Raw genomic sequence first — 72,089 nt, 5'->3', positions numbered from 1 at the left:
AATGTTTTGATAGTGTGATCAAAGCATATGGTTTTATACAGACTTTTGGAGAAGCATGTATTTACAAGAAAGTGAGTAGGAGCTCTGTAGCATTTCTGATATTATATGTGGATGACATATTGTTGATTGGAAATGATATAGAATTTCTGGATAGCATAAAGGATATTTAAATAAGAGTTTTTCAATGAAAGACCTCAGTGAAGCTGCTTATATATTGGGCATCAAGATCTATAGAGGTAGATCAAGACGCTTAATTGGACTTTCACAAAGCACATACCTTGACAAAGTTTTGAAGAAGTTCAAAATGGATCAAGCGAAGAAAGGGTCTTGCCTATGTTAGAAGGTGTGAAGTTGAGTAAGACTCAATGCCCGACCACTGCAGAAGATAGAGAGAAAATGAAAGATGTTCCCTATGCTTCAGCCATAGGCTCTATCGTGTATGCAATGTTGTGTACCAGACCTGATGTGTGCCTTGCTATTAGTTTAGCAGGGAGGTACCAAAGTAATCCAGGAGTGGATCACTGGATAGCGGTCAAGAACATCCCGAAATACCTGAAAAGGACGAAGGATATGTTTCTCGTTTATGGAGGTGACAAAGAGCTCGTTGTAAATGGTTACGTCGATGCAAGCTTTGACACTCATCCAGACGATTCTCAATCGCAAACCGGATACGTGTTTTTATTAAACGATGGAGCTGTCAGTTGGTGCAGTTCTAAACAAAGCGTCGTAGCGGGATCTACATGTGAAGTGGAGTACATAGCTGCTTCGGAAGCAGCAAATGAAGGAGTCTAGATGAAGGAGTTCATATCCGATCTAGGTGTCATACCTAGTGCATTGGGTCCAATGAAAATATTTTGTGACAATACTGGTGCAATTGCTTTAGCAAAGGAATCCAGATTTCACAAAAGAACCAAGCACATCAAGAGACGCTTCAACTCCATCCAGGATCAAGTCCAGGTGGGAGACATAGAGATTTGCAAGATACATACGGATCTGAATGTTGTAGACCCGTTGACTAAGCCTCTTCCACGAGCAAAACATGATCAGCGCCAAGGCTCCATGGGTGTTAGAATCATTACTATGTAATCTAGATTATTGACTCTAGTGCAAGTGGGAGACTGAAGGAAATATGCCCTAGAGGCAATAATAAAGTTATTATTTATTTCCTTATATCATGATAAATGTTTATTATTCATGCTAGAATTGTATTAACCAGAAACATGATACATGTGTGAATACATAGACAACCAAAGTGTCACTAGTATGCCTCTACTAGACTAGCTCGTTAATCAAAGATGGTTATGTTTCCTAGCCATAGACATGAGTTGTCATTTGATTAACGGGATCACATCATTAGGAGAATGATGTGATTGACTTGACCCATTCCGTTAGCTTAGCACTTGATCGTTTAGTTTGTTGCTATTGCTTTCTTCATGACTTATACATGTTCGCGTGACTATGAGATTATGCAACTCCCATTTACCGGAGGAACACTTTGTGTGCTACCAAACGTCACAACGTAACTGGGTGATTATAAAGGTGCTCTACAGGTGTCTCCAAAGGTACTTGTTGGGTTGGCGTATTTCGAGATTAGGATTTGTCACTCCGATTGTCGGAGAGGTATCTCTGGGCCCACTCGATAATACACGTCATTTAAGCCTTGCAAGCATTGCAACTAATGAGTTAGTTGCGGGATGATGTATTACGGAACAAGTAAAGAGACTTCCCGGTAACGTGATTGTACTAGGTATTGAGATACCGACGATCGAACCTCGGGCAAGTAACATACCAATGACAAAAGGAACAACGTATGTTGTTATGTGGTTTGACCGATAAAGATCTTCGTAGAATATGTAGGAGCCAATATGAGCATCCAGGTTCCGCTATTGGTTATTGACCGGAGACGTGTCTCGGTCATGTCTACATAGTTCTCGAACCCGTAGGGTCCGCATGCTTAAAGTTCGATGATGGTTATATTATGAGTTTATGTGTTTTGATGTACCGAAGGTAGTTCAGAGTCCTGGATGTGATAACGGACATGACGAGGAGTCTCGAAATGGTCGAGACATGAAGATTGATATATTGGACGACTATATTCGGACACCGGAATGGTTCCGGGGGTTATCGGATATATACCGGAGTACCGGGGGGTTACTGGAACCCCCCGGGGGTTATTGGGCCTCATGGGCCCAAAAGTAGTGGAAGAGGAGAGGCGACAGGAGGTGGCGCGCGGCCCCCCTTGCCCCAATCCGAATTGGGAAAGGGAAGGGGACGGCGGCCCCCCTTCTCCTTCCTTCTCTCCACCTCCTCCTTCCCCCTTCTCCTAGTTGGAATAGGAAAGGGGGGCAAAACCTACTTGGAGTAGGATTGCCCCCCCCCCCTTGGGCGCGCCTCCTCCCCTTGGTCGGCCCCCTCCTCCCCCCTTTATATACGGAGGAGGGGGGCACCCCATAGACAACAATTGATCTCTTGGATCGTTTAGCCGTGTGCGGTGTCCCCCTCCACCATAATCCACCTCGGTCATATCGTAGCAGTGCTTAGGTGAAGCCCTGCGTCGGTGGAACATCATCATTGTCACCACGCCGTCATGCTGACAGAACTCTCCCTCAAAGCTCGGCTGGATCGGAGTTCGAGGGACGTCATCGAGTTGAACGTGTGCAGAACTCGAAGGTGTCGTGCGTTCGGTGCTTGATCGGTCGGATCGTGAAGACGTATGACTACATCAACCGCGTTGTGCTAACGCTTCCGCTTTCGGTCTATGAGTGTACGTAGACACACGCTCCCCTCTCGTTGCTATGCATCACCATGATCTTGCGTGTGCGTAGGAATTTTTTTGAAATTACTACGTTCCCCAACACCCACCAGGTGGGCACAACCCACCTGGGCGCGCTAGGGAGCCCAGGCGCACCCTGGTGGGTTGTGCCCTCTTCGGCCCGCTTTCGGTGCCCCTTTTTGGTATATAAGTCATTTTCACCTAGAAAAAAATAAGGAGAGGACTTTCGGGACGAAGCGCCGCCGTCTTGAGGCGGAACTTGGGCAGGAGCACTTTTGCCCTCCGGCTGACCGATTCCGCCGGGGGAACTTCCCTCCCGAATCATCGTCATCATCATCACCAACAACTCTCCCATCTTGGGGAGGGCAATCTCCATCAACATCTTCAACAACACCATCTCCTCTCAAACCCTAGTTCATCTCTTGTGTTCAATCTTTGTACCGGAACCTTATATTGGTGCTTGTGGGTGACTAGTAGTGTTAATTACATCTTGTAGTTGATTACTATATGGTTTATTTGGTGGAAGATTATATGTCCAGATCCATTATGCTATTTAATACCCCTCTGATCTCGAGCATGATTATCATTTGTGAGTAGTTACTTTTGTTCTTGAGGACACGGGAGAATTCTTGTTGCAAGTAATCATGTGAATTTGATATGTGTTCGATATTTTGATGGTATGTATGTTGTGATTCCCTTGGTGGTGTCATGTGAACATTGACTACATGACACTTCACCATATTTGGGCCTAAGGGAATGCATTGTGGAGTAGTTATTAGATGATGGGTTGCGAGAGTGACAGAAGGTTAAACCCTAGTTTACATGCTACTTCGTAAGGGACTGATTTGGATCCAACAGTTTAATGCTATGGTTAGATTTTATCTTAATACTTTTCTCATAGTTGCGGATGCTTGCAAGGGGGTTAATCATAAGTAGGAGGTTTGTTCAAGTAAGAACAACACCTAAGCACCGGTCCACCCACATATCAAATTATCAAAGTAGCAAACACAAATCAAACAAGCGTGATGAAAGTGACTAGATGAAATCCCCGTGTACCCTCAAGAATGCTTTGCATATCATAAGAGACCGTTTTGGCATGTACTTTGCCTCAAAAGGATTGGGCTACCTTACTGCACTTTTGTTACTGTTACAAATTATCTTTCTATCAAACTACTCGTTACTTATAATTTCAGTGCTTGCAAAGAATACCTTGCTGAAAACCGCTTGTCATTTCCTTCTGCTCATCATTGCGTTTGACACTCTTACTTATCGAAAGGACTACGATTGATCCCCTATACTTGTGGGTCATCAAGGCTCTTTTCTGGTGCCGTTTCCGGGGAGTGAAGCGCTCTTGGTAAGTGGAAATCGGTAAGGAAAAATTATTACTACGTGCTGAAATTTATTGTCATTTGTTACTATGGAGAACAATCCTTTAAGGGTTTTGTTCGGGGTATCTTCACCTTGACCAGAACCACAATTAGTTTCCCCTCAACCTAATGCAGCTACTGAAAATATTGGTTAGGAAATTCCTTCGGGTATGGTAGAACAACTGCTAGTTAATCCTTATGCGGGAGATGGAACCGAACACCCTGAAATGCACTTGATATATGTGGATGAAATTTGTGGATTATTTAAGCTTGCAGGTTTACCCGAAGATGAAGCTAATAAGAAGGTTTTCCCTTTATCTTTTAAGGGAAAAACATTAGCATGGTATAGTCTATGCGATGATATGGGATCTTGGAATTGGAATCAATTGAAATTGGAATTTCACCAAAAAAATTATCCTATGCATCTAGTTCATCGTGATCGGAATTACATATATAATTTCTGGCCTTGTGAAGGAGAAAGTATCGCTCTATCTTGGGGGAGGCTTAAGTCAATGTTATATTCATGCCCCAATCATGAGCTTTCATGAGAAATTGTCATTCAGAATTTTTATGCTTGGCTTTCTCGTGATGATCAATCCATGCTTAATACTTCTTGTACTGGTTCCTTTATGGAGAAGACTATTGAGTTCAGGTGGGATCTTTTAGAAAGTATTAAACGAAACTCTGAAAATTGGGAACTCGGCGAAGTTAAAGAGTTAGGTATTAAGATTAAGTATAATTGTGTTAAATCTTTTAAGAATACCGATGCTTTTCAAAAGTTTAGCAGTAAATATGGACTTGAGTCTGAGATAGTAGCCTCCTTTTGTGAATCATTTACTACTCATGTTGATCTCCCTAAGGATAAGTGGTTTAAATATCACCCACCTATTAAATAAAAAACCAAAGAACCAGTAATAGCTAAAGATGAAGCTATTATTTATAATGTTGATCCAGTTGTGCCTACTGCTTACATTGAAAACCCACCTTTCCCTTTTACGATAAAGGAACATGCTAAGGTTTCAATTGTGGTCAATAAGAGTAATAGTAGAGCACCTAAACCTGCTGAACAAACCAAAGTAGAACCTAGTGTTGCTATGGTTAAAGATCTCCTGGTTGAAAATATAGATGGGCATGTTATTTACTTCTGTGATGAAGCTGCTAGAATTGCTAAACCCGATGAAAAAGATAAACATAGACCTGTTGTTGGCATGCATATTGTCTCAGTTAAAATAGGAGATCACTGTTATCATGGTTTATGTGATATAGGTGCTAGCGTGAGTGCTATTCCTTTTACCTTATATCAAGAAATTATGAAAGACATAGCACCCGCTGAAATAGAAGACATAGATGTTACTATTAAGCTTGCTAATAGAGACACCATCACACCACTTGGGATTGTAAGAGATGTTGAAGCCTTGTGTGGGAAAATAAAATACCCTACTGATTTTCTAGTTATTGGCTCCCCACAAGATGAATTTTGTCCCATTATCTTTGGTAGACCTTTCTTGAACACCGTTAATGCTAAAATAGATTGTGAGAAACAAATCGTTAGTGTTATTCTTGGTGATGAGTCTCACGAGTTTAATTTTTCTAAGTTTAGTAGAAAGCATCATAAGAAAGAATTGCCTAGTAAGGGTGAAATAATTGGTCTTGCTTCTATTGCCATGCCTCCTACTGATCCACTCGAATAATATTTGCTAGACCATGAAAATAATATGCATATGCATGAAAGAAATGAGATAGATAAAATTTTCTTTGAACAATGACCTCTGCTTAAACACAATTTGCTTATTGAAACTCGAGGAGGTCATCCTCCACCTAAGGGTGATCCTGTGTTTGAATTAAAACAATTTCCAGACACTTTGAAATATGCTTATCTTGATGAGAAAAAGATATATCATGTTATTATTAGTGCTAACCTTCCAAAACATGAAGAAGAAAGATTATTGAAGGTTCTGAAGAAGCACCGAGCTGCTATTGGATATACTCTTGATGATTTAAAGGGTATTAGTCCCACTCTCTGTCAGCAGAAGATTAATATGGAACCTGATGCTAAACCCGTTGTTGATCACCAACGACGTTTGAATCCTAAAATGAAGGAAGTGGTAAGAACTGAAATATTGAAACTTCTGAAAGTAGGTATAATATATCCTATAGCTGATAGTAGATAGATAAGTCCTGTTCATTGTGTCCCTGAGAAAGGAGGTATTACTGTTGTTCCTAATGATAAGAATGAACTTATTCCACAAAGAATTGTTAGAATGGTAATTGATTTTAGAAATTAAATAGAACTACTATAAAAGGTCATTACCCACTACCTTTTATTGATAAAATGCTAGAAAGATTATCTACAGACACACACTTTTGTTTCCTTGATGGGTATTCTGGTTTTTCTCAAATACCTGTTTCACAACCTGATCAAGAGAAAACCACCTTTACTTGTCCCTTTGGAACTTATGCTTATAGACGTATGCCTTTTGGTTTATGTAATGCACATGCTACCTTTCAAAGATGTATGACTGCTATATTCTCTGATTTTTGTGAAAAGATTGTTGCAGTTTTCATGTATGATTTTTCTGTTTACAAAACTTCTTTTGATGATTGCTTAAGAAACCTTGATCGAGTTTTGCGAGGATGCGAGCAAACTAATCTTGTCGTGAATTGGGAGAAGTGCCACTTTATGGTTAATGAAAGGTATTGTTTTGGGGCATAAAATTTTTGACCAAGGTATTGAGGTGGATAAAGCTAAAGTTGATGCAATTGAGAAAATGCCATGTCCTAAAGATATCAAAGGTATTCATAGTTTCCTCGTTCATGCTAGTTTCTAAATGAGATTTATTAAAGACTTCTCTAAAATTTCTAGGCCTCTTACAAATCCTTTACAAAAGGATGTTCCATTTTGTTTTTGATGACGACTGTGTAGAAGCCTTTGAAACACTTAAGAAAGCCTTAATTTCTGCACCTATTGTTCAACCACCTGATTTGAACTTGCCTTTTGAAATTATGTGTGATGCCAGTGATTATGATATTGGTTCTGTTCTAGGACAAATAGTTGATAAGAAATTAAATGTTATTCATTATGCTAGTAAAACTCTAGACAGTGCCCAACACAATTATGCTACTACTGAGAAAGAATTTTTAGCAGTGGTGTTTGCCTGTGATAAATTTAGATCTTACATTGTTGATTCTAATGTAATTGTTCACACCGATCATGCTGCTATAAAATATCTTATGGAAAATAAAGATGCTAAACCTAGACTCATTAGGGGGGTTCTTTTGCTACAAGAATTTGACTTACATATCACTGATAGAAAAGGAGCCGAGAACCTCGTTGCCGATAACCTGTCTAGGCTAGAAAATATTCTTGATGACCCACAACCTATTAATGATAGTTTTCCAGATGAACAATTAGCTGCAATAAATGTTTCTCAAAACACTCCTTGGTATGCTGACTATGCTAATTACATTGTTGCTAAATACATACAACCTAGTTTCACATACCAACAAAAGAAAAAAAACTCTTCTATGATTTAAGACGTTACTTTTGGGATGACCCACATCTTTATAAAGAAGGAGTAGATGGTATTATTAGACATTGTGTACCCGAGTATGAACATGGACAAATCCTACAGAAATGTCACTCTGAAGCTTATGGAGGGCATCATGCGGGAGATAGAATTGCTCACAAGGTATTGCAGTCTGGTTTTTATTGGCCTACTCTCTTCAAGGATGCTCGTAAGTTTGTTTTATCTTGTGATGAATGTCAGAGAATTGGAAATATAGGTAAGCGTCAAGAAATGCCTATGAATTATTCACTTGTTGTTGAACCATTTGATGTTTGGGGATTTGATTATATGGGACCGCGTCCTTCCTCTAGTGGGTATACACATATTTTGGTTGTTGTTGATTATGTTACTAAGTGGTAGAAGCTATTCCAACTAGTAGTGCTGATCACAACACCTCTATTAAAATGCTTAAGAAAGTTATTTTCCCAAGGTTTGGAGTCCCTAGATATTTAATGACTGATGGTGGTTCACACTTTATTCATGGTGCTTTTCGTAAAATGCTTGCTAAGTATGATGTTAACCATAGAACTGCATCACCTTATCATCCTCAGTCTAGTGGTCAAGTTGAACTTAGCAATAAAGAAATAAAATTAATTTTACAAAAAGTTGTCAATAGGTCCTGAAAGAATTGGTCTCGGAAATTAGATGATGCACTTTAGGCTTATAGAACAACATATAAAAATCCTATGGGTATGTCTTCTTATAAAATCATTTGAAAAAGCTTATCATTTGCCTCTTGAGTTAGAACATAAAGCATATTGGGCAATTAAAGAACTCAACTATGATTTCAAACTTGCCGGTGAAAAGAGGTTATTTGATATTAGCTCACTAGATGAATGGTGAACCCAAGCTTATGGAAATGCAAGTTATTTAAAGAAAAAGGTAAAAGATGGCATGCTAAAAGAATCCAAAAGCGTGAGTTCGAGGTTGGAGAATATGTTCTTTTGTACAACTCTCGTTTCAGATTCTTTGCAGGAAAACTCCTCTCAAAATGGGAAGGACCCTATGTTATCGAGGAGGTTTATCGATCTGGAGCCATAAAAATAAATAATGCCGAAGGTACTAACCTGAAGGTTGTCAATGGGCAAAGAGTAAAACATTATATCTCAGGTACGCCCATTAATGTTGAAAGCAATATTATCCAAACTATGACACCGGAAGAACACATAAAACAAACCTTCCCGAACACTCTAGAATCATGAAAACAGAGGAGGTGCGTGATACAATAAGTAAACGAACTCCGGAAAATATGCAAACATATTTTTTGTCAGTTTTGGAATATGTTAAAAATTAGGAAAATAAAAAACAACCAGGAAGGCAACCCTGGTGGGCACAAGACACCAGCCTGGTGGGTTGTGCCCCCCTCGGGTACCTTCCGGACTCCATTTTTCTTCTGTTTTCTTGTTTCCCAAGATAAAAAATCTTTATATACCCCCCGAACCTATTGGCCACCGTATCACGGAGAAATCTTATGTTTTCTTTTCTTGCTGTTTTTCAGTAAGATCTGTTAAGCCAGGCATCAAGTCTTCTCCCTCCTCCAACAACGTAGAAGAGGATGCTTGGCTGATGAAGATCGAGTTGAAGAGAGAAGAGCCCAAAGAAGCCTTCAAAGGGGACAAGAGCATGGAAACTACTAGAGATCAAGTGCCGGTGGTCGAGCAAGCCTTTGCCTGTTGAGGAGAAAGAAGAAGATATCCTTAAACCTTACTATGATTATCTTACTCCCACTGAGATTGAAGCTTTTCGGATCATCAAAATGGTTCGTGTGCAAAATAAATATCTTACTCATGAAAATATTTTATTATAAGAGCACATCACTTTCCTCCGGAGCGTCATCCGTAGATTGGAGTATCTTTTGAGCCTGAAGGATAAGATTACTACTACTTCATCACCACCACCTCCTTCTTCATCACCAAAGGAAAATTGAGTATCGGGTATGGGCACTCCCCTTGGCTTGTGCCAAGCTTGGGGGAGGTGCCCCGGTATCGTATCACCTCCACTATTTTTTGCCTTTACTTATCTTAGTTCGATCCATAGTTATCTTTTGCTTAGATTAATAAAAGTTTAGTTCGACCCTTTCTTTTTGAGTGTTTGGTTAGTGATCTATCCTTGTAATCGTGTGCGGGATATATAATAAAGTTTAGTTTGAAGTTTTGTTCTCTTTACTTTCATGTTCAATAAAAAGAAAGGAAATAAATGAAAAAGATCATATGCTAATCTTATGGTAAGTAGTGACATCACATAAGGAAGAGTATAAGTAGAAAATTTTATTGGAGATTTACACACATAGCATTGGTCAATGATGCAATTCATGAAAGATTTAATAAGGGAAGAGAATATTCACATGCAAATACACTATCTTGGACATCTTTTGTGATTGTGAGCCCCCATCAAAATATTATATGCCAAAATTGTTGACGTCGGACAAGGAAGACAACATAATGATTTATGTTTGTTCATATTCACATAGAAGTTATATTTTCATAGATCCTTTAACATGTGGTGCTTGCCCCCATATTTGCTAGCCAAAAATTCCGCACTAAGTAGAGATACTACTTGTGCATCCAAAAACCCTTAAACCCAAATCTTGTTTTGAGAGTCCACCATACCTACCTATGGATTGAGTAAGATCCTTCAAGTAGGTTGTCACCGGTGCAATAAGGTAATAAAAATTGCTTCTAAAAGTGTTGGATCATTTAGTGTAAGAGAAAATTGAGCGCTGTACGAACTTGTGATGGCAAAGAATAAAAGCGACAGACTGCATAATAAAGGTTGCTATCACAAGGGGCAATATAACATGACGTTCTTTTGCACTAACGGATTGAGCATACAAACAAAAAGCGCATGGCAACCTCTGCTTCCCTCTGCGAAGGGCCTGTCTTTTACTTTTATGTAATTACTTTTATGCAAGAGTCAAAGTTTTTCTCACTATTCCTTTTTATTTTCTCTTTTGGCAAGCATCATGTGGTGAGGAAAGATCTAGGCACATATATCCAGTTGGATATGGGTAGCATGAGTTATTATTGTTGACACCACCCTTGAGGTGAGTATGTTGGGTGGCGAAATTTATAAGCCCATATCTTTCTATGTGTCCGGTTGAAACTTTTGCTCATGTGTATGCGGCGAGTGTTAGCAATCATATAAGACTATATGATGGTTGAGTATGTGGACTTGCCAAAAGGCTCCGTGTAACGCCCTCGATGCGGCTATAGCTCCCACGTGTCGAGGCACGACTTAGAGGCATAACCGCATTGAAAGCAATGTCGCAAGTTAGGCAATCTTCACAACATCCCATGTAATATAGATAATAAAAGGGGAGATGCATAGTTGGCTTACACTCGCCACGTCACACAAAGTACATAAATAGCATTACAACATTCAAACACTCATGGCCCAACTACGGCGCCAAAATAAAAGATAACCCAACATGCGACACGGTCCCGATCACCCCAACTGGGCACCACTACTGATCATGAGGGAAAGACACGTAGTAACAGCGCGTCATATGGAGCGGAATCATCAGACCCTGCATCTGGTTTGGAAGTAATCTGTGAGCCACAGGGACTCAGCAATCTCGCACCCTCGCGATCAAGACTATTTAAGCTTAATAGGTAAGGCAAGGATAATATGTGGAGCTGCAGCAAGCGACTAGCATATATGGTGGCTATCCTATTTGCAAAAGAGAGCGAGAAGAGGTGGCAAAACGCGAGCGAGTAACTAGAGGACAACCTGCGCAAGCATTACTCCAACACCGTGTTCACTTCCCGGACTCCGCCGAGAAGAGACCATCACGATAACTCACACAGTTGATTCATTTTAATTAAGTTAAGGTTCAAGTTATATACAACCGGACATTAACAAATTCACATCTGCCCATAACCGCGGGCATGACTTTCGAAAGTTCAAATCCCTGCAGGGGAGTCCCAACTTAGCCCATGACAAGCTCTCACGGTCAACGAAGGAATAGACCTTCTCCCGAGACATTCCGATCAGACTCGGTATCCCGGTTCTACAAGACACTTCAACAAGTTAAAACAAATCCAGCAACACCGCCCGAATGTGCCGACAAATCCCGATAGGAGCTGCACATATCTCTTTCTCAGGGCACACTCAGATGAGCCAGACGTCGGGTAGGCCAGCCCAGAGTTACCCCTGGTAGCCCCGGACATCGCTCGGTTGGACCAACACTCAGAGGAGCACTGGCCCGGGGGGGTTTAAAATAAGATGACCCTCGGGCTCCGAAAACCCAAGGGAAAAAGAGGCTAGGTGGCAAATGGTAAAACCAAGGCTGGGCATCGCTGGAAAAGCTTTAATCAAGGCGAACTATCAAGGGGTTCCCATTATCACCCAACCGCATAAGGAACGCAAAATCCGGGAACATAACACCGATATGATGGAAACTAGGGCGACAAGAGTGGAACAAAACACTAGGTGAGAGGCCGAGCCTTCCACCCTTTACCAAGTATATAGATGCATTAAGATAACAAGGCAATATAATGATATCCCAACAAGTAAATAATGTTCCAACAAGGAACGGTCTCCAATCTTCACCTACAACTAGCAACGCTATAAGAGGGGCTGAGCAAAGCGGTAACATAGCCAATCAATGGTTTGCTAGGACATGGTGGGTTAGAGGTTTGACATGGCAATTTGGGAGGCATGATAAGCAAGTGGTAGGCATCATAGCATAGGCATAGCAAAAGAGCAAGCATCTAGCAAAGCAAAGATAGTAGTGATTTCGAGGGTATGATCATCTTGCCTGCAAAGTTGTCAGAGTTGACTGGATCCTCGAAAGCAAACTCAACGGGCTCCTCGTTAGCGAACTCGTCTCCCGGCTCTACCCAAACAAGACAAACAAGCAACAAGGACACAATCAACCACGTGCAAGCTCAAACAACATGATGCAAACATGGTATGCTATGCGGGATGCAATATGCGATGCGTATGCAAGACTTGACAAGGAATGCATGAACCTGGCCTCAACTTGGAAATCCAAGTGTGCCACTGGAAAGATGAGATGAAATCGCTTGAAAATGATATAAAGAACGCCGGAATCGGAGTTACGGTTTGGAAATGGCAAGCAATTCAAATATGACCATGTTCTGCGATTTACAACAAGTAGCCAACTAGATGCAACAAGATGACCATGCTAAAGCACCCTAACATGGCATCAAAATACATGGCAGGGATCCATTCATGATGCTTAACAAAAGACTAGCACTGAGCTACGGCCAATTCATCCATTAACAGGTTCAAACAAGCATGGCAAAAATGCATTTGGTAAACAGATCTCAGACTTAGTGAAATTAACACTTGTCTGGAATTTCAGATCAGATAGCACACTTTGGAGCATCAAAACAATATGCTACAGGACCTGAACATGACAAAGTAAAGCATGGCATGGAGCTACTCAAAGAGCTTAACAAAAGTCCCTTAGTGACCTTGAGCCAAAAGGGATCAGAAAATACATTTGCAAGCATGTGAACATGGCAAAAACATAATCAGTTCTCAAACTTCGTGAAAAACTGGAGCATGCTGAAACAGATATCAAGTAGGCATGTTTACGAGCTCGATGCACTCACTACAGAGCAAGTCATGACAAACTAAGCATGCACCCATCAAGAATACACAAAATACAAGCTAGACATGGCAAGAACAATAACATAGCATGCACGGATCAACTACAACATCCTCGGCAAAATTGCTAACAAGTAGACAATCTGCCCAGATTCACGAAATGACAAAAGTAGAGCTCGATTGACTCAAGCTAGGGTGCTCCATAATTGAAAACAAAGACATGGATGGATAGAGCACTACAAGATTAACAAAACATCCTTACTGATCATCCTCAAAAGAGGCACGGATCACTAGGAAACAACATGAACATATGGCAATATGAGATAAACAGCTCAAGGACTTAGTGGAAATGCTAAGTCCCTGAAATCAGCATTAACGAATGCTCCACTTTGCAAGCTTGTGCTAGTCACCAAACATATCACAAAAATACATGGGTTGCACCTCTGGATAGATGGCAAAACATATAACAAAACTCATGAAGAGCTTAGGGGCATATCATGCACACAATAATCATGGCAAAAATGACAAATATCTAAATGGAGCAGCAGATCTGACAATTATCTCAAATAGCCTACTTCTAACAGCATTTCGGGAATCAAGATGAACTCAAATGAAAATGATGCAATGAGATGAAATGATGTACTTTCTGAGATGAACATTTTGATATGCTATATGCCCAAAACGGAGTTACGGGTGCAAAGTTATGACATGATGAACATGAGCAAATAATTAGGGTTTCGGAGGGAAAAAGTCAACCCGAGAGGTTCCAGATCCAGATCCGGCTGGAGTTACTGTAGCAAGGCGTGGATCTCGCCGGGGATGAGCACGAAGTTCGCCGGAGTTGGTGGATCCGGCCGGGAGGTGGAGCGCGGCGGCCGGAGTCGGCACCTGGCGCGATCGACGGCGAGGAAGGACGGAGAGGCGGCGACGAACGGGCAGCGGGGACGGCCGGGCGACGGGTCGCGGGCTGCCGGCGCGAGGCGGAGGCGCCGGACGGCGACGGCGGCTGGCGGCGAAGAAGCGGCACGGCGAGGCGGACGGTGGCGTGGCGAGCGCGGTAGGCGGCGGGGCGCGGGGCCCGGTCGGGCGGCGGGGAGGGCCGGCCGCGGGCTTCCGCGGGCCGCGGAGGCGGGAACGGCGGAACGCCACGTGGCAGGCGCGGATTGGCGCGGAGGTGGCGGCGCGGGCTGTCCGGCATGAAGTGGACGTGTCCGGCCGCGTAGATGTGCGGGGAACTAGGGTTAGGGTGCGAATGACCCGGGATTTTCGGGGAAGAGACATTTTTATAGGCAGGAGGAGCTAGGAGAGTCCAAATTAGGTGGGTTTTCGGCCACGCGATCGTGATCGAACGCTCTAGATGATGGAGAAGGTTATGGTGGGTTTTGGGCCAACTTAGAGGGGTGTTGGGCTGCAACACACACAAGGCCTTTTCGGTCCCTCGGTTAACCGTTGGAGTATCAAACGAAGTCCAAATGGTACGAAACTTGACAGACGATCTATAGTAAATCAAGGTCACTTGGCAAGTCTCGGTCCAATCCGGAAATGTTTAATCCCCACACACGAAAGAAATGTAGAAATGACCACCGGAGGAGAACGAAGCGCCGGAATGCAAAATGGACAACGGGGAAAATGCTCGAATGCATGAGATGAACACGTATGCAAATGCAATGCACATGATGACATGATATGAGATGCATGACAACGATAACAACACACGGAGGCAAAAACCCGAACCCGAGAAAATAAAATAACTTAACGCCAGAAACGGCAAGAGTTGGATTACAAATTGGGAAAATCATATCCGGGGTGTTACACTCCGATACGTGACCCTTCCTGAAAAAGATGATGAATTGTAGTTGCAAAGTTGACTGAGAACATAGTTTGTTGGTTTTCAATACAGTTTATGCTTTATACTTCAATGTTGTGATGAATTGTTACTTATTCATGAGAAGTTTATGATAAAATGTGATAAAAAAATTCTGTGATAAAGTTTATTGTTGTCATAATAATATACAAGATGCTTCTATCTCCGTATTTTGTTTTTATCGACACCTCTCTCTCTCTAAGCATGTGGACATGTTTTTTGATTTTGGTTTTCGCTTGAGGACAAGTGAGGTCTAAGCTTGCGGAGTTGATACGTCCATTTTGCATTGTGTTTACCTACTGTTATTTATAATGTTTTTATTCATAATAATATTTTTTGGAGTAACTCTAATTCCTTTTCTCTCATAATATGCAAGGTTCACACAAAGAGGGAGAATACCGACACCTAGAATTCTAGACCTAAAAAGCTACGTCAAGCTACCTATTCTGCACAACTCCAAATGAGCTGAAACTTCACGAAGAATTTTTATGGAATATATAAGAATTATTGGAGCAAATAAGTACCATAGGGGCACACCAGGAGGGCACAACCCACCTGGGCGCGCCAGGGAGCCCATGCGTGCCCTGGTGAGTTGTGCCCTCCTCGGCCCGCCTCTGGTGCCCGTCTTCTGGTATATAAGTCATTTTGACCTAGAAAAAAATAAGGGGAGGACTTTCGGGATGGAGTGCCGCTGTCTCGAGGCGGAACTTGGGCAGGAGCACTTCTGCCCTTCGGTGGAGTGATTCTGCCGGGGGAACTTCCCTCCCGGAGGGAGAAATCATCATCATCATCATCATCATCATCACCAACAATTCTACCATCTTGTGGATGGCAATCTCCATCAACATCTTCAACAACACCATCTCCTCTCAAACCCTAGTTCATCTCTTGTGTTCAATCTTTATACCGGAACCTTAGATTGGTGCTTGTGGGTGACTAGTAGTGTTGATTACATCTTGTAGTTGATTACTATATGTTTTATTTGGTGGAAGATTATATGAAGATTATATGTTTAGATCCATTATGCTATTTAATACCCCTCTGATCTTGAGCATGATTATCATTTGTGAGTAATTACTTTTGTTCTTGAGGTCACGGGAGAAATCTTCTTGCAAGTAATCATGTGAATTTGATATGTGTTCGATATTTTAATGGTATGTATGTTGTGATTCCCTTAGTGGTGTCATGTGAACGTCGACTACATGACACTTCATCATATTTGGGCCTAAGGGAATGCATTGTGGAGTAGTTATTAGATGATGGGTTGCGAGAGTGACAGAAGCTTAAACTCTAGTTTACGCGCTACTTCGTAAGCGACTAATTTGGATCCAAAAGTTTAATGCTATGGTTAGATTTTATCTTAACACAAATCAAACCAACATGATGAAAGTGACTAGATGAAATTCCCGTGTACCCTCAAGAACGCTTTGCTTATCATAAGAGACCGTTTTGGCCTGTCCTTTGCCTCAAAAGGATTGTGTTACCTTACTGCATTTTTGTTACCGTTACCACTATTTGCTCGTTACAAATTATCTTACTATCAAACTACTCGTTACTTATAATTTAAGTGCTTGTAGAAAATACCTTGTTGAAAACCCGCTTGTCATTTCCTTCTGCTCCTCGTTGGGTTTGACACTTTTACTTATCGAAAGGAGTACGATTGATCCTATATACTTGTGGGTCATCAAGGTTACCCTTGACGAAATCACTTCCATGACGCATGATTTATCATTACGGAAGTGGACACTTTCGTGATAATAAATGGAGTATTGTCATGGTACACTTCCGCGGCATCACAAGTATGATTATATTGATTCTTTCATAAAATCGTCATGGATGTACATGTGTGAGAAAACATGACCTACTATGACAAACGCGTATCATCATGAAATATTTTTTTCTAATGTAAGGTGGAGATGATGCTTAGGGAACATGTGTGTACATCCTTTATCCTTTTATTCTTTCAGTTTTATAGGTACTTTCCAGCAGCAGTGTATCCTTCTCTTCTTTAAATTTTAGGTACTTTCCAGCATTCAACTTGCTAATAAAAAACGTGTTAGCAATTGTTCCCAATAAACGAGGTGAGTGTTGAAACTTTGATAGACATGTTTCAAACTTCTAATTCCAACAACATTAGTAACTCTAATACAAATAAGTTGTTTCAACATTAGTTTTGGTATAACAGAAAAATGATACAAAATATATCTGTTTCATTTTCATATTTTTGTTATTTCGTTATGTGTTAAAATCATTCCACCCACCCCCTCTCCCTCCTTCCCGGTCAACATGTGTGCACAAGAAGGCATCATGTCGGCATTGTCGGGCACGGGACTATGGCGCCCCCACACCATCAACGATGGTGGCGAAGAGAAGTTGCAACATGGATGGGTTGCTAGGGGCGTGTGAGGATTATTTCTCCCAATGCAACGTACTGCATCTTTGCTAGTTAAATAGTATAATAAGTCATACGTATGTTGAATTTTGGTTCTCATGTTATCAATCCAAAATTTTCATCCACCAATTTCCACAGCAACACATGAGTATCCTCTACTATTAAAAGAAATCATTGCATTTTAATAATTTTCACTGTATATTAAAAAATCAATGTGTATCTAAAAAATATCACAGTATATTAAAAAATTATATAGTATAGAAAACTATACAAAGGAAAAAGTGCAAAAGGAAAAGCCTAACTAAAAACAAAGGAAAACGCAATCCAAAGAAAAAAGAAATAAAAAAGAACAAAAAAAAATAGCACAACAGAAAAATAGAAACAAAATGTCCAGTAAACAATGAGCGAGACGCAACGCACGAACCGCGGGTGTGGCCTCGCCTATTTTGACGCTAACGAACGTCCAATAGGATGAGAGGAGCTATGTCTCGCTTGTTTTGAGATGGTAGCTTTTCAAGCCTCAATGACACTATAGTGGGCTGGCCCAGTAGGAGCTAATTGCTTTGTTTTGCTCATTTATTTCTGTTCCTTTTTTGAATCATGTATATATTTTAAATTACTTTACTTAATTTTTAAAGGTTCAGCGCACATTAAAAAAAGATCATGAAATGTAAAAATTCTTGAGATTTTTTTTGAAATATTTGTATCATTAAAAGAAATAATTCATCACATGGAAAATATATTCATTTCTTTAAAAAATATGTTTGGATGTTTAAAAAATATATTCATACAATCTAATTTTTTCTGTAGTTTTGGGAAAGAAATGTCCAACTATTACATAAAATTTAATAACATTTTTTTAAATAGATTCACAAATCGACATTTCAAAATATCGATGGCCTTTAACAAAAATGTTTAGAATCCATGTTTAAATTTTTTTACCGTATAATTAAATTTATTTGTATTTTAAAAATCTTCAACTTGTATTTAAAAGTTTATTAACATATAATCAAAAAATGTTTAGCATGTCTGGAAAATGCTCAATGCGCATTTTAATAAAACCGGCTTGTATTTGGAAATAAATAAATACCAACGAAAACTGAAAGAAAAACGATGAAATCAGTAGAGAAAATACACATACCAAAGAAAAAAAAGGATAAAACAAAACATAGAAAAACAGAAAAGCATGCTAAAGGCTGTGAAACCGGCCTGTACCGATTTATAGAACCTTCCCAAAACAACTTTATTGGGCCGAGCCACTAAGACGGGCGCAAAGGCGAGACAATGCTACATCTTGTAGAGTGGCCATATTAGATGGGTAAGAAAAACACTTTCAGATATTGAGATGTCGATTTGTTCTTCATCGAAAAGGAAGAAGGTCAAGGGTATAACAGTCTTCCTTCGGGCTTTGCCTGCTGAAGTTCTAATAAAGAATTGAGAAAAGTATACTTTTCATCCCTTAATTCTTGGCGAAGTCTAGATTTGGTCCCTCAACTTCAAAACCGGACAACTTGCGCCCTTAACTACTGAAACCGGCCAAGATTCATCCCTGGTCAAAATAGTTCACAGATTTGAAAAAGGTATGTTTATTTTTGAAAAAATTGCACGACCTTGAAAAACTATGTGGATTTGAAAAGAGTATGTGAATTTTAAAAAGTTCACGGATATGAAAAAATTACGCGAATTTTAGTCGGCACCGGTCAAAACAGGGGTCAGTCAGCACCAAAACCGGTCAAAATCGAGACCAGGGACAAACCTTGTCCGGTTTCGTTAGTTGGAGGTGCAAGTTGTCCGGTTTTGAAGTTGAGGGACCAAATCTAGTCTTCACCAAGAGTTGAGGGACGAAAAGTATACTTTTCTCTAAAGAATTCCTGCTCGCAAGATCGAAGCGGTATCATCGGTGCACCCCCGCGTCAACCAGCAACATAGCTTCCTACAACTCTTGATGGGTCTCCTTCCATAACTTTCCAATTACGACGATGTGTGCAAGAATTGAAAGACATGAAAATTCTTGCTTCATTTTTGACTCCTGTAGGTTAGGTTACTGATTTTCCTCCGACGAATCGGACAATGACTCTAAGTGAGGGACTCTATCAACTTCCAACTTAATGAGGAAGAAGCATCTTCATTTGCATATTCAATAGATAGAAAAAAAGATCTTGACCTGAAGCCTTCGACCAAAGGAAGGGAGATTGTTGAAATATATTGCCCACCTCCCTTCATCAGTTCGGACTTTTGAATGAGTTGGCTGGAGCATGAATTCAATAGAGACTTGGTGAAGCCAGAGGTATTTGATGGGTGCGGCTTTCTCTCGCTTATAGTGAGCCAAAGCGTTCCGCTCGCCTATGCGCTATCTTAAATGGGCCAACCCATAATCACATAGGCACACATATATCCGTTGTTGTTCGCTTCTTCATTTTGTTTGTATTTTTGAAAAATATTATAAATACATATATTCTAAATACTCAAAGTTTTAGAAATGTTCACAACATATTTGAAAAATGTTAGTGCAATATAATTTCTTTCTTAGTGTAATTTAATAAAAAATGTAAAGTATATTAAAAACGTTTGTGACATTTAGGAATGTGCACGTGTTTCAAAAAAATTACATTAAAAAATGTGCATGCATTACAAAAAGATGTTTGTGGCATTTTTAGAAATGTTTATACTATGTAAAAGAATGTCTGGACAGTTTAAAAAAAATGTTTCATATAGTTTGAATATTTTTCAATGTGTACATATAATTGTGTACATATAATTTGTTTAACACATAATCAAAATATGTTAACATGCATTTAGAAAATACTAATCATGTATTTGAAAAATGTTGAACATGTATAAAAATATTTAATTGTATACAAAAATATACAATGTGTATAAAAATATAAATACATATATTTTATAAAATATGAATAATCCATTTAGAAAATATTAAACGAGCATATTTTTTCGTGAGAATATAAAAATATATTTCAAATGATAGTAAAGACTGGAGCATACGCATTCGCAAACTGGGCTGGCCCATGCCGCTTTGTCCCCTCGTCCTGCACGTCACCTTGTTCGCTCGATCGCGTTTTTTTTTTCTGAACACAGTACAGACGCAAACGCTCATTCGATCGTGGTTGACTGGTCGACAATTGATTCGTCAACCATTGACTTTTGAAATAATAAGGGAACATTTAAAAATCCGAAAAAATCAAATATATATAAAAAATTGTGAATTTAAAAATCCTCAAGAATTTTAAAAAGAAAGTTCACAAACTTTAAAAATTGTTCACGAATTTAATTTTTTTATCGATTTTAATAAAGTTCATCAAATTTGGAAAAAGTTAATCGTTTTTGAAAAAATACATCGAAATCTAAAACATTTCATCAAATTTTAAAAAATGTCCACTGATTTTGAAAATTTTCACAAACTTAAAAAAAGTTCATGAATTTTAAAAATTTCGTGGAATTTGAAATAATATCAGGAAAATTTAAAAAAGTTCAAAAATTTGAAGAAAACTTCGCTGATTTTTAGGTAAGTTCATCGCTTTTGAAAAATGTTCATCGAATTAGAAGAAAGTTTATTGATTTTGAAAAAATGCTCACTAAATTTGAAAAAATGTTCGTAAAATTCTATGATTTTTTTAAGTCAAAGTAGGAAAAGGAAAAAGAAGAAGATAAAAAGAAATATGAAAAAGAAAAAGAAAATAATAAAGAAAAGGGAATAGAAAGAATAAAAAATGAATGAAAATGTTGTAGATAATCACATCGCTGCGATTGGTCTAGTTGGCTATCGTAGCTAGCTTGCACGAGAAGGTTGAGAGTTCGAAACTTGTCGGTTGTTCTTTTTGCACGAGTTTAAAACAAAAGAAAAGAGAAAATGGGTTGTTTAGGATTTGAGTGTATGCGCCCGTTTAAAGCATATCAGCGTGCGCCTGTTTGTGTACAATGAAGTAATGGGCGCAAAGGGCGCCGTTTAGGATTTGCTTGTATGTTGGCGCAACGACTATGGGCCAGTTCTTTTGGTGGCTTCCAGAATAAGCTGCAATAAGCTACCCCCTACCTAGCTTATTCTAGAAGCTCAACCAAACTTATTTTTTTAGAAGCCTAGTAGTTAAGATTTGACTAGTAGGCTTTTAAAAAGAAAATTTTGGTTGGGCTTCTAAAATAAGCTGGGTAGGGGGCAGCTTATTCTGGAAGCCCAAAAAAGCTAGCAAAAGAACTGGCCCTATATATTGCATTAAGTGAGTCCACAAGGTTCTCTCGTGTCGACGTGTACTGTGTTGGGCCGGCCCATTAAGCGCACGCAGATTAAAAAAACAGGAATGAATAGGGTGCCCTCCAGGATCAAACCCTGGTCTCCGGGGTTCTCACTAGTGTAGCTAACCACTCCGCCCACTTCGTGTTACTGGTTAGTAGTAGGATCGAGAACTTCTAGAGGCGACCGAGTCGGTCTTCTACATTTTTTTCCTTTTTTGTTTCCTTTTGTTTTATTTTTTCTGCTTCGTTTTTTCATTCTTTGTTCTTTCTTCTCAGATTTCTTTCATTCTTTTTGTTTTCTCTCTCTCAATTTTTTGTTTGGTTTTCTTTTTTCCTCTCCATTTTTCTTTTGCTTTTGTGTTTTCTTATGTTTGTTTTCATTTTCACTCTATATTTTCGTACATGTCAAAAACAATTTTTTGTAACAAGTGATCAACGTTTTTTGTATACACATTCAATATTGTGCGAACGCGTGTCAACAAATTTCAAATACTTGTTCAATATTTTAGTAGTTATTCAATATTTTCCAAATACTTGTTCAACATTTTTACATACTTGTTCAACATTTTTTAAATTCTTGTTCAACATTTTTAAATACTTGTTCAACCTTTTTCATATACCTATTCAACATTTTTAGTACCTATTTAACATTTTAAAATACTTTTCAACATATTTAGTACTTATTCAACATTTTCAAATACTTGTTCAACATTTTTGAAAATTTTGTTAATTTTTTAATACTGATTCAATATTTTTTCAAATGTATTTATGGAGAGTGTTTTTTGTAATATATATATATATATTTTAGAATAATTTAAAGTTTAAAGAAAAGTATAAATATAACAAAAGATGAGAACATATAACAGAAAAAAACAAAAAAACAGGCTGTTGCTCCCGCCCGGCTGGGCTGGCCCGTCTGGGGCTCGCCCCGACGCGAGCGCATCTCTCCGTGTGTCTCGCTTAATGAGACAGAGGGGCGGCACTGATTTTTGGGCTTCCATCCCCGGCCTCAGCCCTGCTCCGTTCTGTTTGATCAGCTGGGCTTGTGTCTAGCCAATAGAGTGGGCCCACCCAGCCCCGGAGAGGGTAGCCGCAGGGAGGCAGGGAGGCAGAAGAGAGGGGAGGGCGAGCCGCACGGAAACGAAGCAGTACCAGTCCACCACCGTCCACCGGCGCAGGCGCTTCCGTGCGGCGCAAGTTCGGCGCGGGGCGTCTCCCTCCGTCACCACCAGGACGGGATCCAGAGTCCAACCCAAGTCAATCACTCCCAAACTCGCATCCATCGCCTCTCCACTGCCCCCGCCGCCTCCCTCCCTCCGCCCGCCCGCGGTCCCCTCTCCGCCGCCGAGTCGCCGAGGCGATCCGACTCCGAGATGCTGGCGCCGCTCCCTCGCCTGACGGGCTCCCTCCGCCCCCACTTCGACGCCGACCAGGCCTACCTCCTCCGCAAGGCCGCCCTCCAAGCCCGCGCCCTCCCAAGGTATCACCGCGCTTATCCCCTTCCCAACCCCAATTTCAGTCACCCGGCCCGAATCCGATGGTATCCCTGACGCTTTCGTGCTCTCTTCGCAGGCCGCATGACGAGTGGGCGCTCGCCCGGAGGTTCGTGCCCAACTGGGACGACGGTAACTCCCCCAAAACCCTCCCCGCCTGCGCTCGGCTGCTAGAGCCGACGCGATTGATTTGCGTGGGTGTGTGCGTGTCTCCCAGCGTGTTACCTTCTGAAATTGCCACCCATTGTTGCAGCTCCCAGCGATGTGCGCCAGGCGTACAAGCAGTTTATCGGCGCCGTGGTGGAGTTGTTGAACGGGGAGGTGGTGTCTGAGGAACTCCAGCAGGTTGCTCAGGCTGTCTATAGGTTGTTCGGCACGGAGTCCGACACCACCCAGAAGCCCCTCCAGAGAAGGTATATGCTATTGTTTTTTTAAGTGGAGAGCCCTCACATTAGCTGCTTTGCTCTGAATGCTGCCCACCGTGTCTCCATATTTTAAACACGGTTAAATTTAGAAAGAACATATGACATAGCACGTTGCAAATGCCGTGGATCCTTTTTTGCCGGAATCCTTTACTCATGATTTTATCTATCTCCGTAGGAATGAATTGGAACGACTTGTGGGCTACAACGTGCAAGACTCAGTTCTGAGAAAGTTAGCTCAGTTTGCTCAGAAGCTCCGTTCCCTTCAACGGGGGAGCATTCAGGAATTTGTACAGGAAGACACGAAGGCCGTAGATGGAGATGATACAAGTGAATTTGGGGCAAGCTTTGACTTCAAAGCACCTTCTCGTTTCATTATTGATGTTACGCTTGATGATGACCTACCATTGGGAAGTGGTGTATTGAGTTCATTTCAAGAGGAGCAGCATGATGCCAGCACTACATCTTGTAATTCAACTGCTTTTGCGGGTCCTGTGAATTTGAGGTGGCTAAAAGATCAGTGTGATCTGATAACTAGAAGTGGTGGCTCGATGCTCTCGGGAGATGAACTTGCAATGGCTCTGTGCAGAGTGCTACGTTCCAATAAAGCAGGCGATGAGGTGCTGCTATAATTTGCTTCCGCTATTCCCTTTGTTTATTGACTCACAATCATTTAATATTACAACCTTCCGACATTGCAGATAGCTGGTGAACTGCTGGACATGGTTGGGGATGGTGCCTTTGAAATAGTTCAGGATCTTCTTTCAGTAAGAGACTAACACCCTGTCATTATCTGTGTGCAGTTTATTTCGCATGGTTCTTCATACATGATACCTGGATCAATCAAATAATTAAAATAGTAATTAGCTGGATTTCTGCAACTACTACGACTTCTACTGATATTCAACAGGGCATTATACCTCGTAGTCCTGCATTCTTGCAACTTATTAATGTGATATAAACAAAACATGCCCGAGGATTCAGTTACTAGCAAATCACTTTATAAACATTTAGAACCCTGGCTGGGCTACATGTCCAAAGGCTAATATCCGGCTAAAATTCAGGTAGCAAACTGGCCAGGGGAGGAACCAGAAGTTCATTAGACATTAATTAAGTTATTACTATGATTGTTGGCTACTCTTTTTTATGACCCAGTGCATTATGTGGCCTTGTTCTGTTCATCTTGATAATTCTCATTCATAAGAGAAAGATTTATACAGTCTATCCCTTGTTTATCTCTTTAATCAGTTTGACACATAATTTGTGCTTTCACTGTGGCAAGAATCGAGCAGCTATAGTTAACCCAGAAGAGTTCTTAAATTTGAGGTTCCCAACTGAACTATGAGATAGGTCAATCATGATGAGTCATGACATTCCCCTTCCAGAAAATCTGTAACAGTTTACAACGTAATGACTGCTGTTACTGCCAGTCCTTGCATTAACTTGTTAAAATCTGAACCTTAAACAGATCTTTGCAAGACCCCGAAGGCTATGTTGCCCTGATACGCTATGCAGTTATGATGATAAACTATTGTAGCAGTATATATATGTACATGAGCATATGAGGCTATGAGAGACCATCTGCCATATGGTGCTTGAGGTGAAAAGTGAGAATGAGAGCCCCAGTGAGTAGCTATGCACATGTAGACTTGTCCTGCTCAAAATTTGGACCTTAAGGTATTGGATGTCAGTTATACATTCATCTCAGATTTTGTGTAACCAGCACCTGATGTTAGATTTACCATTTGAAAATGTGACACTGGTAGTGATTGTGGACTGATAGATCATAGATGTTGCTGCAAATATTCCTGTGGGTCTTCCTGCTTTCATTTTTCAAGTTAGAAGTTCAAGATTTCTGGCCACGATAGCAAAGCTCCTAGTTTATCGTTGCGTTGGTCAATAACAGGAGGCTTTCATTTGTTTGTATTAACGAGCAACTTCACTTGTTTTGCCTGTCTAATGCAATGGAACTGATTGGTTATGTCATCATGGTCTGCAGCATAGAAAAGAGCTAGGGGATGCAATTCAGCATGGATTGACGATACTGAAATCAGAAAAGGTGTCTTCAAATAATCAACCAAAGATGCCAACATATGGCACACAAGTAAGACTACTTTCTTCTATGAATTTTCTGATGAGGTGGGTAATCCAGTGTTAAATGACTTCTCACATCCACTAGCCTGCAGGTAACAATACAAACAGAGTATGAGCGTCAGCTTGATAAGATTAAGAGGAAAGAGGGAAGACGTGCCAAACGTGGTGCAGAAAATGGAATGAATGATTTTGGTGCTGATGATTTCTCATCCCTTCTTCAAGCAAGTGAAAGAAAGCAGCCATTTGATGACATGATTGGGACTGGAGAAGGGGAGAGTAGTTTCCAAGTAACCTCTCTTCCTCAAGGAACAACTCGGAAACATATGAAGGGGTACGAAGAAGTGAAAATTCCACCAACTCCTACAGCACCGTTGGGACCCAATGAGAAACTGGTATTCCTATAGCCTCTTTATGTCATGGTACATACTTTTGTATTGCTTCGTGGATCCTGCCATATTTTTTTGAAAAGATTTAGTGAAAGAGGACAAGTCCTACATTACATTTAGTTTGAGGTGATTTTATGATCACATGAAATGGTGAATGCCAAGTACCTACAAGGATCAATTTGCTCACATTTTCCTTGTGTTAATTTACTGCATTAATCCAATTGATTGAAATACTCATATTTGAACGCATGCAATCTTCCTTCTTTGTTTTTATCTATATTTTATTTCTGTAGCGAAATGGCTTAGCCTGCACCGAGTTAATTAGCCTTGAGCATTAGCAGGTTTGAACAAATTGCTGACTGCACACCGTTACTGTTTTTTTGTTGATTACAACACAACTTACTTTTTTTTTCCAGATTGAAATAAGAGAGTTGGATGATATTGCCCAAGCTGCTTTCCAGGGATACAAGTCACTCAACCGTGTTCAGAGCCGTATTTTTCAAGCCACATACAACACCAATGAGAACATTCTAGTGCGTAACTAAATCTACTATATGTGCAGTTGCACTTTCCATGTTCAAGAAGAGAGCTTGTGCCATTAAGTTTATGTGTACCACTGTTGTCATAGCTAACTTGCATAAATGTTCAGGTTTGTGCTCCGACAGGTGCTGGCAAAACAAATATTGCAATGATCGCAGTTCTTCATGAGGTATATACCTTAGTAAAACCTGCATAGTTGTTATGAAGTCTTGACTTTCTGAACCTTATCAGCGATTTTTTTCCCGAATCTTGTTGACGGGTTCTGCTTATTGATAAATTCTACAGGTTAAACAGCACTTCAGGGAAGGCATTTTGCATAAAAATGAGTTCAAGATAGTGTATGTTGCACCAATGAAGGTATTCTTCTTCCTACATTCTCTGTTCTTGTTGGATGCTCTTATCATAGTCACTGGATTCGTTAGACAAGGCATGGAACCCCGATCTAGATCGGGGTTCGAACCGCTCCAGATAGAAGATGGTTCGCCATCCAATTCTTTGAAAAGATGGAACCACACTGTGTCTGCTCAACCCATGCTGCCCCCGCCACTAGCCGACCATGCTATTACGGTGGCTGCTCAACCGTTCCAATGTGCTTGCTCTACCATGCACCTTTGACTACAGCCGTCCTCGCATCACCATGGACAAGATGGTTGAGGAATGAATCGGGAGAAGTAGATTAGTGGCTGCAACTGCAGTTCTGGAGGAAATTAATCAGTAGAAGAACAGCAGAGTAGTGGCTGCAAAATCAAGTTTGCAAATTTTTGTTGATAGCTTACCAAGCTGACCACTTGGTTGCAAAATCAAGTTTGGAGGAGGGCTGTGACTTCTGTAGTGCAGGGTGAGAGGCATAACAGAGCAGTGACAGCGGGTGGCTTTGGGTTAACAGCCACTGAGAATGTACAGAAGACAAATTTTTTGTTGGGCTGGGCTGGCAACTGCCCAGGCCTCCCTCTGTGTTGCTATGTGTGTACAAAATCCATTGATTCCTACACATTGCTTATCAAATTTTACTGATTAGCGAACCCCATGTTTGATTCGCGAATCGGAGATGTGCACCCTCAAAGCGAAGCCGATTCGCATTAGGTAGAAAATTGCGAACCACAACTTTGAATCGCGGATCAGGTAACTATGGTTCTTATGATCACTATATTTATCAAAATTGTGTTATGTAGGCCTTGGCTGCAGAGGTAACGGCAACATTTGGTCGTCGACTATCTCCATTGAACCTTGTTGTTAAAGAACTTACAGGCGACATGCAGTTGACCAGAAGTGAGATTGAGGAAACACAGGTATTATCTTTATTTGTTTCATTATTTAAACTTGTGTTTCTGAGCTGTACTTTTTTTAACCTTGTGAACTGTATTTATTTGTGCATTACCCAGATGATAGTGACTACTCCTGAGAAGTGGGATGTCATTACACGCAAAAGCAGCGATATGGCACTGTCAATGCTGGTCAAGCTGATAATCATTGATGAAGTGCACCTGCTAAATGATGATAGAGGGTCAGTAATTGAGACACTAGTTGCTCGAACTCTTCGCCAGGTCAGTTTTGGAGAGAAAAATAGGAGCCCATCTATTCGCTTGTTATGATCAAAGGGGTGCTTATATTTAACGATTTCAAAAAGTAAACTATAAATCTTTGTAAAAACTATAAAAAATAATAAATGGACAGACTTAAGTTGACTACATTCTCATAGGACCATATCATATGCCTGTTCTTCTCTAGATATTGTTTCTTGTTATGTCTGATCCATATTTATGAGTGATCTGAATTTGACAGGTTGAGTCCATGCAATCAATGATTCGCATTGTTGGCCTATCTGCTACACTGCCTACTTACAAAGAGGTTTGTTACCTTCAATATCACGTCCTCTACTTGAGTCCATGCAATTAATTAAACCATGGGGTTTCTCATTTTCAGGTTGCAGAATTTTTGCGGGTTAATGCGGATACTGGCCTTTTCTACTTTGACTCGAGTTACCGTCCAGTTCCTCTTGCTCAACAGTACATTGGAATCACTGAAAGGGATTACGCCAAGAGAAATGATCTATTCAATAGTATTTGCTATGACAAGGTCTCTTTTCCTTTGTATTGTAGTTCCATCTGGATTTTGTCATTCATACAAATCTTTTTAACACTATATCAACTTGTTAGGTTGTGGAGTCCATTAAACAAGGTCATCAAGCATTGGTTTTTGTACATACCCGCAAAGATACAGGGAAAACCGCTAGAACCCTAGTAAGTAATAGTTTCTAATAAGAGGATTTTTGTGTGGGGTAAATGTTACTGTTTATCAAGTATCCTGGCATTGCCATACTTCTATATCTTCAATGTCCGCGCATCCTTAAGCTTTTGTTTATCTAAAATTATCTGTTGTACTCATGGTTTACCAATATGCCAAGCTATGTATCGTCCCGTGCCATGCTAACTTCCAGCAAGCCTTACTCCATAAGTTCTTTGAATGTAATAAAATTATGCTTCCACAGTGTTATTTATGTTTTCTATTTATAAGACACTCTTCAGGTCCTCTTGTTTCTTTTTTCTTGATATCTGTATTCATTTTTCAGTCGATTTCAGTTGCACATTCTTATGTCATGCCTTGCAGATTGACCTAGCTGCAAAAGCAGGGGAAGTGGAGTTATTTTCAAATGCAGACCATCCCCAATACGGATTGATCAAGGTATACTTTACCATTCTGGTTTTATTACTAGCCTTAAATCTAGTAATTTTTATTTACCTAGTCTTGTGTTTGCAGAAAGATGTCAGTAAAGCTAAAAGTCGTGAAGTTACAGAATTTTTTGATTCTGGATTTGGCATACATAATGCTGGAATGATGCGTTCTGACCGAAATTTGATGGAGCGCTTGTTTGCTGATGGTCTCTTGAAAGTAAGTTGATGGTCTCTTGAAAGTAAGTTTCTGTGCAACCTTCAGTAGTTTCAGTCATGTGCTAACTTATTTCGATTAGGTCCTTGTCTGTACAGCAACATTGGCTTGGGGAGTGAACTTACCAGCTCATACAGTTGTTATAAAGGTTAGTGTCTATTTGTTTTTTTTCCATGCCATAGAAGCATTTTCGTTGGAATCTACATGACTTATTTCTTAACTAAATATTGGTAAAATAAATTACTGTCAGCATATGTATCACTAGTTATATTTTATTTAATTCCATCTAGTAACTTCTTTAGGGGTAGTAAAGTAATTAATTATAGATACTGTTAATAGATAAAAGTGTTATTTGGAAAGGTCATACTAAAAAAACTCAAACAGTTTAGTGACTTGTTTAGAGGTAGTAAACTCAAACAGTTTATGATTGTGCTATCTTGAATACATTTTTTGGCCAATCCAAGAATGCCAACATATGTTTCCAGTTGTCTACAATCTTTTTTCCCCCAATGTACTGTACTGCTGGCCTGCTGCATAAAGTAATATATTACCAACAAACAGGGCACACAATTATATGATGCTAAAGCTGGCGGATGGCGAGATCTGGGGATGCTCGATGTGATGCAGGTACCTCCCTGAACTTGTCGTGATTTTCATTCCTTTATTTCTATTACTCAAATATTATATTCTAATGCTCTTTCATTTCCTTATTAGATCTTTGGACGTGCTGGGAGACCACAGTTTGATAAAAGTGGTGAAGGAATTATTATTACGACGCATGACAAATTGGCTTATTACTTGAGATTATTGACTAGTCAGCTTCCAATAGAAAGCCAGGTCAGCAAACATGTGACCTTTTACAATGGAGGATATTAGAACAAGCTGTGAACGATATCAATCAAATATTCTTCTGTGTCCAGTTATAGGTTAGAAGATTGAGTTGTAGAGGCGGTGTATCCGGTGAAACTGTGCGATTTGGTGGAAATTCCGAAAAAATAAACCTTAGAAGTTCTAATTTTCTTGAAAAATGACAGTGTAGTGGGGGATATATTCTAGAGCTCTGCAAATATCATGGTCAAACTCAATCAAATAGGTGGGACATGAAGAGGAGTACTTGCTGGAATAGTGTCACACTTTGTTGACTAGTATTTGTCCTGTATATTCGATTGATTTTGGCCTTGAAAATACACAGAGGACCCTCCCCTACATCTGCTATTCTTTTTCATAGAATTTTCCTTCCCTCTCTATCTCTCTAAGTCTGTATGGTGAGCTTTTCAGTGCACATTTTGTTTTATACCTTGTTTTTTGTGCTACCTTGCATCTCTTTCAAGTTGCATTTCCTCATCCCCACCTCAACAAAATCTTGGTTTGTCATGGCATTAGATAAGTACACGGACCACTGTGGATGATCTAATACTAATTAATTTCCTTACCAGGGTAGTTTCTTAGGACTAGTTAATACTTACTAATACCTTAAACATTGCTAATTTGCAAAGTCAGTTTCTTATTTGCTTGTAGTCTTGGCAAGTTTTTTCTTTTTGAAATGTAGCCTTGGCAAGTTGGTTGATTGCTGTAAGTTCTTTCCGGTCCACGCTTAATTTTTCGTGACCACAATTATTTTGCAGTTCCTTGGATCATTGAAAGATAATTTGAATGCTGAGGTTGCCTTGGGAACTGTAACAAATGTCAGGGAGGCCTGTGCCTGGCTTGGCTATACATACTTATTTAGAAGGATGAAGACTAATCCTCTGGTGTATGGGATAACTTGGGAAGAGGTGATATTTCTCCCATTGTTCACACTTTATATGTATAAAATCAATAGCACTCTTTTCAGTGGATGGCAAATTTTCTAGTGTGGTTTTTGATATCATCTGAGTAAAATAACTGAAAAGCAGTCCTTGTACATATATTCTTTTAACATCTGTTACACTGTCTAGTTCTTTTTAACGCATTAATTCTTTCAGAAATAAGTCATGGTCCCTGTATTCTTAAGAACAACCATTTTGTATCATGTCAGAAACTAGATAATTTATTACTCTTTGAGGTGCTTCACTGAACATATTGGTACCCAACACTTCTTTGATTGTGACAACATTTTAACTTGTCTAACCATTAAGGTGATCGGAGATCCTTCCATGGGCGCCAAGCAACGGTCATTTATTATTGATGCTGCACGTTCGCTAGACAAGGCTAAGATGATGCGCTATGATGAAAAGAGTGGCAACTTCTACTGCACAGAGCTCGGTCGAATTGCAAGTCACTTTTACCTTCAGTACTCCAGTGTTGAGACATACAACGAGATGCTTCGTCGTCACATGAGTGAAAGTGAGGTAGGCAGTTGGTTTATCTCCTTTTGTGGTTTCTTTGTTACAGCTTGTGATGCTCGTGAAGTTTTATTGACGTTTCTTGATACCTACCTCAGGTGATTAACATGGTGGCCCATTCCTCTGAATTTGAAAATATCGTAGTTAGAGAAGAAGAACAAGATGAATTAGAAACACTTGCCAGGAAAGCATGCCCATTGGAAGTTAAGGGTGGGCCGACTGACAAGCATGGGAAAATTTCAATTCTCATACAGGTTACTGTTGAAGAACTGTCACTTTTTTCATTTAGTTTGAGTCCAGGAACATTCCTAAGTTGAGGAATTTGATCTATTTTCAGGTTTTTATTTCCCGTGCCTCAGTTGACAGCTCCTCCTTACACTCTGATGCCCAATACATTAGTCAAAGCTTGGGTCGCATTATGAGGGCGTTGTTTGAGATTTGTCTGCGAAGGGGGTGGTCTGAGATGACATCCTTATTATTGGAATATTGCAAGGCCGTAGATCGCAAAATATGGCCACATCTCCATCCACTTAGGCAGTTCGATAGGGACATTTCTCCTGAGGTTGCTATTGGTCATCACTTTTTTTTTTACCATATCGTCTTTCTCTCGTTTCCCAAATATAATTAATGCTCTCTGAACCAGATATTGTGGAAACTTGAGGAAAGAAATGTGGACCTGGACCGTCTTTATGAAATGGAGGAAAATGACATTGGAGCCCTCATTCGTTTTTCTCATCAGGGAAGGGTATGTGTAGACTTACAAGTCATGCATATATGGTTGATTCTATTAGTTTGAACTAGTGACTATACCTGATGAAGTTAACACTTTTTTTTTTCTACTAAAGTTGGTTAAGCAGTATGTTGGATACTTCCCACATGTCAACTTATCTGCTTCCGTTAGTCCAATCACCAGGACTGTTCTGAAAGTAAGAGCTGGTGTCAACTCAATTATTCTGATGTTTTTTCTTAAATTAGTTCATTATTTACCACTTACGCGATTACTATGATAATTTATAGGTGGACCTGCTTATAACTCCTGAATTTGTGTGGAAGGATCGTCACCATGGCATGTCACAACGATGGTTGATTATTGTGGAGGTGTGTTAACCTACACATGTCATGTTTTTGCACCTGACACTAAATCGTTTTAGAATTGTAGCAGAGTTGAGAAAACTTATCTAATGTATAGTACTGGACTATGGTTAGTGTACTTACAGTTTGGTGTGATTATTTGAAGATGCCACTGATATGACTGTGCTTAGAGACTAGTAACTGCAGAGACGGACATACATCTATATACATCGTCATCATTCTGGGACTTGAGACATCAGCTCATTGTGTATGCAGTTGTATTAAGAACTGTACAGTGAATCAAATTCTGTAACTTCCATTTATGGGTGCCAACCTAAATTTGTCTCATTCAGTGTTAAGTTAGTTACTATTGGATGCATGTGTACCAGCAACTGATAAGGGCCAAAGAATTAGCTTATACTCCCTTCTTTCCAGAATATAAGGTGTATCGATTTTTGTGCAAGTCAAACTTGTGTATGTTTGACCAAGATTATAGAATAAAATATCAACATCTACTTACAAAATAAACAAATTATGAAAATACTTTTCATGATGGATCTATTGATACAAATACTTTTCATGATGGTATTCTTTTTCTAAGAACTTGGTCAAACATGCACATGTTTGACTTTTGAAAATTTTAATACACCTTATATTTTGAAACGGAGGGAGTAACAATAATATTTGTTTACAGGATTCTGAAAATGATACTATTTATCATTCGGAGCTCTTCACACTGACAAAGAAGATGGCAAGAGGTACACCTACAAAGATGTCCTTTAATATACCGATCTTCGAGCCTCATCCGCCGCAGTACTATATCCGAGCTGTATCAGACTCCTGGTTGCATGCGGAGTCAATCTTTACCGTCTCTTTTCATAATCTTACCTTGCCTCAGGTGAATTTAGCAATATCTTATGTCAGTTCCACAGTGTTTACATTCCACTGTCAAATCTTAAATTCTGCATGTGTTTCCTGCAGACACAAATAACACACACTGAACTTTTGGACTTGAAGCCTCTTCCACTGAGCGCTCTTGGCAACAAAGCATACGAAGATTTGTATAGATTTACCCATTTCAATCCCATACAAACACAGGTGCACTTTGGATTCCATTTATCTTTTGTCTTGGTTGTTTCATGCTATGTTTCAGCATGCTAATGCTAGTGTATTTACACCACATAACTTTCTAGTTAAATGTTTTCGATACTTCAGTTCAGTATTCCTACAGCAATTTACCAATCTGTTCCTATTAGTGGAAGTTATCAAATTCTTCCTCCGTTCCTAAATATAAGTCTTTTTAGAGATTCCAATATAGACTACATACGGAGCAAAATGAGTGAATCTACACTCTAAAATATGTCTATATACATCCGTATGTAGTTTCTATTGAAATCTCTAAAGACTCATATTTAGAAACGGAGGGAGTATTCCTTTTGCTGTATGATGCCTGGTGCATACACTGTTTGTGCCGGCTGATTCCAGCTTAATGTACCTTTTCCTTTAATGCATATACTTTCTGTCCTGATGATTTTGTTTTCCAGGCTTTCCATGTTCTTTATCACACTGAAACCAATGTGCTCTTGGGAGCACCAACTGGGAGTGGCAAGACAATTTCTGCAGAACTAGCAATGCTTCATCTTTTCAATACCCAGCCGGACATGAAGGTTTGTTGATTGAATTCCTGTATAAAGCCGAGATATTTTTTGGCATTGATACGTTTTGACACCTTTTCAGGTAGTTTACATTGCTCCTCTAAAGGCTATAGTGCGAGAAAGAATGAATGATTGGAGACATCGGCTTGTTACTCAGCTTGGGAAGAAGATGGTTTGTAGCATTCCATCTTCTTTTCTGCCACCAATACATCATCGTGCTTAATGTAATTGAAGTGATGCTTTTGGCAGGTTGAAATGACTGGTGATTTTACACCAGACATGGTGGCCCTATTATCAGCTGATATCATAATTTCGACCCCCGAAAAGTGGGATGGGATTAGTCGCAGCTGGCACAGTAGAAGTTATGTTATGAAGGTCTCATTTTTTTTATTTCTGCGTTGGCTATTTTCTGTTTTGCTCTGTTTCTGTAAATTATACGGAGTATATAATCTTATTTTAAGTTGCACTGACTTGTTAGCTTGCTGATGATAGGTTGGACTCATGATATTAGACGAGATACATCTTCTTGGAGCTGACCGTGGGCCTATTCTTGAGGTAACCCTTCCATACGCACAACTTGGTAAATGCTTTTAGTAAATTACACTGTAGCCTGCCTATGAACTCAGACTCTTGTTGATGTTAACATATTATATGGCCTCTCAAGTAACTTCATTTACTTTGTACTACTATATCTCAACATTGTACAACTTATCGTCTTTTGCATTGATTCACCTCAATACCATATGTTCTGCTGTGTTTATCCTTCTTTGAAGGTGTACTTACAATTGTTTACAATGGTTAAACTTCTTATTTCAGGTCATCGTATCAAGAATGCGATACATATCATCACAAACGGAACGTTCAATTCGGTTTGTTGGTTTATCAACAGCATTAGCCAATGCTCGGTATGTTTCAAAGGGATACTTTGGCTTGCATTTCTCTCTATCTGCTATTACATCAGAATATCCTTATCTACTCTGTGATTTTATAGAGCTATCTATGTGCTTTATGAGTTCTTCCCGCGTACGAACTGCAGAAACAATGCCATGTCATCATACATTCACCAGTGTTAAATCGTATTTAACCAGTGGCTCCCCTGGTTGGGGTGGGGTGTGTGTGTGTGTGTGTGTGGGGGGGGGGTCCTGATCAATGGATTCAATTAAGGGTACACATATTTTAAAAATAAATCCTATGACATGAGTGCTAGGAGTACTCTAAGTGTATTTGAGAATCATAGGTGTTATCATGTAGGGCACAGATTTGGTGCTCTCAACAAATTGAAAGTGTTGTTTCTCATCTTTTTACTGATATGTATCGTGCAAAAACAAGTGTATTAGCAAAAAAATCGTACAAAAGCATGTCCATTTACGAGCTCTACACGATGAATGACTAATACAGTTAGAAAACACAAAAAATCATATTGTTGCATAGATTTTGCTAGTACACCTACTTCTATGGTATGTACATCTATGTTATTTTTCCACCTTCGAGCATGTTATGCATGTATATTCTTTTCTTCACCTTCGAGCATGTGGGCCCAGGATAGGCTTGTCATGTATCTGTATTTATTTTCGTAATGTGTATATGATCACCGGATCACTTTTCTGTGTGGGCTGACCACTTGCATCTACCATAATACTTCAGTGACTTAGCCGATTGGTTGGGCGTCAGAGATGATGGTCTGTTTAATTTCAAGCCCAGCGTGAGGCCTGTACCTCTTGAAGTGCATATTCAGGTAAGGAGGATTTCAGTTGTTCTGTAAGATCCTTGTTTGGTTCAATAACAACTGCCCATATTCTCCAGTAGAGTCACTTTCCTCATGATGCTGGCTTTAGGCATGAAGATACACACAACCATTGCTTTTTAAAGTTGTATTTTAAGAAACATATTCATTTATTAATTCTTCTGCATTCTTGGATGGCCCTTTTTTTAACCCGCAAGCGGATATGTAGGCAAGGTAATCGTTAGTTTTGTGTTACCTCGAGGAGAGAAAAATATTTCCGATTCCCCATCTGTGGATAGTCAATTATTTATTTGATCGTTACATGTTTTGATATATCACAGCTTAAAAGAGGCTTCACAGTTTACATCATAAATTTGTATTGCCTTTTTTCACAAACAGGGATATCCTGGGAAGTTCTACTGCCCGAGAATGAATAGCATGAACAAACCAGCATATGCAGCCATATGTACTCATTCACCTGATAAACCAGTTCTCATTTTTGTGTCATCACGTCGACAGACGAGACTTACAGCTCTTGATCTCATTCAGGTAGAATGCTACTCTGTTTTTCTGTCACTAAGAAAGTATATAGCTGGCTACTATCTTATATGTGTTGTACTCTATATTGCAGCTTGCAGCATCTGATGAGAAACCAACGCAGTTCCTCAGCATGGCAGATAACTCTCTAGACATGATTCTTTCACAAGTCACTGATAGCAATTTGAGACATACACTTCAGTTTGGAATAGGTCTGCATCATGCAGGTCTAAATGATAGAGATAGATCCTTGGTTGAGGAACTCTTTTCAAACAACAAGATTCAGGTGTGCATTGTTTGATAACTGAATTTCTTGCTAACAGGTTCTTTGTTACACTTCAGTATGGTTATTGCAGTCTATTTTATATGAACTTGGTCACATAGTTGAGCAAAATGTAAACATAATTTATTGTTTTGGCAGGTACTAGTATGCACTAGCACACTGGCTTGGGGTGTCAATCTTCCAGCTCACCTGGTCATAATCAAGGTGACATGATGCTTCACATTTTCTTCATCTTTGATGACGTTTATCTGAGCACTCACTCCATTCTTTTGTAGGGTACTGAATACTATGATGGGAAAACAAAAAGATATGTTGATTATGTTATCACAGATATTCTGCAAATGATGGGTCGTGCAGGCCGGCCACAATATGACCAACATGGCAAAGCTGTTATTCTTGTTCATGAACCAAAAAAGAGCTTTTATAAGAAGGTAGCATGTTACTTTGTTTACCTAACGAACGGTGCCATGCTTATTCATCTTGAGTTTAACACTCGTTATTGTAATTGTTTCAGTTCTTGTATGAACCGTTCCCTGTTGAAAGTAATCTGAGGGAGCACTTGCACGATCACATAAATGCAGAGATTGTTTCGAGCACAATTGGTAATAAAGAGGAGGCAATTATCTATCTTACTTGGACTTACCTATATCGCAGACTGGTATTTATCTTGTTCTCTTTCCTAACCATGTTCTCTTAACTTATACTTAATTGGACAATTTTTCATGTTCACTGTTTCAGGCTGTAATTTTCTCTGGTCAAAACCATAATTAAAATGGATACTAAATACTTTACAATTGATGTACATACGTTGAATATATACAACTGTTTTGTTTTCCCGTTGGTTTAAACCTGTTACCCTTAAGCTATTGATAGAAGTCCTTCATTATATCGTTATGAAATTCTGATGTGGCTATATGCATCTATTGCAATGTCTGTTCGGCAGGTTGTTAATCCATCTTACTACGGATTGGAAGATACTGAAACATATACCTTGAATGCTTATCTCTCGAGGTGATAAACAAGGACCTCATTTAGCTTAGACCTGCCACTAGCTTTAACATCACATGACAGTCTGTCTATCCTGCTTTGTATAAACAGGTTAGTGCAAACTACACTTGAAGATCTTGAAGACAGTGGATGCATAAAAGTGGATGACCATTCTGTGCAGTCTTTAATTTTGGGGAAAATAGCTTCACAATATTACCTTAGTTACCTTACCGTCTCAATGTTTGGGTCAAATATTGGTCCCAATACATCATTGGAAGTAAGTACAATTGATGCCTTACTTATTCGGTAGTTCTTTATTTGGCTGTTGTAGACCAATTGATTTGGAATAGCTAGAGGATTAATAGCTCAGACTATTTTCTGCAGGCCTTTGTGCACATACTGTCAGCTGCTGCAGAATTCGACGAGCTTCCTGTACGTCATAATGAGGTGAGTTTCCCTATCAACCCTTCTTTTCCAAAAACCAAGCATTCCTCCATTTTTTCTATAGAATGATTGAACATGGATTATAGTTCCTTCGACAAATCCTGTCAGTCCTTGACATGAAAGTTTTAAAGGAAAAATTGCTAAGGACACTCAAATCCATGGCATTTGCTCTTTGTCACCCTACTTTTTGGCTTTGCTTCTGGGAAGCGAACAAACAAGAGAGATAGACTGGGAGACTAGGGCCCTGTTCGGCAGCTCTCCAACTCCATATAATACGGGAGCTGACGGAGCGCCAGTTTTACAACTTCACAAAAATGCACTGCAGGCGCTCCGCTCCGGCCGCTCCAGGAGCAGAGCCACGGAGCGGAGGGCTGCCGAACACGGCCTAGAGGCGTGTATCTGCACATCTGTACCATATAGGTAGATTCTCAATGGAATGATGATGCATCACACCCATGTGCACACTTTGGCTTTGCATTTTGAAGAGCATGGGGCTGGTGTAGCATATGCAATAGGGAGGAGGTGGCTGAAATGTCTCTTTTGCCCTTGTGTGTACTAGTCTATCACACCATGTTACAGTAGCCCCAACTGATTCGGTTGCATCATCTTTACCATTGCTTCCAATTGTCTAAAAAAGGAAATTCTTATGTGCAAATATTCTGCCACAGCCTAGGAAAAAGGCCAGAAAACAGAACACAATTTGTGCATCGTAGCACTAGATATACCTAAATTGTTAGCAATTCACAGCAGATCTTTTTGTAGAATAGACAAAGCATAAAAAGCACAACTGTGTACTGCAGCATGCATCCGTCGGTCAGTCCATAGGTATAGGTTCACTAGTACGCATGCACAATGGAAAACAGAACTTTCACGTGATCCCTCCTAAGACAAACAATATCATAGTAATTTGTGCAGCTCGTTGTTGCGAATGCATTTCAGGAAAGCCACAAATTTAGAGTGTGAGCAACAGCGAATCTGAAATGTCTTGTCCCACTTTTGCCACATTAGAAGAATAGAGTGCTCTGGTTTTCTTTTTATTCAAGGCAATTATCTATTTGTTTGGAGGTGGAAAAATACCATACATCCAGTCCATCAAAACATTATTATCTTAGTATAATACCCTGAACTTGATTTTGTGACAATGTTATCTCTGTGATTGCACTTATGTTTTTCTCCTATTCAGGATACCTTGAATCGAACACTCTGCGAAAAGGTCCCTTATTCAGTTGACCAGCACCACCTTGATGACCCACATGTCAAGGCTAATTTACTCTTCCAGGTAAGCGGAGTTCAACTGATGTTAAGGCTAATACATACTTTACAATGTACAGTGAGGTGCTAAATACCTTATTCTTTCCATGTTTGCCTTGCAGGCACACTTCTCCAGAGCAGAATTACCAATTAGTGACTATATCACTGACTTGAAGTCAATTCTTGATCAGAGCATACGTATTATACAGGCTATGATTGATGTATGTGCCAACAGTGGATGGCTTTCAAGTGCATTGACATGTATGCATCTCTTACAAATGATCATACAGGTGAATGTTGTTGATTCAGATTTTCTTTCATTTTGATGATCTGTGGTAGGCTGGCGGCTAGGTTCTGTATGGAAGGATAACATTGTACCAGTGTCAGAATTCCAAATAGGGTTTTCTTTATGAACTGAACTTCAATTTTGTTTTATCAGGGTCTCTGGTTTGAGAGAGATTCATCACTCTTGATGTTACCATCCATGAATGATAACCTTCTAGATCATCTTAAAGGCAGAGGAGTTTCAACAGTTCTGAGCTTGCTAGATCGTTCTCGTGAAGAATTACACAAGTTGCTTCAACCGTTTTCTGCTGCAGAGTTGTATCAGGTACTACTTTGGACTTCCATTGCACTGCCTTTGGAAGAACACTCCTATGGAAGAACATTTGTTTCCCTAGCGATCTTAGATATCTGCTGAAATATATGATTGGCAGTTACATATCTGTATTCCCATCTTTAGCATGGAACAGAAGTGCTACCAAATCTGTTATTGAAACATTACTGAGAAATAGTATTATTTGTGTTAGGCTCAGCCACTTATGCTTTTGTATTGTGCCCAAGAGTTTCTAGCCTCATAGTAGAAATAAGCATATTCTGTTTGGAACAAAAATGTTTTTGAAACCTTGGGTTTTCACGTAGTGTGGTGCAAGTCCACACTTTTCTTTTATCCAGTTCTCTTTTACGGCTTGTATTTTTTGAGAGGTACCTTTACAACTTGTATCACTGGATAGTTATGTCATCCATGCAATAAAGGTCATTTGGTAATATCCTCGATTCCTCGTACCGCCAGATGGAAATGAAAATCATATTGTGAATATTATGTTTGTATTATGCAGGATCTGCAACATTTCCCTCGCCTTGATGTTAAAGTTAAGCTACAGAATGAAGATAAGGAGCAGTCAAAACCTCAAATGCTGAACATTAGAATGCAAATTAAAAATACGCGTCGTTCGCCAAGAATATTTTCCTCTAAATTCCCTAAGGTTGGTGACTATGTAAAATTGCTATGATTTATAAGTACTGCTTGCATCTCATTGTCAAACATATGGTATTGTATCATTGGATCAGACTGCTGTTACATAAGCTAAACTTTTGTCCATTTATGGCCTCAAATGCAAGATTCTGTTATAGTGCTTTCTAATAATATACTAGCGGAAGTTTCACGACCTGCAAGTCATATCTATGGTATTATCTACTCCCTCTGTCCTATAACATAAGACGTTTTTTGGCACTACACTGTCAAAAAACATCTTATATTATGGGACAGAGGGACTTAATATAGGGCCTGTTCGGATCCACTCCATTCCACAACTCTGCTCTGTGAGCGGGAGGAGCCGACCTGAATGCTGCAACTCCCTGGGGTCGAGAGAGCGGAGCGGAGCGATCTGCAGATAAAAATCATAGAGCGAGGAATGAGGCGCTCCACAGATCCTGGAAACGAAAGAGTTTGTCAAATATACGGCAGACTGCCACCGATAAGTGGCATACTGATTCGGTCGCGTTATGTCTCTCGTGCCTTTTCTATCCTACCACCTCCCCTCCGTATGGGCCCCAGGCCAGATTGGGCTTTCGGCCCATCTCATGAACCAGAGCGGAGCGATCAAGCCGAGCAGTTTCCTCGGTCTCACGATTGATGGAGGAGCCGGAGCTCGCTTGGAGGAGCCGGAGCATAGGATTTTGTGGAGCCGGTGGATTACCGAACAGGCTCATAGTCGACAATATTTTACTGCATGGATCCCATGGCGACATATACTTACAGGTGGATAGAGTAATTTTACAAAACCCTTTGACATGATAGTGGTACTTTCGAGAACTGTAATGTATGCTTCAGCGGTATTATACTACTCCCTTCGTCCCATAATATAAGAGCGATTTTGACACTAGTAAAACGCTCTTATATTATGGGATGGAGGGAGTAGTAATGAGTAATCCAACATGATAAATATAACCTCCAAGTTGGTGTTTGATTTAAAAAATTGGATAAACAAATCCACATGGAACTTTTTCAGTAATTTTGAAACATTTGAAATATTATACAAGAACTTGATAGGTTTGTTGAAAGTTTCAGTGTACCAACAAGTAACTTAAGCTATCTCAGGTAAAGCCCCGTTTCTCAGCCAGAAACAAATGTGGCAGGTGGCAAATAATGAAATAACCATACATTACCTCACAACTCTGATTTGCTACTGGCATATCAAACTTGCTATGTGTCAATAATCACGAAGTCTCCCTAGAATTATTACCCTGTGCAATGAAAAAACGGGTGATAGATTTGGCAAAGCAAATAGCAGAAAACAACTATTTGGGTAATTGCGAGTTTGACGTTTTTACAGAGCTTTCCGGTGTTCTAAGAAACTGTTTGTATACTCATGATATCTTGTGCTAATAATTGCCTGTTATACTTGTAACTGACTGTTACTATATTAGCTCCAATGTGGTACTCGTAAATCCTCTTTAGCTTCAATATTATTGCCTTTTGGACTTTTTATCAATGTTCATTCCTGAAGTTCAATAAATGCCTTTGCATTTAACTTTCCATGCTGTTTTCTGTAGGCGAAACAAGAAGCCTGGTGGCTGGTCCTGGGGAATATTACAAGCTCGGAGCTATATGGTCTGAAAAGAATAAGTTTTGCAGATCGTGTGCTTAACACTCGCATGGAATTGCCACCGATGTTGAATATGCAGGTAATAATTTCTCCACATGTGAATTGCCAGACTAAGCAAAGCTCACTGCGAATATATTGTTCTGCTTGAGTGACTTGACATTTGTGTCCAAGAATCGTCGATTTTTTTACTTAATAAACAATAATAATTGAGCAGCAATCTAAATGATGAGCCTTACTATGCTAGAGCCGACACCAAATTGCCAATATATTAGCTCTGCCATATACCTTTTTACCCTTGCCATGTTTGGCCATTCACTATGCATCTGTGTTATTCAGTGCTTCAGTTTGTTGTATAAATATTGAATCTGAACAATATGCAGACCTAATATGTCCATCCATAATTCTTGGTGGATTCTGTCAGATTGCTGTATAAACTTGGGATCTAGGCAAATGCACGACGTGTTTTTTCTTCCAATGAAGACTCGTATGATTTCCATGTGCTGGCGTTGTGCTTAGATAATTACATGGTCCTTTTTTCTTGCACTTTTAAATATTTTGACGAGAGGATACTCTTTTCAGGAGGCAAAGCTGATTGTTGTGTCAGATTGCTACCTTGGGTTTGATCAGGAGGTCTCCCTTGGGCATCTAGCGAAGGTCTAATTCTTCCGCGGACTAGCAGATCTGCTTTTGTGGAACTCAGCTCCCAGGAATCCAGATATTCAAAATCAAGCATGCTCCCATGCTCATCAGAGCCTTTCTGGATTTTGCTGTTGTATAGGTTTACTTGAGTGTAGCTAACAACACGTCTCTTGTAATGCTTATATATACAAATCGATTGTGAGGTGGTTTTGGTCCTCCGGCAATTTGTACACGTCTCTTTTGGAAAAAAAATGAACATCGGTTGTAAGTTTACTTTTCCAGATGCCGTAATTGATATCCTTCACCTCGCTATCTATCTGTAACAGCGCTGCTCTGGTTTTGTTTGCACGGCTGCTATATTTTTTTTTGACGTGACCGTCTCATAGCATGCAATACTCCCTCTATCCGAAAATATTTGTTATCAAAATGCATAAAAAGAGATGTATCTAGAATTAAAATATATCTAGATATATCTCCTTTTATCCTAGAACTAAAATACATTTAGATATATCTCTTTTTTATCTATTTTGATGACAAGTATTTTCGGACGGAGGGAGTATTAAATAACTACCTCTTTGTCAGTCGTCTGCTGTTGATCCTGTTTCTGGCAGACATAATCGACTGAGAAATTGTTACTTTTAAATTGTCGGTATTTGGCTAAGCAGTTGTATATTTTGGAGATGAAACTCTAGTTTGATGTGCAAACTCCGTTGACCGAGAAATAGAAAATCCAGAATTTTTTGTAGAAAAAGTAGCGGCAACTCCGGCTGTAAGACCAGTGGCTCTTGGCTCCGACCACCGTCGACAAACAAAATGGTAGACGTTTGTGCTTTTCCGTTCGCATCAACTGAGACAAGCGAGCATGCCAGGCAGAGGTTACATACTCCGTTTCCATCCACGCGCGCCGCCGTAGCCGCCTACTCTCCAATCACCAGAAGTGGTTAGTGATCTACTCCCTCCGTTCCGAAATATAAGTCTTTCTAGAGATTCTAACAAGTGACTACATACAAAGTAAAATGAGTAAATCTACACTCTAAAATATGTCTACATACATCCGTATGTTATAGTCCATTTCAAATGTCTAAAAAGACTTATGTTTAGGAACGGAGGGAGTAATCGTTTCCATGAGTTTTTTTAACACGATACATATGCTCATACATACGAGTATACATTTACCTATAAAAATGCACACACACACCCTACCACTACAAACACATCTGAGAGACTGAGTCAGCATATCATTGGCACATATGCCTTCGTAGTCAATAAGAATGTCTTCCCTCACTGAATGCATACCGCCGAAAGGCCTGAAATAAATCCAGGCAAATGCGAGCACCAGACCCTGTGGGTTGGGAATACAGGTTGGTTTGCTTGTTTCCATGAGTTGGGTCGTGTGCTAGGTGCCATTACCATGATGAGACGGGACGTGTTGTCATGTGTGTTGACTGCAGGATGAATAGATGGACCAAATGTTATGCGATTTAGAATTACCGAGGGCCAAAAGACTTTTGAAGCTTTGTGCTCGCCACTACATCACATCCTTGAAAATGCTACTTCCCAGGGTTCGCCCCACCCTCTAAACAGGAGGTCCCCTCCTACTAGTGCATCACTACATGCGGACAATGTAGCTAGCCATTTTTGTTGCACCAATTAAAGAGGATATTCAGTTCTTGGCTTCAACTTTGGATGACTTTGGTGATGGCATTGGGTCATAAACTGCACCAAAAGCCTTGTTGCACCTATCCGATGCACAAACATTGACCGCGAGGACATTCTTCAGGCCTTCCCGACAGTCCGCTCCTCCTTCCTGATGCGCTACCTTGGTCTCTCTTTGTCGATTAAAAGGTTGAAGCATATTCATTTCCAGCACCTCGAGAACAAGGCTGCAGGTAAGCTTGCACCTTGATGTGGCAAGAATGCGTTGTCAAGGCGTTGTTGACAACCATTGCAATATATCATTTTAAGCCGCTCGATGTGCTTGTTGAAGTTAATGAAGGTAAATCCTATGAGACACACCTATCTTTGGGCGGGTTGTGAAAAGGTGTCTGGAGGCAAGTGCAAAGTCAATTGAGAGCTGGTTTGCAAGCCATAATCTTGCGATGACCTGGGTATTCTTAATCCAGAGCACTTTGCCTTTGCCTTCCTATCAGTTGGCTCTGGTATGAATGAGCCGACCCCCCCTAAGACTTGGCTTTGGTCTTGGACCGCCTTGTAATGACAATGATCGTGACATTTTCGTGGCGGCTACCAAAGTTTCTGTGGGAGATGGGAAAAAACGCTAAATTTTGGGATTTTCCTTGGCTACATGGCATTAGGCCGAGAGACCTTGCCCCCAAGATCCCGCAAGAAGAGCTGCTTGGTTAGCATGGCTATGTTTGATAACTCGTGGCTCCACCATATCAACACCCATCGTGGCTTGTCGATGGATCACATCCAAGAGTTTGTCACCCTTTGGGAAAAGCTTACTCATATTAATCTCACCCATGAATTCAGGACACCATTACATGGAAATTCACTGCCAATGGGGAGTACTCGACGTCTTCACCGTACAAGGCACAATTTGTTGGGCTGACCTCCACGACCATGGTTCCCACAGTGTGGAGGGTCTAGGCTCCCCCAAAGTGCAAGTTCCTCATCGGGCTTGTCATCCAGGATAGGGTATGGATGACCAATAGGTTGCTTCGCGGTGGAATGGCCAAGCTACGTGTTGTGTCCCCCATGTAAGCAAGTACATGAGTCCGCGGTGCACCTAACTTGTCACTGCAGATACACTTGACAGATTTGGTCAGAAGTCACTACTTGGCTTGGGCTCCAACACATCATGACTTTGGATTGGCGCCTGTTGGCCTCGGTGAAGACTGGTGGATTGATATGGCTACCATGAGGGGCCAACATAGGAAGGCCATCTCCTCCTTGATGATGCTTGTTACGTGAGAAGTTTAGAAAGAACAGAATGCCATAGTCAAAACAAATCATGAAACAATTACAAAAAAAATGCATGAAATGTTCTTAAAAATAATGTATTTAAAAAAATCTCACCTTGTTTAAAAAAAATCACCATGTGTTTAAAAGAATGATCACCATTTTAAAAAATCACTGTGTGCAGGGAAAATGTTCATCATATATTTTCAAACAAATTTAACATGTATTTTGAGGGGAAATGCACACAGAATTATGTTTTATACATAAAAAAAGTTCATCATGTATTCTGAAAAAAATGCTCGCCATGTATTTGAAAAAATGTTCAACATGTTTTTGGAAAACATTAATGTACACATAATATATTTATGAAAGTATAAGGCGAAAAAATAAGGAATATAAAATAAATTGAGAAAAATGAAAATGAAGATAATGAAAACAAGAAAAGTAAAAAACCAAATAAAATCCACTCATAAACTAAAAAAGGAAAGAAAAGAATACCAGAAAAACCAAACAAAACAAGGAACCGGAAGAAGAAACCCACTAAACCCGCCAGAATCATATAGCCATGAAAACTACCGTAGTTGGGCCGCCCAAGTTCCCTGCTCCTACTGCAGCAGACTGCTTCCAATTTCTCAACAACAAAAAAGGAAAAAAAAAGCAGACTGCTTCCAGCCGACATGCTCTGTACCACATGGCATACTAAAAAACCCAACATATCAAAGCCGACATGCTCTGTTTTCTTCATCAAAATATTTAGACGGCAAGCTTCAGTTTTGTTTTACAGAGGAACCATATGCTTCTCTCAGACATCAGTACATCAAAGTCACAGAACATGACAAATGCTGGGTGCCTGGGTGATTTTCATCAAATCCAATAGGCAATTGCAATTTGCATCGATGAGAAACAAAGAGACCCAGCCAAAATATAAAACGAGAAGCAATAACAGATAACAATCTCGCATATATCTTCAGCAAAAGCTCGATTCAGATAATATTCATCGATTCGTGAGCAATACAAGATTTGCCCAAGGAACAAACAAATGCATAGCAATTCGAGATTTATACAAAGAGAATCCAATCTCTTGCTCCTATTACAGTTTACGAGATGTCAATATGCCAAGGCTCGCTGACGTCCGCCGCGGTTGATCCGGCCGGCGCCGCTCCTCTGGTACGGATGGTGGCGGCAGCACGCTGTAGACGTGGTCGACTCTGCTTCTGACGCCAGGGGCGATGGAGGCGGCGTGCTGGGCATGTAGTCCGGCGACTCGGCGCTCCTGGAAGGAGTTGACGGTGTGTAATACGGCGACGCGCACGACTCGGCGTCAGACACCACCAGGGGCGACGGAGGCGGCGTGCTGGGCGTGTAATCCGGCGAAGAAGCGTGCCCGGGACCGGGAGGACTCAACGGAGTATAGTAAGGTGATGTACCAGCGTGCTCTGACGGAGGAGACGGCATCATGAAAGCGAGCCGAACAGGGCTTGACGAAGTGTACACCAGCGACGGTGAAGGGCTCGCCGGAGTGTAGTCTGGGCTTGATGGATTGTAGTCAGGGCTCGCCGGAGTGTAGTCTGGGCTTGATGGAGTGTAGTAGGGGCTCTCCGGAGTGTAGTCCGGGCTCGCCGGCGTGTAGTCGGGGCTCGCGGGAGTGTAGTCCGGGCTCGCCGGAGTGTAGTCGGGGCTCGCCGGACTGTAGTCAGGGCTCGCCGGCGTGTAGTCGGGGCTCGCGGGAGTGTAATCCGGGCTCGCCGGACTGTAGTCGGGGCTCGCCGGACTGTAGTCAGGGCTCGATGGAGTGTAGTAGTCCTTGGAGCTGGCGAGCGGCGAAGGGCTCGATGGGGCGTACTCCTGGTAGTCGTAGTAGTCGGAGAACGACGGGTCGCAGAAGTCGCCGCCGAAGCCCAGGAAGAAGGGGGCGCACTGGGACGCACCCGGGGTGTATGACGGCGGCGGGCAGAACCCAGATGCGTGCGCCATGGTCGCCGTCTGGAGTTGGCCGGCGGGATCTACAACTAGAGCGCGTCCGCGTACGTACGATGTGGAGAGAGGCGGAGGTGGAGGAAGACTGCGATCGAATCAGCCGGGGTGGGGGCATAATTAATATCGCCGTGATCGCGTGGCGGCCACGCCTCGAGTTCGTCCGGAGTCGGATTCGAAATGCCGAGCTTGGTGTCGACGCAACGCGGCGGTCGCTCACGCCTCCGAGTTCGCAACGCAGCGGGAACGAGCAATCCGTCTGAGTCTGTCACGCATTCAGTTCAAAACGCAACTCCGATCGTGGCCCTTATTATCTCCTTCATTTTCTTTTTGAGGATCATCTCCTTCACTTAGCGCTCTTCACACCTGAACTGGCCGGTTGGTTTTTCCAAAAAAATTAGCATAAAACAACTTTTAAAAAATGTATGGAACTTTTTAAAAAGTGCATAATTTACAAAAAAAATCATGATTTTTTTTACATAAAGAGTATGAAAACCTTTTTTTAATTATCTTGTATTTTCAAAATGTTAACCATGTTGCAGAACAAATTCGTTGTGTGTGTAATAAATGTTCGTCATGTTTAAAAGAAAAGAATGTTCACCGTATATAGGAAAATCGTTCACCATGGTTAAAAAAAAGTCACCGTGTATAGGGAAAATGTTCATCATGTATTGTTAAAATATTCACAGTATATTTAAAAGTGCTCATTGTGTATTTCAGGGGAAAATATGCACATAATCATGTATTTTCATCATATATTTTTGAAAATGCTCATTGCATATTTTAAAAATGTTCACTGTTTTGTTTGATGAACATTAATACGTAAAATATATTTATACAAGGAAAGGTGAAAAAATAGAAAAAAATAAGAGCACAAATGGAAAATAAAAGTAAGGAAAAGGCAAAAAACCAAAGCCAAACAAAACCCAGCTGAAAACTAGAAAAATAAAATAAAACCGGAGATACCAAAGAATCAAGAAACCGGAGGAAGAAGAGCTCAGGTTGGAGTTAGCCTTGTTGGAAGAATTGGAAGAAAATGGCCCCCTGTCCCTTGAAATGTACAACACCAAAGTGGATATTAGTATGGAACTGCATGAGCTTTTGGTGAACGAAGAGATCTTTTGGTTGCAGCAATCTCATGAAAGATGGCTGCTGAAAGGGGATCTCAATACTGACTACTATCATAAGATTGCGAACGGGCGTAAAAGGAAAAACACGATCCATTCCCTGAAAGCTGGGGATGTGGAAATAGAAGGGACTAGTAATCTGATTGCTCATGCAACAGAATACTACAAAAACCTTTTTGGACCTACACCCGGCAATGAGTTCCATATGGATCCTGACACTTGGACCACTAATGAAAAACTTAATGAGGAGAATAATGCTGATTTGTGTCGGGCCTTTACGGAGACTGAAGTTAAGGAAGCTCTGTTTGCTATGGCACACAATAGAGCGCCCGGGCCGAACAACGTTCCTGTGGAATTCTATCAGGTGTGTTGGGATATCGTGAAGGGTGATATTATGCTCCTGTTTGAACACTTTCATAAAGGGGGATTGGACGTACATCGCCTCAATTATGGAGTGATTACTCTTCTCCCCAAATCTGCGGGCGCAGACAAGATTCAACAGTTCCGGCCGATTTGCCTCCTGAGATGTCCGTACAAACTTATCACTAAGGTCCTAGATAGGCGAGTTGAAAAATATGCTGATAAGCTCATAAATAGGGCCCAGAACGCTTTTGTGAAAAAAAGGAACATCATGGACAGTGTGATGTCTCTGCATGAAATCCTTAACTATACTCATGTGAAAAAGAGAGTGGGTGTGATTCTGAAACTTGATTTTGAGAAGGCTTACGACAAAGTCAACTGGGATTTTATTCTTGAGTGTCATAGGCTCCGAGGCTTTAACGAAAAATGGTGCGGGTGGATTAGAAGTATCCTGCACAATGGGACTGTGAGCATTAAACTGAATAACCAAGTTGGCCCTTACTTTCAAAGTGCGAAAGGGGTCCGACAAGGTGATCCCCATTCCCCTTTCTTGTTCAATTTGGCTGTGGACTGTTTAGCTAAAATGATTACAAATGCCCAAAAGAGTGGCCTGGTAGTGGGGCTGGCCGCTGATCTAATTCCTAATGGAGTAGCAGTTCTTCAGTATGCGGACGATACCATCATATGCCTGGAGCATGACATTGACAAAGCTGTTAACCTGAAAATGCTTCTCCATATATTTGAATTGATGTCTGGTCTTAAGGTGAACTTCCAGAAAAGTGAGATCCTCACGGTGGGAGGCGATGATAATGTGGTGAATATGTATGCAGACTTATTTCGTTGCGAAGTGGGCAGTTTTCCCATTAAATATCTAGGGATGCCTGTCAGCTATACCAACCTTAGAAATTCAGATTGGGAATTCATTGTTACTAAATATCTGAAAAAATTTGAAGCTTGGATAGGCAATGCAGCTTCGATGGGGGGGAGGCTGACCTTACTAGACTCGGTAGTCACCCAACTATCCTTATATCATATGTCTATGTGGCTCATGAATAAAACTTTCATCGAGCGCTTAGACAAACACAGAAGGAAGTTTTTCTGGCAAGGCTGCAATAAGAAGAGGAGGTACCATCTGGTTAGATGGGATAGGATCTGCAGATCCAGAGATAAGGGTGGCCTGGGTGTGAAGGATTTACACAAGCAGAATGTTAGTTTGATGGTCAAATGGTGGTGGAAACTAGAGACCCAAACGGGTATGTGGCAAGATATTGTCGGGCGCGCTACCTGACTAATAAATCTGTGGCGTCGGTTAAGCCCAGATTTTCTGATTCCCCCTGTTGGAAAGCCCTGCTTAAAGTCAAAGATATCTATTTGGTAGGTAGAAAGATCCATTTGGAATCTGGTGACCTTGTTAGAGTCTGAAAAGATTCCATAAACGGGTTGAGTCCTTTTCAGACCCTCTACCCTTCGCTGTTTGAGATCTGCAATAATCAGGATTGCACTATTGCTAATTTCAAGTCTGTGGACGTCCATTCTTTCTTTAGAAGGAGACTCACTCCTGAATTATCCCGTCAATGGGAGGAAATAAACAAAACGATCAATAATATCCAGCTGAGTCAGGGTGGGGACCGGGTCTACTGGGGGCTTAATAGCAATGGCAAATTTTCCACTAAATCTATGTATAAATGGCTTGAAAACCCTCTTAGTGGTTGCCATTATAGATGGATTTGGAGAGCCAAGATCCCTCTCAAAATCAAAATCTTCATGTGGCAACTGTCGCAGGACGTAGTGCTCACTAGACAAGTTATGAGAACGAGGAAATGGACTGGGAATCCCACATGTTCTTTCTGTAATGAGTTGGAAACCTCCCAACATCTATTTTTTACTTGCCCTGTTGCTAAAGTGATCTGGAGATGCGTTGGGATAGTTCTGGGTACTGAGATGTGCCCGAATAGCTACTGGCAATATTTTGCTTGGTGCCACACTTTTCTCCCTGATGGACAAAAGTACTATACGGTGGGCTTGGCTGCTGCTTGCTGGGCCATTTGGCTAGCTCGAAACCGAGCTACGTTCGAAAAGAAGCTTATCAAAATGCCTTTTGAGATTGTTTTCTCCATGTGTTCTTTCCTACTGTACTGGACAGGGCTGCAGGAGGAGGAGGGCGCCAAGGAGCTGCGAAGCGGTGCTGAGATGATCAGGTCGAGCACGATGCGTATGATGGAGATGTGCAACGCGGCGAGGGTGCCGATCGGAGGAGATTGAAGGGCTGCAAAACCTCGTTGGCTGGAGCTGGGCGACCTTACGATCATGTGGTGGCGTTTTGGTTCTTTTGTGGATGTCTCATGTCTCTGTCTGTAGTTAAAAACTTATGGGTGTTTGCTGTGGATGTTCGGTGTTGTCTAGGTTTTCGCCCCATGACATTCGTTTCGATGGCGGGCAAATGTAGTGGGTTTCCTGGCAGTGCCCGGACTCGCTTTACCTCTTTCCCTCCTCCTGACATGTTTCTGAACTCTGTATTTCCGTTCATTTGCAATGGAAAGGGGTATAGCCCGGTTCAAAAAAAAAAGAAACCAGAGGAAGAAAACCTAAGTGCTTTTGGAAACACATGGAAGAAAACACACTAAAACCGCTAGACTTATAGCGCCAAAAACTGCCATAGTTGGCAGGCCCAAGTTGCTCGCCCCTACTACACGTAGCCTCAATCATTTGAGGCCAGAGAACCAACATGGTTGGTGGTTGGTTGTATGTACCCCCGGTCCAACAGGGATCAAACTTTGGATTTTACACTTTGATGGTTCATAAAGATGAAATGTTGTCTAGTGGGAGCCGTTATTTCTGTTGAAGGCAATGCAACTCTCGATGTATTGATCGGGTGCACGGTGCACATATATAAGTACAAGGGCAGCCCTCGGCCTCATCTAAACAAGGAAACTAGAGGCGGGGCCGGTAGGAGATTATCCTAACAGATACATGCACATAATATGTTCAACCCCCCTGCAGTCGATACGTCACTAGTGACGCATAGACTGGACCGGAACTCCTCAAAGGTAGGCGTCGGTAACCCCTTGGTCATAACATTGGCAAACTGCTGAGCGGTGGGAACGTGAAGAAGGCGGATGCGCCCAAGAGCCACCTGCTCACGCACGAAGTGAATGTCGAGCTCAATATGCTTCGTGCGACGATGATGAACAGGGTTGGAGGAGAGGTAGACTGCAGAGACATTGTCACAGTAGACAATGGTGGCCTTCGGGGCGTCAAGGAGCAACTCCTGGAGAAGCTGCCAGAGCCACGAGCACTCGGCGACGACATTGGCCACAATATGATACTCGGCCTCGGCACTGGAGCAGGATACCGTGGGCTTTCATTTAGACGACCACGATATGAGCGAGGGACCCAGGTAGACACAGTAGCCGGAAGTGGAGCAACGTGTGTCCGGACAGCCAACCCAATCGGCGTCACTGTAGGCAACAAGGCCGGTCGAGGGCGAGACCGTCAACGTAAGACCCAGAGCCGTGGTTCCGATCCGCTTCACCAGGTTCCAGTGAGTGTCGCGAGGGGCGTGCATGTGGAGACACGCCTGCTGGACGGCGTACTGCAGGTCCGGCCGAGTGAGCGTCAAGTACTGAAGGGCGCCGATGATGGAGCGGTAGAATGCCGCATCCGGCACGGGTGAGCCGTCGAGTGCAGAAACCTTGGCCTTCGTGTCGATAGGCGTAGGGACAGGCTTGCGGTTAAGCATGCCTGCCCGCTCAAGAAGGTCCTGTGCATACTACTGCTGGTGAAGAAAGAACCCGTCGGTGCGTCGTACCACCTCAATACCGAGGAAGTAGTGCAACTGGCCGAGGTCCTTAATGGCGAACTCAGCGCTGAGGTGAGCAGTATGCTGGCGAAGGAGCTCTGGCGAGGAAGCCTCCAGGATGATGTCGTCGACGTAGAGGAGCAGGTAAGCAGTCGCCGGAGCCTGGTGGAAGACAAACAGCGAGGCATCGGAGCGAGTAGCTCGGAACCCAAGCTGCTGCAAGAAGCCGGCAATCCGCTGGTACCAGGCTCGAGGGGCCTTCTTTAACCCGTATAAAGAGCGGGAGAGCAAGCACACGTGGTCAGGATGAGCCGCATCGACGAAGCCAGTGGGCTACTGACAGAAGACTTGCTCCGAGAGATGGCAATGCAAGAACGCACTCGACACATCCATATGATGCACTGGCCAGGTGCGAGAGACCGTGAGCTGAAGGACCGCGCGAATCGTGCCCGGTTTGACAACCGGGGTGAAGGTGTCGGTGAAGTCGACTCCAGCGCGCTGCCGGAACCCGCGTACCACCCACCGAGCCTTATAGCGCTCGATAGACCCATCAGGACGAGTCTTATGCCGGAAGACCCATTTGCCAGTGATGACGTTGGCATGGGGGGGCGCGGGACAAGCTGCCAGGTGCGGTTACGCACCAGCGCGTCGAACTCCTCCTGCATCGCAGCGAGCCAATGCGGATCATGAAGCGCGGCTCGAGCTGACGACGGGAGGGGTGACGATGCAGACGTCGAGGCAGCGAGGAGGTACTCATCCATGGAATAGTGCGTGCTGGGTCGGTGAATGCCGACACGAGCACGAGTGACCATGCGGGTGCCCGGGGCAGCCGGCGGGGCCGGTGACGCAGCCAGCAGGGCCAATGGGGCCAGCGACGGGGGATCTACCAAGGGCGAGGTCGACGAAGAGCCCATTGGGATCATCGGTGAAGCCGTGGAGGAGCCCGGGTCAGGCGCATGGGATGTGCTCGCTGACCGGGCTATGGACTCAACGGGAGTCGGGGGCGCCGTGGCCGCCGGGAGAGCCTGAGGCGGCGGGTGAAGAACCCGGGTCCAACGCAGCGGACCCAGACGAGGACCCAGGCGTTGGGGACGCCGAAGCCAGGGGGAGGCCTGATGTCTACTACACAACCTTCTTCTTGTAGACGTTGTTGGGCCTCCAAGTGCAGAGGTTTGTAGGACAGTAGCAAATTTCCCTCAAGTGGATGACCTAAGGTTTATCAATCTGTGGGAGGCTTAGAATGAAGAGGGTCTCTCTCAAACAACCCTGCAACCAAATAACAAAGAGTCTCTTGTGTCCCCAACACACCCAATATAATGGTAAATTGTATAGGTGCACTAGTTCGGCGAAGAGATGGTGATACAAGTGCAATGTGGATGATAGATATAGGTTTTTGTAATCTAAAAATATAAAAACAACAAGGTAACTAATGATAAAAATGAGCACAAACGGTATTGCAATGCGTTGAAACAAGGCCTAGGGTTCATACTTTCACTAGTGCAAGTTCTCTCAACAATAATAACATAATTGAATCATATAACTATCCCTCAACATGCAACAAAGAGTCACTCCAAAGTCACTAATAGCGGAGAACAAACGAAGAGATTATAGTAGGGTACGAAACCACCTCAAAGTTATCCTTTCTGATCTATCTATTCAAGAGTCCGTAGTAAAATAACACGAAACTATTCTTTCCGTTCAATCTATCATAGAGTTCATACTAGAATAACACCTTAAGACACAAATCAACCAAAACCCTAATGTCACCTAGATACTCCAATGTCACCTCAAGTATCCATGGGTATGATTATACGATATGCATCACACAATCTCAGATTCATCTATTCAAACCAACACAAAGTACTTCAAAGAGTGCCCCAAATATTCTACCAGAGAGTCAAGACAAAAACGTGTACCAACCCCTATGCATAGGTTCATGGGCGGAACCCGCAAATTGATCACCAAAACATACATCAAGTGGATCACGTGATATCCCATTGTCACCACAGATAAGCACAAGACATACATCAAGTGTTCTCAAATCCTTAAAGACTCAATCCGATAAGATAACTTCAAAGGGAAAATTCAATCCATTACAAGAGAGTAGAGGGGGAGAAACATCATAAGATCCAACTATAATAGCAAAGCTCGCGATACATCAAGATCGTGCCACCTCAAGAACACGAGAGAGAGAGAGAGAGAGAGATCAAACACATAGCTACTGGTACATACCCTTAGCCCCGAGGGAGAACTACTCCCTCCTTGTCATGGAGAGCGCCGGGATGATGAAGATGGCCACCGGAGAGGGATTCTCCCCTCCGACAGGGTGCCGGAACAGGTCTAGATTGGTTTTTGTTGGTTAAGGAGGCTTCTGGCGGTGGAACTCCCGATCCATTCTGCTCCCCGAAGTTTTTTAGGGTATATGGGTATATATAGGAGGAAGAAGTACGTCGGTGGATCTCCAGGCTGTCCACGAGGCAGGGGGTGCGCCCAGGGGGGTAGGCGCGCCCCCACCCTCGTGGGCAGCCCGGGACTCTTCTGGTCCATCTCCGATACTCCGTGGGCTTCTTCTGGTCCAAAAATAAGTTCCGTGAAGTTTCAGGTCAATAGGACTCCGTTTGATTTTCCTTTTCTGCGATACTCTAAAACAAGGAAAAAATAGAAACTGGCACTGGGCTCTGGGTTAATAGGTTAGTCCCAAAAATAATATAAAAGTGCACAATAAAGCCCATAAACATCCAAAACAGGTAACATAATAGCATGGAACAATCAAAATTATAGATACGTTGGAGACGTATCAAGGCCCACGCGCTGCAGGGGGGCCGAGCGCAAGTGAGCGACCTCCTCGAAGGGGGCCAGGAGGCACGGGGGACGATGGCGAGTCGACCGGCGGCGGTACCTGGTGAAAGGGAAAAGATATCTCGTCAAAGTAAACGTGCCGTGAAGTGAAAACTCAGTTCGAAACCGGATCATAACAACGATAACCTTTGGTGTTTGGTGGTTAACCGAGAAAGATGCATGCCACGGAGCGAGGTGCGAGTTTACGAGGGGTAGTGGAGGCGATGCTAGGATAGCAGAGACACCCAAAAACACGAAGGTCGTCATAGGAGGGAGGGCTATCAATGAGGAGATTATGTGGGGCAAAGTTCCCACGAGCATGACTGGGACGAATGTTGATGAGGAGAGAGGCGGTGGAGAGGGCGTCCGGCCAAAATCGGGGCGGGACGTTAGCGTGGAAGAGAAGAGTGCGCACACAATCATTGAGGGTGCGAAGGATTTGTTTGGCGCGACCATTTTGTTGCGAGGTATACATGCAAGTGAGACGAAGAATCGTGCCATCTATGGCAAGAAGGGTGCGAACCCCGACATTGTCGAACTCCTTCCCGTTGTCAGTCTGCAAGGCATGAATGGGACGCCCAAACTGCGTAGCGACATAGGAGTAAAAGGTAGTGAGAACGAAGAGTGCATCAGATTTTCTCTGCAACAGGAAGGTCCACACATAGTGCGAAATCATCAAGTATGACAAGATAGTATAAAAAACCTGTATTACTGGCAATAGGAGATGTCCATAAGTCACTATGAATCAACTCAAATGGATACGATGCCACCGATGAGGATGCACTAAATAGAAGACAGACGTGTTTGCCAAGACGACAAGCATGACAAGTATGATCATCGGTTTTATTACACGTGAATGAAAAAGTCCTAAGAATATGACGAAGGGTGGCTGGGTTCGGATGTCCCATCCGAGCATGCCAAAGGTCCACCATGGCGGAGAAAGCGACCGGAGCAGATGTGGAGGTGTTGTTGGAGTGCACAGGGTAGAGGCCGTCCGGACTGTCACATCGGTGGAGTACCATCCGGGTACGGGCGTCCTTGAGAAAAAAAACCACATCGTCAAATTCAACAGTTATAGGATTTTCACGTGTAAGAGAACGAACAGAAACAAGATTGGTGACTAACTCAGGTGAAACTAAGACATTAGACATATGTATAGGTGTGGAGTTAGACGGAAAAGAACCATGACCGACATGAGTAATGGGAAGGGAGGAACCGTCCCCAACAGTGATACGACATGCGGTAGAAACTGGATATGCGGAGTTGAGGTTACCAGGGATGGAAGTCATGTGGGCGGTAGACCCGGTGTCCATATACCAGTCGCTGCCTCCGGTGTATGTGTTGGGTGTAGGAGCGGAGTAAAGCGCCGCGAGAAGGGTCGGATCCCAGGGAGCCGGCGGGAGTGCAGCGGCCGTGACAGGGGGCACGACAGGGTAGGCGGGCATGGCCGTGGGGTAGCTGCCCGGGGTAGCATACGCAGGTGCGGCGGCGGGGTAGCCGCCTGGGACAGCGAACATCGCCTGATGGGCACTGGGGCGGGTGTAACACCCCAGATGTAATTTACCTTATCTGTACTCCAACTCTTGTCGCTTCCGGCACTAAGTTATTCTATTTCCTTGTTGTCGGGTTTTTATCTCCGTGTGTGTTTGTCTTTGTCATGCATCTCATACATGTCATCATGGGCATTGCATTTGCATACGTGTTCGTCTCATGCATCCGAGCATTTTCCCCATTGTCCGTTTTGCATTCCGGCGCTCCTATGTCACCCGGTGTCCCTTTCTACCTCTTTTTGTGTGCGGGTGTTAAATGTTTTCAGATTGGACTGAGACTTTCCATGCGTCCTTGGGTTATTACCTATAGACCGCCTATCAAGTTTTGTGTCATTTGGACTTCGTTTGATACTCCAACGGTTAACCGAGGGACCGAAAAGGCCTCGTGTGTGTTGCAGCCCAACACCCTTCCAATTTGGCCCAAAACCCACCAAAACCCCTCCATCGTCTAGAGCGTTCGATCACGATCGCGTGGCCGAAAACCGCACCTCATTTGGAGCTTCCTAGCTCCCTCTACCTCTATATAAAGGCCACCCCCTAAAAATTCGCGGATCATTTCACACCCCAAACCCTAGTCCCTTCTTCCTCTGCGCACCGAACAAAGTCCGCCGGCGCCGGACGTGTCCGCCCGCCGCCGCTGACCAATCCGCAGATGCCACCTGTCCCGGGCGGGACCGCACCGCCGCCGGCCGCGCCAGGCCCGCGGGACCCGGAGCCCCCCCGGCCCAAGTCGCACTGATCCACGCCCGCGTCCCGCAGCGCCCGAGCTCGCTCCTTCTTCCTCGAGCGCCGCCGCCTCCCTGCTTCAGGCGCCGCGCGCCATCACCGGCGACTTCGCCACCTCGCCGCGTCGGCGACTGCCCGACATCGCCCGGCCCGGCAGCGCCGCCCAGCGCCGCCTCCACACCGCCTCAAGCTCCGGCGGCGACCTCCCCCCTCTCCGGCCTCCTTCTCTGGCCGGCTAAGCTCCGGCAAGCTCGAGTTCTCCGGCAGCTACAGTATCCTTCGGCGATCTCCTCGGTTCGCGTGCCACCGGATCTGGATCTGGACGAGATGGTTGACTTTTTCATCCTGAAACCCTAACTTTTAGCATTTTTCCTCATGACATAACTCTGCATCTGTAGCTCCGATTCGTGCATGTAGCATATCAAAATGTTCGCCTCGACGAGTACATCATTTCATCTCATTGCATCATTTTCATTTGAGCTCATTTTGATGCCCGAAATGCTGTTGGAAGAGGGCTATGTGAGGAATTTGTCAGATCTGTTTCAGCAAATGGTCTTTTGTCATTTTTGCCATGATTAATGTGTGCATGCTATGATCCTGAGCTCTACATGTGTTTTGATGAATGCCATGCCATCTTTAAAGGGGTGTATGCCATGTATTTTTGTGATATTTGTGATGACTAGTACAAGCATGCAAAGTAGCATAATCGTTCATGCCGATTTCAGGGACTTAGAATTTCACTAAGTCCTTGTCCTGATTTTGCTTTTATGTCATATGTTCATGTTGTTTCCTAGTGATCCGTGCCTCTTTTGAGGATGATCATTAAGGATGTTTTGTTAAAATTGTGGTGCTCTATCCATCCATGTCTTTTTGGAATTTATGGAGCACCCTAGCTTGAGTCAATCAAGCTCTACTTTTGCTATAAAATGATCCTGGCAGATTGTTGACATGTTTAGCGATTTTGTCGAGGATGTTGCTATTGATCCGTGCATGCTATGTTGTTGTTCTTGCCATGTCTAGCTTCTATGCCATGTCTTCTTCATGGGTGTATGCTTAGTTTGTCATGCCATGCTCTTTAGTGAGTGCATCGAGCTCATAAACATGTCTACTCGTTAACTGTTTTGCATGCTCCAGTTTTTCACTAAGTCTGAATCTGTTTATGTTTTTGCTATGTTCACATGCTTGCAATTGTATTTTCTGATCCCTTTTCGCTCAAGGTCACTAAGGGAATTTTGTTATGTGCTTAGAGTAGCTTCATGCCATGCCTTTATTTGCCATGATATGTTCCTGTAGCATGTAGTTTTCATGCTCTAAATATTGCTTCCTGCTGATAAATTCCAGACTTGTGTTAATTTCATCAAGTCTGAAACCTGTCATCATTTGCATTTTTGCCATGCTTGTTTGAACCTGTTAATGGATGAATTAGCCGTAGCTCAGTGTTCATATTTTGTCAAGCATCATGAGTGCATCCCTTCCATGTATTTTGTTGTCATGTTTGAGTGTTGTAGCATATTTATCTTGATGCATTTAGATAGCTACTTGCTGATTATCGCAGACCGGTGCCATATTTGTTTTGCTTGCCATTTCCAAACCGTGCATCCGATTCCGGTGATCTTTATATCGATTTCAACCGAAATCACCTCACCTTTCCAGTGACACTCTTGGATTTCCAAGTTGAGGCCAGGTTCAATCATTCCTTTCCAAATCTTGCATATGCATCACATATCGCATCCCGCATATCATACCATGTTTGCATCATATTGCTTGAGCATTGCACGTGGTTGATTGTGCTCCTTTTGCTTGTTGCTCTTATTTGGGTAGAGTCGGGAGATGAGTTCGTGAATGAGGATCCCATTGAGTTCGCTTACGAGGATCAAGGCAACTCTGAGTACTTTGCAGGCAAGATGACCATACCCTCGAAATCACTTCTATCTTTGCTTGCTAGATGCTCGCTCTTTTGCTATGCCTATGCTACGATGCCTACCACTTGCTTATCATGCCTCCAAAATTGCCATGTCAAACCTCTAACCCACCATGTCCTAGCAAACCATTATTTGGCTATGTTATCGCTTTGCTCAGCCCCTCTTATAGCGTTGCTAGTTGCAGGTGAAGATTGGAGATCGTTCCTTGTTGGAACATTTTTATTGTTGGGATATCACCATATTATCTTGTTTATCTTAATGCACCTATATACTTGGTAAAGGGTGGAAGGCTCGGCCTTTTGCCTGGTGTTTTGTTCCACTCTTGCTTCCCTAGTTTCCGTCATATCGGTGTTATGTTCCCGGATTTTGCGTTCCTTACACGGTTGGGTTATAGTGGGAACCCCTTGACAGTTTGCCTTGAATAAAACTCCTCCAGCAATGCCCAAACTTGGTTTTACCATTTGCCACCTAGCCTCTTTTTCCCTTGGGTTTCCGGAGCCCAAGGGTCATCTTTATTTAAACCCCCATGGGCCAGTGCTCCTCTGAGTGTTGGTCTGAACTGGGCAGCCTGCGGGGCCACCTCAGGGAAACTCGAGGGTTGGTTTTACTCGTAGCTTGACCTATATGAGTGTGCCCTGAGAACGAGATATGTGCAGCTCCTATCGGGATTTGTCGGCACATTCGGGCGGTGTTGTTGGACTTGTTTTACCATTGTCGAGGATGTCTTGTCACCGGGATGCCGAGTCTGATCGGATTGTCTTGGGATAAGGAATATCCTTCATTGATCGTGAGAGCTTGTGATGGGCTAAGTTGGGACTCCCATGTAGGGATTTGAACTTTCGAAAGCAGTGCCCGCGGTTATGGGCAGATGGGAATTTGTTAATGTCCGGTTGTAGAAAACCTGAACTTAACTTAATTAAAATGCACCAACCGCGAGTGTAGCCGTGATGGTCTCTTCTCGGCGGAGTCCGGGAAGTGAACACGGTGTTGGAGTAATGCTTGGCATAGGTTGTTCTAGGATCACTTCTTGATCATAGTTGTTCGTCCGTGCTTTGCCTTCTCTTCTCGCTCTCTTTTGCGAATAGGTTAGCCACCATATATGCTAGTCGCTTGCTGCAACTCCACATCATACCTTCACCTTACCTATAAGCTTAAATAGTCTTGATCGCGAGGGTGTGAGATTGTTGAGTCCCCGTGACTCACATATTCCTTCCTAAACCAGATGCAGGGACTGATGATACCGCTCCAGATGATGCGCTTGAGCTCAAGTGGGAGTTCGATGAAGACTCTCGTCATTACTATGTGTCTTTCCCAGATGATCAGTAGTGGTGCCCAGTTGGGGCGATCGGGGACTTTGTCGCATTTGGGGGTTGATCTTTATTTTGGTACCGTAGTCGGACCCTGATTGTATTGGATGAATGTAATGTTATTCATGTATTTGTGTGACGTGGCGAGTGTAAGCCAACTATGTATCCTTTCCCCTTTATTTATATTACATGGGTTGTTTGCAAAGAGTACCTCTCTTGCAACATTGCTTTCAATGCGGTTATGCCTCTAAGTCGTGCTTCAACACGTAGGAGATATAGCCGCATCGAGGGCGTTACAGCGGGGACCGAGGATCCCGGTCGGGACAGGGGCCCGCGGCACGAGCATCGTGTACGCGTGGACCACCCCCGTCCAAGGGTTGTGCGCGGCGGCCCAGGGGGTCCGGGGCAGCTACTGCTGCGGCTGGCGGGGTGCCCCCCGCCATGCTGCTGCTGCTTCTTGCCGCGACAGCGATCGGGGGCAGGGGTGGCGGCTGGTAGGCTGCTACCTCTTGAGCACTGCGTTGGATTTCCTTGAAGAGGAAAGGATGATGCAGCAAAGTAGCGTAAGTATTTCCCTCAGTTTTTGAGAACCAAGGTATCAATCCAGTAGGAGGCTACGCGCGAGTCCCTCGTACCTGCACAAAACAAATAAATCCTCGCAACCAACGCGATAAGGGGTTGTTAATCCCTTCAAGGTCACTTACGAGAGTGAGATCTGATAGATATGATAGGATAATATTTTTGGTATTTTTGTGATAAAGATGCAAAGTAAAATAAAGCAAAGTAAAAAAGCAAAGGAAATAACTAAGTATTGGAAGATTTATATGATGAAGATAGACCCGGGGGCCATAGGTTTCAATAGTGGCTTCTCTCAAGAGCATAAGTATTTTACGGTGAGTGAATGAATTACTGTTGAGCAATTGACAGTATTGAGCATAGTTATGAGAATATCTAGGTATGATCATGTACATAGGCATCACGTCCGAGACAAGTAGACCGACTCCTGCCTGCATCTACTACAATTACTCCACTCATCGACCGCTATCCAGCATGCATCTAGAGTATTAAGTTCATGAAAACAGAGTAACGCCTTAAGCAAGATGACATGATGTAGAGGGATAAATTCATGCAATATGATAAAAACCCCATCTCGTTATCCTCGATGGCAACAATACAATACGTGCCTTGCTGCCCCTACTGTCACTGGGAAAGGACACCGCAAGATTGAACCCAAAGCTAAGGACTTCTCCCATTGCAAGAAAGATCAATCTAGTAGGCCAAACCAAACTGATAATTCGAAGAGACTTGCAAAGATAACCAATCATACATAAAAGAATTCAGAGAATATTCAAATATTGTTCATAGATAATCTTGATCATAAACCCACAATTCATCGGTCTCAACAAACACACCACAAAAAGAAGATTATATCGAATAGATCTCCACAAGAGAGGGGGAGAACATTGTATTGAGACCCAAAAATAGAGAAGAAGCCATCTAGCTAATAACTATGGACCCGAAGGTCTGAGGTAAACTACTCACACTTCATCGGAGAGGCTATGCTATTGATGTAGAAGCCCTCCGTGATGGATGCCCCCTCCGGCGGAGCTCCGGAACAGGCCCCAAGATGGGATCTCATGGATACAAAAGGTTGCGGTGGTGGAATTAGGTTTTTGGCTCCGTTTCTGATCGTTTGGGGGTACGTAGGTATATATAGGAGGAAGGAGTACGTCGGTGGAGCAACAGGGGGCCCACGAGGGTGGAGGGCGTGCCTGGGGGGTAGGCGCGCCCCCTACCTCGTGGCTTCCTCCTTTATTTCTTGATGTAGGGTCCAAGTCTCCTGGATCATGTTCGTTCCGAAAATCACGTTCCCGAAGGTTTCATTCCGTTTGGACTCCGTTTGATATTCTTTTTTTGCGAAACTCTGAAATAGGCAAAAAAAGGCAATTCTGAGCTGGGCCTCCGGTTAATAGGTTAGTCCCAAAATTAATATAAAAGTGGGTAATAAAGCCCAATAATGTCCAAAACAGTAGATAATATAGCATGGAGCAATCAAAAATTATAGATACGTTGGAGACGTATCAAGCATCCCCAAGCTTAGTTCCTACTCGTCCTCGAGTAGGTAAATGATAAAAAAGATAATTTTGATGCGAATGCTACTTGGCATAAATTTTAATGTAATTCTTATTAATTGTGGTATGAATATTCAGATCCGAAAGATTCAAGATAAAAGTTCATATTGACATAAAAATAATAATACTTCAAGCATACTAAGTAAGCAATTATGTCTTCTCAAAATAACATGGCCAAAGAAAGTTCATCCCTACAAAATCATATAGTTTAGTCATGCTCCATTTTCGTCACACAAGAATGCTCTCATCATGCACAACCCCGATGACAAGCCAAGCAATTGTTTCATACTTTAGTAATCTCAAACCTATAAACTTTCATGCAATATATGAGTGCGAGCCATGGACATAGCATTATGGGTGGAATAGAATATGATGATGGGGGTTATGTGGAGAAGACAAAAAAAGAGAAAGTCTCACATCAACGAGGCTAATCAATGGGATATGGAGATGCCCATTGATTGATGTTAATGCAAGGAGTAGGGATTGCCATGCAACGGATGCACTAGAGTTATAAATGTATGAAAGCTCAACAAAAGAAACTAAGTGGGTGTGCATCCAACTTGCTTTCTCACAAAGACCTAGGGCACTTGAGGAGGCCCCTTGTTGGAATATACAAGCCAAGTTAATTCCCACTAGTATATGAAAGTGACAAAACAAAAAACTCTCTATCATGAAGATTATGGTGCTACTTTGAAGCACAAGTGTGGCAAAGGATAGTAGCATTGTCCCTTCTCTCTTTTTTTCTCTCTCTCTTTTTTTGGGCCTTCTCTTCTTTTTTATGGCCTTTCTCTCCCTTTTTTAATTCCTCACTTGGGACAATGCTCTAGAAAATGATGATCATCACACTTCTATTTATTTACAACTCATTGATTGCAACTCGATGCTAGAACAAAAGATGACTCTATATGAATGCCTCCGGCGGTGTACCGGGATATGCAATAAACCAAGAGTGACATGTATGCCAGAATTATGAATGGTGGCTTTGCCACAAATACTATGTCAACTACATGATCATGCTAAGCAATATGACAATGATGAATGTGTCATGATAAACAGAATGGTGGAAAGTTGCATGGCAATATATCTCAGAATGTCTATGGTAATGCCATAATAGGTAGGAATGGTGGCTGTTTTGAGGAAGATATAAGGAGGTTTATGTGTGAAAGAGCGTATCATATCACGGGGTTTGGATGCACCGGCGAAGTTTGCACCAACTCTCAATGTGAGAAAGGGCAATGCACGGTACCGAAGAGGCTAGCAATGATGGAAGGGTGAGAGTGTGTATAATCCATGGACTCAACATTAGTCATAAAGAACTCACATACTTATTGCAAAAATCTACAAGTCATCAAAAACCAAGCACTACGCGCATGCTCCTAGGGGGATAGATTGGTAGGAAAAAACCATCGCTCGTCCCCGACCGCCACTCATAAGGAGGACAATCAAAGAACACCTCATGTTTCAAAATTGTTACATAACGTTTACCATACGTGCATGCTACGGAACTTGCAAACTTCAACACAAGCATTTCTCAAATTCACAATTACTCAACTAGCACGACTTTGATATTATTACCTCCATATCTCAAAACAATCATCAAGCATCAAACTTCTCTTAGTATTCAAAACACTCATAAGAAAATTTTACTAATCTTGAATACCTAGCATATTAGGATTATTTAAGCAAATTACCATGCTATTTAAGACTCTCAAAAAAATCTAAGTGAAGCATGAGAGATCAATAGTTTCTATAAAATAAATCCACCACCGTGCTCTAAAAGATATAAGTGAAGTACTAGAGCAAAACTATATAACTCAAAAGATATAAGTGAAGCACATAGAGTATTCTAAAAAATTCCAAATCATGTATGGCTCTCTCAAAAGGTGTGTACAGCAAGGATGACTGTGGTAAACTAAAAAGCAAAGACTCAAATCATACAAGACGCTCCAAGCAAAACACATATCATGTGATGAATAAAAATATAGCTCCAAGTAAAGTTACCGATGGAAGTAGATGAAAGAGGGGATGCCCAAAGCTTTGGCTTTTAGGTGTCCTTAGATTATCTTGGGGGTTCCATGGGCATCCCCAAGCTTAGGCTCTTGCCACTCCTTGTTCCATAATCCATCAATCTTTACCCAAAACTTGAAAACTTCACAACACAAAACTTAAAGTAGAAAATCTCGTGAGCTCCGTTAGCGAAAGAAAACAAAAGACCACTTCAAGGTACTGTAATGAACTAATTCTTTATTTATATTGGTGTTAAACCTACTGTATTCCAACTTCTCTATGGTTTATAAACTATTTTACTAGCCATAGATTCATCAAAATAAGCAAATAACACACGAAAAACAGAATCTGTCAAAAACAGAACAGTCTGTAGTAATCTGTAACTAGCGCAATATCTGGAACCCCAAAAATTCTAAAATAAATTTATGGACGTGATTAATTTATCTATTAATCATCTGCAAAAATAATTAACTAAATAGCACTTTCCAAATAAAAATGGCATCAGTTCTCGTGAGCGCTAAAGTTTCTGTTTTTTACATTAAGATAACAAGACTTTCCCCAAGTCTTCCCAACGGTTCTACTTGGCACAAACACTAATTAAACACACAAAAAACACAATAAAAACAGAGGCTAGGTAAATTATACATTACTAAACAGGAGCAAAAAGCAAGGAATAAAAATAAAATTTGGTTGCCTCCCAACAAGCGCTATCGTTTAATGCCCCTAGCTAGGCATAAAAAGCAAGGATAGATCTAGGTATTGCCATCTTTGGTAGGCAATCCATAAGTGGCTCTCATAATAGATTCATAATATAATTTAATTTTCTTTCTAGGATAGTGTTCCATGCCTTTCCTTAACGGAAATTGGAATCTAATATTTCCTTCCTTCATATCAATAATTGCATCAATCGATCTAAGGAAAGGTCTACCAAGAATAATAAGACATGAAGGATTGCAATATATGTTAAGAACAATAAAATATATGTGCACATAATTCCTATTTGCGACAATAAGAACATCATTGATTCTTCCCATTGGTTTCTTAATAGTGGAATCCGCAAGGTGCAAGTTTAAAGAGCAATCATCAAAATCACGGAAACCTAACAAATCACACAAAGTCTTTGGAACCGTGGAAACACTAGCACCCAAATCATATAAAGCATAGAACTCATGATCTTTAATCTTAATTTTAATAGTTGGTTCCCACTCATCATAAAGTTTTCTAGGGATTGAAACTTCCAACTCAAGTTTTTCTTCATAAGATTGCATCAAGGCATCAACGATATGTTTAGTAAACGCTTTATTTTGACTATAAGCATGAGAAGAATTTAGCACAGATTGCAACAAGGAAATACAATCAATCGAAGAGCAATTTTCATAATTAAATTCCTTTAAATCCAAAATAGTGGGTTTAGCAACATCTAGGGTTTTAATTTCTTTAATCCCACTTTCATCACAGCATCAAGATCTAAAAACTCCGAATTTTTGGAATGCCTTCTAGGTAAAGGTGGATCATATTCAGCCCCATCATTATCAAGATTAATATTTAAAAACAAAGATTTAATAGGGGACACATCAATAACTTTTAGATCTTCATCTTTATTTTCATAGGAACTAGAAGAAAACGCTCATATAAAGGCATCTTTCTTAGCACGCATCCTAGCGGTTCTTTCTTTGCACTCATCAATGGAAATTCTCATGGCTTTGAGAGACTCATTGATATCATGCTTAGGAGGAATAGATCTAAGCTTTAAAGAATCAACATCAAGAGAAATTATATCAACGTTCCTAGCCAAATCATCAACTTTAAGCAATTTCTCTTCAAGCAAAGCATTGGAATTCTTTTGCGAATTCATAAATTCCTTAACACTATTCTCAAATTCAGAGGGCATCTTATTGAAATTTCCATAAGAGTTGTTGTAGGAATTTCCATAATTATTAGAGGGATTACTAGGATAAGGCCTAGGATTAAAGTTTCCTCTATACGCGTTGTTACCAAAATTATTCCTACCAACAAAATTCACATCCATAGATTCATTATTGTTCTCAATCAAAGTAGACAAGGGCATATCATTAGGATCAGAAGAAACACTCTTACTAGCAAATAATTTCATAAGTTTATCCATCTTTCCACTCAAAGCATTAATTTCTTCTATCGCATGCACCTTTTTATTAGTAGATCTTTCAGTATGCCATTGAGAATAATTAAACATAATATTATCTAGGAGTTTAGTAGCTTCTCCTAAAGTGATTTCCATAAAAGTGCCTCCCACGGCTGAATCTAAAAGATTTCTAGAAGCAAAATTCAATCCGGCAAAAAAAATTGTATAATCATCCACAAATTCAAACCATGAGTAGGGCAATTACGTATCATTAATTTCATCCTCTCCCAAGCTTGTGCAACATGTTCATGATCAAGTTGCTTAAAATTCATAATATCGTTTCTAAGGGAGATGATCTTAGCGGGAGGAAAATACTTAGAGATAAAAGCATCTTTGCACTTGTTCCAAGAATCAATACTATTTTTAGGCAAAGACGAAAACCAAGCTTTAGCACGATCTCTCAGCGAAAAAGGAAATAGCTTCAATTAACAATATCGTTGTCCACATCTTTCTTCTTTTGCATATCACACAAATCAACGAAGCTATTTAGATGGGTAGCGGCATCTTCACTAGGAAGGCCGGAAAACGGATCTTTCATGACAAGATTCGGCAAAGCGGCATTAATTTCACAAGATTCAGCATCGGTAAGAGGAGCAATCGGAGTGCTAATAAGATCATTGTTGTTGGTATTGGTAAAGTCACATAATTTAGTGTTATCTTGAGCCATCGTGACAAGCAAGCAATCCAACACACAAGCAAACAAAAAGCAAGCGGGCAAAAAGAGGCAAATAGAGAAAGAAAGGGAGGATAGAGAGACAGGGAAAATAAAACGGCAAGGGTGAAGTGAGGGAGAGGAAAACGAGAGGCAAATGGCAAATAATGTAATGCGGAAGATAAGGGTTGTGATGGGTACTTGGTATGTTGACTTTTGCGTAGACTCCCCGGCAATGGCGCCAGAAATGGCTTGTTGTCGGGAGCCAAATCTTGACTTGCGCGAACCTTCCCGGCAACGGCGCCAGAAATGGCTCGTTGTCGGGAGTCAGATCTTGACTTGACTTGCGCGAACCTCCCTGGCAACGGCGCCAGAAATCTTCTTGCTACCTCTTGAGCACTACGTTGGATTTCCTTGAAGAGGAAAGGATGATGCAGCAAAGTAGCGTAAGTATTTCCCTCGGTTTTTGAGAACCAAGGTATTAATCCAGTAGACGGCTACGCGCGAGTCCCTCGTACCTGCACAAAACAAATAACTCCTCGCAACCAACGCGATAAGGGGTTGTCAATCCCTTCACGATCACTTACGAGAGTGAGATCTGATAGATATGATAGGATAATATTTTTGGTATTTTTGTGACAAAGATGCAAAGTAAAATAAAAGCAAAGAAAATAACTAAGTATTGGAAGATTAATATGATGAAGATAGACCCGGGGCCATAGGTTTCACTAGTGGCTTCTCTCAAGAGCATAAGTATTTGACGGTGGGTGTACGAATTACTGTTGAGCAATTGACAGAATTGAGCATAGTTATGAGAATATCTAGGTATGATCATGTATATAGGCATCACGTCCGAGACAAGTAGACCGACTCCTGCCTGCATCTACTACTATTACTCCACTCATCGACCGCTATCCAGCATGCATCTAGAGTATTAAGTTCATGAAAACAGAGTAAGAGCATTACTAGTAGAGCCCTCAAACCCTCAAACCCCTAAAATAAGTGCTTTTTTACAATTTTTGTCAAAAAAAGCCATAGATTAGAACCCCTTAACCCTCAAACCCTCAAAAAAATTTAAAGGTCCAACCCTCAAACCCTCTCCCAATCCTCAAAAGTAAGGGCTGGGGAGCAAAACCTACCCCAACCCTCATTTGGCGGTTATACTCGCATGGGAGGGAAAAATCCTCCCAACTCCTGCTCCCACGCCCGCGATCGCCGCTCTAGTCGCCCCCGTCACCAGCGGCCGCCCCGTAGACCTCCCACGCGCAACGACAACGTCGTTCATGGGGAATATTCCATTATAAGGGTTGGGTTTGAGGGTTCTAATCTTTGCCCCTGTTTTTCAACCTGTAAAAGTGCACAAAAAGATCATTTTTGGACCCTTAAAACGCTAGTGAGGGTTTGAGGGTTTGAGGGTTCTACTAGTAATGCTCTAATGCCTTAAGCAAGATGACATGATGTAGAGGGATAAATTCATGCAATATGATAAAAAACCATCTTGTTATCCTTGATGGCAACAATACAATACGTGCCTTGCTGCCCCTACTGTCACTGGGAAAGGACACCGCAAGATTGAACCCAAAGCTAAGCACTTCGCCCATTGCAAGAAAGATCAATCTAGTAGGCCAAACCAAACTGATAATTCGAAGAGACTTGCAAAGATAACCAATCATACATAAAAGAATTCAGAGAAGATTCAAATATTGTTCATAGATAATCTTGATCATAAACCCACAATTCATAGGTCTCAACAAACACACCGCAAAAAGAAGATTACATCGAATAGATCTCCACAAGAGAGGGGGAGAACATTGTATTGAGATCCAAAAAGAGAGAAGAAGCCATCTAGATAATAACAATGGACCCGAAGGTCTGAGGTAAACTACTCACACTTCATCGGAGAGGCTATGGTGTTGATGTAGAAGCCCTCCATGATGGATGCCCCCTCCGATGGAGCTCCGGAACAGGCCCCAAGATGGGATCTCGTGGATACAGAAGGTTGCGGCGGTGAAATTAGGTTTTTGGCTCCGTTTCTGATCGTTTGGGGGTACGTAGGTATATATAGGAGGAAGGAGTATGTTGGTGGAGCAACAGGGGCCCCACGAGGGTGGAGGGTGCGCCTGGGGGGGGTAGGCGCGCCCCCCTACCTCGTGGCTTCCTCCTTTATTTCTTGACGTAGGGTCCAAGTCTCCTGGATCATGTTCGTTCCGAAAATCACGTTCCCGAAGGTTTCATTCCGTTTGGACTCCGTTTGATATTCCTTTTCTGCAAAACTCTGAAATAGGCAAAGAACAACAATTCTAGGCTGGGCCTCCGGTTAATAGGTTAGTCCCAAAAATAATATAAAAGCTGATAATAAAGCCCAATAATGTCCAAAACAGTAGATAATATAGCATGGAGCAATCAAAAATTATAGATACATTGGAGACGTATCATAGGCCGGTGGCGGAGGCGCCTGGAAGTAGGCCGCCGGCGGCGGCGGAGGCCGCGGCTGTGGCGGAGCCGTAGGAGGAGCGGCGCGGGGGGTGCCCATGGCAAGCGCCGTGTGCGTGGCCCAGGACTTCACCATCTTCATCCTCCTTTCCTCCAACCGAAGATAGGCCACAACCCAAGGAAAGGTCGGGTCCAGAAGGAACGTGAGGTTGGAGGCCCCGTTGTTGAACTCTTCGTTCAGGCCAGCGGTGAGCGTGCTAAGGAGAAGATCATCGGAGATCCGCTCCCCGAGGTTGCAAAGCTCGTCGGCAAGTTTCTTAAGGCGCATACTATAGTCGTCGATAGATGATTCAAGTTGATGGCGGCCAAAAAATTCTTGCTGAAGGAACACGCGGCGCTAGAGGGCGTTGTCGAGGAAGGGCCCGTTCAGCTTCGCCCACACCGTCTGCGTGTCATAAGTGTCGCAAACGATGGTGTCGAAGATGTCCTAGGAGATGGTTTGGTACAACCAGGGGGTGATGGTGGCGTCAATGGTCAGCCAGTCGTCGTCTGCGAACATGAGGTCGGAGTCGACGGAGCCATCAACGTGATCGATGAGGTGGTACTCGCGGAAGACTAAGGATAATTAGGTCTTCCAGGCGTAGTAGGTGGAGGTGGCGTAGTCGAGGATGACGGGCACGCGGGCAAAGATGTCGAGATCGCGAACGACTTCCACCGAGGGAGGAGCCAGACCTTCGAAGGGGTTGGAGGGGAGGGACGCGGCGGCGTGGGG

At 42.0% G+C, this 72,089-nt stretch overlaps 1 protein-coding gene across 3 annotated transcripts; it reads left to right on the top strand.

Annotated features, from left to right (window-relative positions):
* Positions 1 to 22,884: 22,884 nt before the first annotated feature.
* LOC119284916 (DExH-box ATP-dependent RNA helicase DExH14-like) lies at positions 22,885 to 43,764 on the top strand. Of its 3 annotated transcripts, XM_037564097.1 has the most exons (49): positions 22,885 to 23,264; positions 23,357 to 23,409; positions 23,531 to 23,690; positions 23,878 to 24,319; positions 24,401 to 24,466; positions 25,699 to 25,803; positions 25,886 to 26,185; positions 26,596 to 26,712; positions 26,829 to 26,888; positions 27,005 to 27,076; positions 27,892 to 28,008; positions 28,102 to 28,263; positions 28,502 to 28,567; positions 28,643 to 28,795; positions 28,876 to 28,959; positions 29,327 to 29,401; positions 29,477 to 29,608; positions 29,688 to 29,753; positions 30,167 to 30,232; positions 30,320 to 30,442; positions 31,231 to 31,380; positions 31,723 to 31,935; positions 32,028 to 32,183; positions 32,267 to 32,491; positions 32,573 to 32,674; positions 32,775 to 32,855; positions 32,947 to 33,027; positions 33,695 to 33,898; positions 33,982 to 34,098; positions 34,545 to 34,667; positions 34,738 to 34,827; positions 34,905 to 35,030; positions 35,148 to 35,210; positions 35,472 to 35,560; positions 36,300 to 36,390; positions 36,778 to 36,927; positions 37,010 to 37,201; positions 37,337 to 37,402; positions 37,474 to 37,629; positions 37,713 to 37,856; positions 38,142 to 38,209; positions 38,297 to 38,462; positions 38,570 to 38,632; positions 39,813 to 39,908; positions 40,003 to 40,170; positions 40,320 to 40,490; positions 40,999 to 41,145; positions 42,716 to 42,847; positions 43,348 to 43,764. In XM_037564097.1, exons 1-49 carry the CDS (start codon positions 23,158 to 23,160, stop codon positions 43,426 to 43,428), a joined length of 6,237 nt encoding a protein of 2,078 aa, XP_037419994.1. In that variant the 5' UTR covers positions 22,885 to 23,157; the 3' UTR covers positions 43,429 to 43,764. The 3 variants fall into 3 exon arrangements, with proteins under 3 accessions (XP_037419994.1, XP_037419996.1, XP_037419995.1); XM_037564099.1 differs by lacking the exons at positions 22,885 to 23,264; positions 23,357 to 23,409; positions 23,531 to 23,690; positions 23,878 to 24,319 and having other exon boundaries at positions 24,423 to 24,466; positions 25,879 to 26,185; XM_037564098.1 differs by lacking the exons at positions 22,885 to 23,264; positions 23,357 to 23,409; positions 23,531 to 23,690; positions 23,878 to 24,319; positions 24,401 to 24,466 and adding an exon at positions 25,358 to 25,376.
* The last annotated feature ends 28,325 nt before the right edge of the window (positions 43,765 to 72,089 follow it).

Source organism: Triticum dicoccoides, chromosome 4A, assembly GCF_002162155.2.
Source record: "Triticum dicoccoides isolate Atlit2015 ecotype Zavitan chromosome 4A, WEW_v2.0, whole genome shotgun sequence".
In the NCBI taxonomy this organism is placed as follows: Eukaryota; Viridiplantae; Streptophyta; class Magnoliopsida; order Poales; family Poaceae; genus Triticum; species Triticum dicoccoides.
Note: the sequence above shows the minus strand (reverse complement) of the source record. Positions and strands in the feature narration are given on the sequence as shown.

Coding starts and splice junctions, on each gene's coding strand:
- LOC119284916 (XM_037564097.1), top strand. CDS start 23,158: ATGCTGGCGCCGCTCCCTCGCCTGACGGGCTCCCTCCGCCCCCACTTC. Junction 30,233..30,319: donor GGATGCTCGATGTGATGCAG/GTACCTCCCTGA, acceptor TTTCCTTATTAG/ATCTTTGGACGTGCTGGGAG. Junction 33,028..33,694: donor GATGGTTGATTATTGTGGAG/GTGTGTTAACCT, acceptor ATTTGTTTACAG/GATTCTGAAAATGATACTAT.